The sequence below is a fragment of the Nipponia nippon genome, unplaced genomic scaffold, assembly GCF_047370975.1.
Source record: "Nipponia nippon isolate SJK-2023a ecotype South Korea unplaced genomic scaffold, ASM4737097v1 scaffold_8, whole genome shotgun sequence".
NCBI lineage: Eukaryota > Metazoa > Chordata > Aves > Pelecaniformes > Threskiornithidae > Nipponia > Nipponia nippon.
Genome location: NW_028262402.1, coordinates 26,830,308 through 26,901,165, shown reverse-complemented (window position 1 = coordinate 26,901,165; position 70,858 = coordinate 26,830,308). Strand labels below are relative to the sequence as shown.

The 70,858-nt window shown below is 47.8% G+C and overlaps 5 protein-coding genes and 1 pseudogene across 5 annotated transcripts; 5 read left to right on the top strand and 1 right to left on the bottom strand.

Moving 5' to 3' along the window:
• Positions 1-3,948: 3,948 nt before the first annotated feature.
• LOC148050539 (uncharacterized) lies at positions 3,949-5,017 on the bottom strand. Its single transcript, XM_087741412.1, has one exon. The coding sequence runs from the start codon at positions 4,948-4,950 to the stop codon at positions 3,949-3,951; it is 1,002 nt and encodes a 333-aa protein (XP_087597538.1). The 5' UTR covers positions 4,951-5,017.
• A 17,769-nt stretch (positions 5,018-22,786) lies between these two features.
• LOC148050538 (uncharacterized) lies at positions 22,787-24,238 on the top strand (annotated as a pseudogene).
• Positions 24,239-30,245: 6,007 nt separating this feature from the next.
• Positions 30,246-31,314, top strand: LOC148050537 (uncharacterized). The gene has a single exon (XM_087741413.1). It carries the CDS (start codon positions 30,313-30,315, stop codon positions 31,312-31,314), a length of 1,002 nt encoding a protein of 333 aa, XP_087597539.1. The 5' UTR covers positions 30,246-30,312.
• Positions 31,315-37,321: 6,007 nt separating this feature from the next.
• On the top strand, positions 37,322-38,389 carry LOC148050536 (uncharacterized). Its single transcript, XM_087741415.1, has one exon. It carries the CDS (start codon positions 37,388-37,390, stop codon positions 38,387-38,389), a length of 1,002 nt encoding a protein of 333 aa, XP_087597541.1. The 5' UTR covers positions 37,322-37,387.
• A 6,007-nt stretch (positions 38,390-44,396) lies between these two features.
• Positions 44,397-45,464, top strand: LOC148050535 (uncharacterized). Its single transcript, XM_087741262.1, has one exon. It carries the CDS (start codon positions 44,463-44,465, stop codon positions 45,462-45,464), a length of 1,002 nt encoding a protein of 333 aa, XP_087597388.1. The 5' UTR covers positions 44,397-44,462.
• A 6,006-nt stretch (positions 45,465-51,470) lies between these two features.
• Positions 51,471-52,539, top strand: LOC148050534 (uncharacterized). Its single transcript, XM_087741414.1, has one exon. The coding sequence runs from the start codon at positions 51,538-51,540 to the stop codon at positions 52,537-52,539; it is 1,002 nt and encodes a 333-aa protein (XP_087597540.1). The 5' UTR covers positions 51,471-51,537.
• The last annotated feature ends 18,319 nt before the right edge of the window (positions 52,540-70,858 follow it).

Genomic DNA, 70,858 nt, shown 5'->3' with positions numbered 1-70,858 from the left:
GCAATTGCGCTGCACTTGTTGCTGTCCCTCTTTTAGCCACACCTGATGCTCAGGAATAGCTCTTGGTGCTGTAGCCAAAGGGGCTGAATCCCTCCTGGGGCAGCTCTTGCCTGTTCCCATGCTTTGCTGTCTGGCCACAAACTCCCAGCCCCAGCTAAGAAAAAAGACAATGAAATTAAACTTACAGTACAATTATCTGGTTGTTCAAATGCACCCATTTATGTTACCATTAAAGTTCTTGATTTTGCATTATTGATACCAGGTACGGAACCAGCTGGAACCTGCTCACGTGTATGGAGGAGCTTATGCTTAGGTGTAGCTGGCAGTAATTGTGTCCTGGTCTGGTTTTAGCATCTAAAACTGGCTCACAGTTAAAAACTGGTTTGACTAGAGTAAATTCACAGGCTGTTGTAGTACATCTACAAGGCGAGCTCTGCCAGTGAACCAAGTTTTAAATTCATCAGTGGGGCATGCAGTAGTAACATAACTAATACTCTTCCCAAAACCTGCTTTTGGGTCTTACTAGAGATGCCATGACACCTAAAGCTAGAGGGCTGAATTTTCACACACTGCAGCTTCTACTGTTCTTATTGTGTCCACTTCTACTCAAAGACTGACCAGTGTGCAACACAACTCTCAAAAACACTGAATAGACAACTAAGTGTCAAGGTGGCCTCAGACACGTGAATATCACTACCAAAATGGTGCCAGCCAGGTTACTTGATTTTTGTAGTAAAATTTTTTAAGCTCTACACTGTTAAACAGCACACCATATTTCTTGTTCCACTGTGGCCTGTAAATACTGTTTACAGATGTTTACAGAGAATGTGAGATAAGTTATCTCTGATGTCAGAATTGCTCGTTGTACTGACCACTCCAGAGTGATGAGATCTGAGTGGTTCTGTTTTGTTTTGCAGAAGGGGCTGTCTCGGAAAAGGTGAGTAGAAGACTTCTGTAATAAAAGGACTCAAGATAAAATCATTCTTAGTATTTTAAATCATCTGAAGTACTTTGTTTTACAGAAGAAAATTAAAATAACTAGTGACACATTAAATGCTGACATTCAATGGAATAAAACAGTAATAAATACTGGAGTATTTAAAGATTAAAGTGTTATGGTTTATCAACATTCAAATTTTTAATTTGCAAAATATTAAAACTTTTATGTAGTTGTACATCTTTTATTAACTTTAACCGAATAAAATATGAAATTTCCTTCAGTCACAGAAATAATTCTGGAGATGAAATAATCAAATCAAGACCCAAAGCAATTGCATTTAATCAGGTTAGACTGTATGTGACACAGCCGGCTGGTATTAAAGCAAAACTCAGTTCATCGTTAGTTCCACCAAAGAACGGATAAAAGGAAACAACTGACTTCTGATCTTCCTTTGCAGCATTCAGTTGGGTGACAATTCAGATGTTTGTTTGTTTTGATACATTTAATGTCAACCCATTCTGTGCTGGTATTCTAGGAATCCATCTGCAGATGAGCCCATCATTATTCATCTATGCAAAAACCTTCTGGTAGGGCTGCTTAACTGAGCCAGTGATGGAAACCTAGGACAGGCTGGGTAATAAGCACTGACAGTATTGGAGCACTTTCCTGAGTCCATGTGCCCTTGGTCTCCTTATACTTTCTGACTAAGTTGCAGGAATGAGTGTCGAACTTTGCTTTTGATGTCCATCAAAAGTGCTGGCGAGCTGTCTGGTGGGAGGTAAAAAAATTAGTGTTACCTTGGAATACCAAGTAAAAGGTTCTCTTTGCTTGAATGTTAAATTATACAGTCAACAAAATACTCCTAGTTTGCCTTCATTTTGAAACAGGACTCAATTTAAGAGACGACTAGTTATAAGAAATTTACCTAAAAGTGAGCTGCTTTCCAAAGTCCTCACTGCTTGGACCTTGTTCCTGACCTGTTCACAACCCTGTCCCTACCTGTTGGCTGGCAGCAAATCAGTGATCAGAGGCAGTAAAAAGAAGGAAGGGAGCTTCCTTCTGTGTGATCCCAATTTAAACCCAAAATGGGAATTTGAGGGTCTTTTACTGAGATGCACCACTGGAATATGCAGGAAGTAACCCCGCAAGAGGCCCATATGCTTTGCAATTTGCTGGCTCTGGTAATTCAGTGCCCATGTTGGCTTGTTTGTAACCTCAGGAGGAAACTGTCGAAATCTCACTGTGATGAGTGCCACTGGAATGCTTTATGAACCCATTTTTACTAGACGCAAGGAGACAATATGACGACATTGCTTCCTATGTGAGCACAGAATAAATGGTGAGCTTGCAGTTATCTAGCCAACACCAGTTACGGAACTGAATATTTGAATAATATTTTACTTTTAAAATTTTCATGATACTTACTAATAGTGCTTATGAGTATTTTAATACTACTTACTTGTAATAATGTTTAGCATATCATCTCTTGGACATTGCCTCCTAGGTAAAAATTCACATTTTATGAGATAATCGGAAAGAATACATCAGAAGTGAATAACAGGTTTGTTCTGGACCTCGAGCTCCCATGATAAGTTTTTCTCCATGCTCATATTGGCTGTGTTTCACATAGGGTATCTTGATCAGTAGCAACATGACGACCATGGCATTTAACTTATATGAATAGACCTATTGACTATAATGGGAAATATTCGGAGCCTATTTCAGAAGTGTAGCTTCAGAGGACATTAGTTTAGAGCATTCTTTCACAATTGCATCTAAGAAAGAAGTGTCTCTGCAGGGCATTTCAGAGTCCCTAAAGCATATGTCTAACAGTGGAGGGTACAAACACCTTCCTTGGTATTCATACCTGTAAGTGTTTGCAACAGGAGGACTTAAGATCCTGAGCCCAGCAAAGTAAGTGGACCTCACAATGGCGGACAGAAATTCAGATGTCAATATAAATTAAATTCTTGGTGATAACTAAATTAAAGAAACTCTTTTGTAAATCGGTTTTCATGGCTTTAATTCACAGAACAGAATAGAACAGAACAGAACAATTCCAGTTGGCAGGGACGTAAAGCGACGGTCTAGTCCAAGTGCCTGGTCGCTCCAGGGCTGACCAAAAGCTAAAGCCTTGCATGGTGCAAATGCCTCCTTTCAAGGCACTGACAGGCACGGGGCATCGCCCACCTCTCTAGGACGCCGGCTGCAGTGTCTGACCACCCTCTCGGTAAAGAAAGGTTTCCCACTAGCAAGTCGGAACCTCCCCTGGTGCAGCTTTGAACTCTCGCGTCCTGTCGCTGGGTGCCAGGGAGAAGAGCTCAGCACCTCCCTCTCCACTTGCCCTCCTCAGGAAGCTGTAGAGCGCGATGAGGTCGCCCCTCAGCCGCCTTTTCTCCAAACCAGACAAAGCCGTGTCCTCAGCCGCTTGGCATCCATCTGCCAAAGATGGGTCCTTTCCAAGCGGAGCAGAAGAAATGCCAGTGCCAAGGCTGGCTGTGGAAGAGCGGGAGGAAAGGCTGTGCTCGAGGGCAGCAGCACGGCGTCACCGTTCCCGGGCTGCTTTCCAGCCGGGCAGCCCGCCGCATGTGCTGGTGCCTGCCGTTGTCCCTCCCCAGGTGCAAGACTTTGTGCTTCCCTTGCTGAACTCCTTGGGGCTCCTGGCTTGGCAGGGTACGACCCTAGGTTGATGCAGAGAGCAGCACCAAGTTGTGACTGCACGCAGGAGGGGGGATTTGGGCGGCACCACAGGGAGGCTGCACGGGGCAGCGCAGGCTGGGAGGAGAGCAGAGCCGCGGCAGGCGGGGGCAGAGGGTGCGGCGAGGAGGAGGCCGCCAGGCGTGGGGTGATGAGCGGTGGGGCAGGGGCTGGCCCTGGAGACCTCCCCAGCTGGAAACATCTGCCCCGGGACTGGCTGCAGAGATGCAGGTCTGGAGCTGGAGGCCCCAGCTGGTGGCCCATTCCTGGTTTGGCCATCCCGCGAGGCAGGCTTGGGGAGCCCTGTAGGGTCAGCGACGTGGCCTGGGCCTCTTGTTGGCAGGAGAGGCCTCGGAGCTGCCGGTCCTCCTCTTCGGGGGTCGCCGTGGCCCCCCAGGGGAGCGTTCTCTGCCCCGGCTGGAAGCGGAGGGCCCGGGCAGAGCCTCCCCTGGCTCCTGCTGGGGCTCTCCTTGCTCCGCTGGGATGGCGATGGGAGCGGAGGGGTGGCTGCTGGGACCCTCGCCAACAGCAGCGGATGAGGTGCCGGGGAGCTCGTCCGCGCTGGATCTCGCAGGGCTGCTGGAGGGGGCTGGGCCGGGGGCGAGAGCGTGTCCTTGGGAGGCAGCGGGGCTGGGGGCACCCGCGGAGCTGCCCTCCCGCCCCCCGGCAGCACGGGCGTCCCGCCAGCGCGGCAGACGGTGGGCCTCTCTGCTGCGCCGTTGCACAGCGACACGTGCACGCTGTTGCACGAGCGTCGCTGTGCTGTCTTGGAGGGAGACCCTCAGCTCTGCATCCATCCCCTGGTTGGTCGGGATGCCCGTGGTGGTGTCCTCCACCGTGGCTGCCTCCACCACCCTGTTGCCAAAGAGCTCCTCCTGCTCCTGATGGACCCAGTGCTGCAAGGTCTGGAAGAGCGTGAGGTTGTTTTGGAAAAGGTTCAGCCAGCTGGGGGGCTGGAAGACACCCACAGGACGCCTGGGCACCCCTTCTGCAGCCCACCGCCGGGGTGCTGCAGGGTGATGGAGGTTGTGGGCAGCTGGGTGCCTGGGAGCTCGTCCCGCCTGGCGGACGACGACTGGTGGTGTCACGGATGGCGTGATGACGTGCTCCTTGTAGTCGTCGTCTGCCCGCACCGAGTGCAAGATGGAGACGATCCTCCTCTTGCAGAGGGGGCACTCGGGCTTGCTCTCAGCCCACCGCAGGATGCACGGGTAGCAGAACCGGTGGAGGCATGGCATCACAAAGCTGGCCTCCTCCCAGCTGCCCAGGCAGATGGGGCAGCGGTCCTCCAGCTCCGTGGCCATGCTCTCCATGGGCTGCGGTGGGCTGGGGGGAGCTGGGGATGTCGAGCCGCTCCCGCTCACCGGCGCTGCAGCAGCGGGTGTCACGCTAGAAAAGGAAGAGAGGCCACAGTCGCTGGCTGGCCTGGGGAGGGGTGGAAGAAATGCCCAGGTCCCTCCAGCAGGAAGCCCTCCCAGCTCCCCAGGGTGAGGTTTCCGCGCCCAGCTCACCTCTGCTGCTGCGCACGCGACTGCTGGCTGCCCCACCTGCCTGAAGCTGGCAGGGCCCGGGAAAATCCTCCGACGGCTCTGGGGTCGGGCACTGAGAGCTGCAAGAAACAGCTCCCCGAGAACGACACCAGCACCAAAGGCCTCGCTCAGCACTCCAAACCTCGCAAACTGCTCAGCTGGAGTGTGGGCACGAGCCGGCTGGGTGAGGCTCGGCGCCCGAATATAAGCAGTGAGGGACGCCTGGTCACAATCCATCGCTCGGCGATGTCACAGTGCATCGCTAGGTGACATCACGGCCTGTCTCTGGGGACGTCTCAGCCCATCCCTCGGTGACAGCAGGGGTTAGCGCAGCGCCACTGCCCACTCCATCCCCTCGGCTCTCCTCTTGTGCTTGGCATCGGTGTTTCACGCCAGTCACCGAGGCGTCGGCCGTGTCTTCCCAGGGCCCCGTCAGGTCACTCTGGCCGTGGCAGACGTCTCCAGGCGCATAGGGCAAGAGGGTTCACTGGGTAACAAACACCTCGTGCCTCCCTGGGAGTTTTGACTTTCTGGTTTCATTTGGATCAGAAGCTTTCACAAACAGTTGTTTAGGATAGAATAGAATCGTTGCAGTTGGCAGGGACGTAAAGCGACGGTCTAGTCCAAGTGCCTGATCGCTCCAGGGCTGACCAAAAGCTAAGCCTTGCATGGTGCAAATGCCTCCTTTTAAGCACTGACAGGCACGGGGCATCGCCCACCTCTCTAGGACGCCTGCTGCAGTGTCTGACCACCCTCTCGGTAAAGAAATGCTTCCAGATGTCATCTGAACTTCCCCTGTGTTGCAGATGGAGTGACAGTGAAGCAGAAATAAACTTCAATGGTATAAACCAGTGAGCTAACAAGGTTCAATGATAAATGCGACAGTGGTTTAACTAGGTTCAATGGCAAGGTGTCACGTCCCAGCTCGAGAGGAGGGGGGAGGAGTGAATAAGTTAGCAAATCTTCTTGGTGTGGATTAAGGTGTGCCAATACGCATGGTCTGTACACAAACACCAGCTTCTGTGGAAAGCTTTTTTAGGGACAGTGGTGGAGTAGAAATATTTGATGCCTGCCAACCCTCTCACTAATATATCTATCCCTGCTATGCAGCTAAGCTACGCAGCTTTATGGAAAATCGAGGTAGACCATCCAGTACCTAACTACAATTTATCAGCTTTGACAACTTAATTACCTTAGGAGAAGTGAATAAGAGAGGGAGGGAGAGAGAAAGAGTGAAGAAGAGGAGAATCACTAGTCCTGGATCCAGCGCTGGGCCTGCCAACAGAGGTATTTGGTGGAGAGAGCTCCTGAGAGAGAGCCAGAGTCCCTATTTATAGATTTCAGTCTCTGGACTTATGGAACCTTCTCTCGTCCCAGTTCCAGGAGCGGTAGAGATACAAGTCAAATTAAGAGGGGTGGCCAGTCAGACCAAGAGGAGCGATACCAGGACCCTCCCCCAGGCAGTAGGTGTGCAGGGGGGGAATGAGAGGCTTCACAGCCCACAGGGATGGGGCTGAGGCAAGGCCGCCCTGTCTCCAGAGGGCTCCTTCCCTCCCTCCCCCTCACTCCAGGTAGTGTCCGGTCCTGGGTCTGAGTGACCGTCGCTCGGCATTGTGGTTTTAGCACCCAGGCTCTTTGAGACATCTCATTGTTTTGCACTAGCAGTTCTCTACACAAGGTACACTGGATTATTTACTGCGTAGGGGACAGGGTCAGGCAAGACTGTCAGGGACACCCTCCCATTGAGCCGCGAGGTTCAGAAAGGACCCCCTTGCTTTCTAAACTCCTTCCTCAGAGAGGAGTCTGTGTGCAGCTGGATCCAGTCCTAGTCCCAGACTTGGTCAACGGTTTATGTCTAAAGGATTATATATGCGCAATCAACCCTTTATATCCCTTAGCTAGGATTTCCAAGTTTAGCATGCTGTTAGTCACTTCCCAAGGATCTGTTGCGGCAAGGAATCTCTCAGCCTCGAGGAGTAACCATGGGAGGCGTTCCTGCTCAAGGGGGGATGCTGGCGTGCAGCCTGCTGCCATGCAGGAGAGCTCAGCGGGCTCTGGGCTGCTCACTCTTCATGGGGGTAAGACGATTGACTTACAGTCGTATCTGCATACCAGCAGCAAGACATCTGGGTCCCTGCTCCAGGCGGCCCTTGGCTACTGTGTTGCCCCAAAGTCCAGCACAAGCTGGATCCCACCATCGTGACACCCACTGGTGGTTATGGCTTATGGGGGGGAGAACACCTCCACGTATGGTATTGCATTTATTGTATTGTATTGTATGTATTGTATTGCATGGTATGCATTGTACCTGGTTGTATGATATGTATTGTATGGTATGGTATGTAGAGTACAGTATGTACTGTATGGTATGGTATTTCATGTATAGTATTTATTGTCTTGTATGTATTGCATGGTATGATAAAATATTTATTGTATTTAACATACTGTATTAATTCAAATTATGGTATTGTATGTAGTTTATGTAGTTTATGGTAAGGTATTTATTTTATTTTATGTATGGTATGTATTGTATGGTATGTATTGTATTGCTTGTATTGTATTGCTTGTATTTTATTGCTTGTATTGTACTCCTTGTATTGTGTGTGTTGTATTGCTTGTATTGTATATTGTATGTATGGTATGCTGTTGCAGGTATTGTATGGTATTCTACTGTATGTATTTGTCGTGGTTTAACCCCAGCCGGCAACTAAGCACCACACAGCCGCTCGCTCACTCCCCCCCGGTGGGATGCGGGAGAGAATCGGAAGCATAAATGTGAGAAAACTTATGGGTTGAGATAAAGACACTTTAATAGGTAAAACAAAAGCCGCATGCACAAGCAAAGCAAGGAATTCGTTCACTACTTCCCATCGTCAGGCAGGTGTTCAGCCATCCCCAGGAAAGCAGGGCTCCATTACGCGTAACGGTTACTTGGGAAGACAAACGCCATCACTCCGAATGTCCCCCCCTTCCTTCTTCTTCCCCCAGCTTATATACTGAGCATGATGTCATATGGTATGGAATAGCCCTTTGGCCAGTCTGGGTCAGCAGCCCCCCGGCTGTGCCCCCTCCCAGCTTCTTGTGCACCTGGCAGAGCATGGGAAGGTGAGAAGTCCTTGACCGGTGTAAGCAGTACTTAGCAAGAACCAAAACATCAGTGTGTTATCAACATTATTCTCATCCTAAATCCAAAACACAGCACTATACCAGCTACTAAGAAGAAAATTAACTCTATCCCAGCTGAAACTGGACAGTATTATATGATATGGAATGTACTGCATTGTATTTACTGTATTTTGTATTGTATTTGATGTATTGTATGTATATGTGCTTTGCGTTGTATTATTTTGCATGTATTCTGCTGTATTGTATGTATTGTAATGTGTTTTCTATTGTAATGTATTTTGTATTGTATGGTTTGGTACATGTTGTGTGCTATATATATTGTGTAGTATGTATTGTATTTTGGTTTTTTTTTAATTGTGTTTTGTCTCTCATTGTCTTTTATGTGTTGTATGTGTTGTCTTTTATTGTGTGATATGGTATTTATTGTGTTGTTTGTATTTTGTTCTATTGTATTGTCTGTACTTCATATTCTTTCTGTTTTGTATTGTAGTTTTAGTATTTTATGTATTGTATGTTTTGTGTTGTATGGTATGGTATTTACTGTACTGTATGTGTTGTATTGTAACATGTTCTTTATTGTATGTATTGTATTGTATCATGGTATTTTTGTTATTTAATGTATTGTATTCTTTTATGTATTCTATTGTTTTGTATTTTGTGTTTCATTGTGTATTGCATTTTGTAATTTATATTGCATGTTGTATTCTGTATTGCATATTGTATTATGTATTTTACTGTACTGTGTATTCTGTGTATTATGTTGCATGGTAGGTATGGTATGGTATGGTATATGTTGTATAGTATGGTATGGTATGGTATATGTTGTATGGTATGGTATGTATTGTATGGTATGTACTGTATTGTACTGTATTTTGTTTTGTATTGTGTATTGTATGTACTCTATAGTATTGGAAGTATTGTGTTGTATTTTGCATTGTATTACTTGTATGGTATTATTGTATTTTCTGGTATGTATTTTACTGTCTGGTATAGATTATATTTTATATTGGATTGTATTTTGTACTGGATTGATTTTTGTACTGGATTGATTTTTGTGTTGTATGTGTTCTTTTATATTGTATGGTTTGGTATTTGTTGTATTTATTGTATGGGCTCTTGTATTTTGTGTTGTCATTTGCCTTGTATTTTATGCTTCATATGTATTGCATGCATTGTGTTTATTGTGTGTATGGTATATGCAGTATTGTATTTTGTATTGTATGGTATTTATTGTATGTATTGTGTTGTATTATATGTATTGTGTTGTATTTTGTAGCATAATGTATTTTGTATTGTATTGTTCTTTGAATTGTGATGTATTTTGTATTGTACTGTAATTTGTATTGTATTGTATGATTTGTATTGTATGGTTTGATATATATTGTGTGGTATGTATGGTGTTATATTTTATATTTCATTGTCTTCTGTATTGTATGTATTTTATAGTATGTATTATATTTTATCTTGCATTGTCTTGTATGTATTGTGTTATATTTTGTCTTGCATTGTATTTTGTATTGTATGGATGGTATTGTATGGATTGTATTGTACTTTGTTTTGTATTGTGTATTGTTTCTATTGTAGTGTGTGTTGTATGTATTGTATGGTATAGTATTTATCTTATTGTATTGTTTGTATTATATAATTTGTATTGTACAGATTGTATTGTATGGATTGTATTTTGCATTTTATTTTGCATTGTATGTTTTGTACTGTAGGTTTTTCTGTATTGTGTACTGTACGTATTGTATGGTATGACATTTATCACATGTTTCCTATCATGCTGTTTGTATATCTATTGTGTTGTTTGTATTGTACTGTATTTTGTTATGTATTTTGTATTTTGTATTGTATTTTGTATTGTATATGTTGTGTTATATTTTCTGAGTCTCCATCTCTGGAGGTATTTAAAAGAAGGGTAGACGTGGTGCTCAATGGTTTAGTGGTGGACTTGGCAGTGCTAGGTTAACGGTTGGACCCGATGATCTTAAGGGTCTTTTCCAGCCTTAATGATTCTATGATTATATTCTTAGTATATTGTATTTTGTATTTTGTAATTTATATTATATGCATTGTAGTTTGCATTGCATTTTGCATTGTATGCATTGTACTGTAGATTGTTTTGTGTTGTATACTGTATGTATTGTATGGTACAAAATTTATCATATTGTATGTGTCATATTGTATAGTATGTTATCGCATTCTATCATTTGTATTGTTTATATAAGACTGTATTTTGTATTGAATTTTGTATTTTGTATTTTATTTTGTATTGTATGTTGTATGTTTTGTATTATATTTTGTATTGCATCCTATGTGTTGTGTTTTGTATTGTGGTTTTTGTATATTCTGTCTTGTATTGCATTTTTTGTATTGTATTTCATGTATTGTATGGTATGGATATTTATTGTATTATATGTTTTCTGTTGTACTGTATGTATTGTAATATATTTGGTATTGTAATGTATTTTGTATGTATTGTGGTGTGTTGTAAATATTGTAATGTAGTTTGTATTGTAGTATAGTTTGTATTGTATTATATGGTTTGTACTGTATGGTTTGTATCCTATGGTTTCGTATATATTTTGTAGCATGTATTATATTGTATGCATTGTTTTGTATGTATTGTATTTTGTCTTCATTGTCTTGTATGCATTGTATATGTTGTGTTTTATCGTATGGTATGGTATTTATTGTATTGTATGTATTGTACCATACGTATTATATTTTGTGTTGTATTATGTTGTATATGTTTCATTATATTGCGTGTGGTGTGTTGTATGTGTTCCGTTGTCCTGTACGGTATGTTATGGTATTTATTGTATTGTATTCATTGTATTGTATGTGTTTTATTCTATATACTGCATTTTGCATTGCATTTTGTATTGCACTTTGTATTGTATTGTATGTATTGTATTGTATATATTTTACTTTTTGTATTGTATGTATTGTGTGGTATGATATTTATTGTATTGTATTTTGTAAGGTATTTTGTATTCTAATCTATTTCGTAATGTATTTTGTGTTGTATTTTGTGTTGTATTTTGTAATGTGTTTTGTTCTGTAATATTTTGTAATATATTTTGTAATGTAGGTTGTATTGTAATGTATGTTGTATTGTATGTTGTATTGTAATATGTTTTGTATACTAATTTGTATTGTATTTTAACTTGTATTGTATTTCTTATTGTATTTTATGTACTGTATGGCTTGTATTCTATGGCTTGTACTGTACTGTAGTTTATTTTGTATTGTACTGTAGTACTGTACAATGTTTTGTATTGTACCACGCCCCCTGCCCAGTGCAGCTGTGGGGCCCTCCAACACCACCTCCCAGCAGGTTCCCGCATGCAGCACTTCTCGGGAGCCAACACCGCCAGGCACAGGCGAGTGCACGGGTGGCCCTGCTGCTGCTCCAGACCATGCAAGAGCACGGTGTAGCTGCAGCCCCTCAGCATCCACCTCTGTCGCCTCCAGTAAACACCGTGGTGCTTTGCAGGGTGTGTGTGTATAGAAAAAGTTCTGATTGTGTAGTTTCTAATATGTATTGTGTTTTGTAATGTCTTTTGTCAATCTCTACCCCTACGTGAAAGGAGGCTGTAGTGAGGTGTGGGTCAGTCCCTTTTGCCAAGTAATGAGTGACAGGACGAGAGGAAATGCCCTCAAGTTGCACCAGGGGAGTTTTAGACTGGATATTGGGAAAAACTTCTTCACTGAAAGGGTAGTCAGGCACTGGAACAGGCTGCCCAGGGAAGTGTTTGAGTCCCCATCCCTGGAGGTATTTAAAAGACGTGTAGACATGGCACTTAGGGACATGGTTTAGTGGTGGACTTGACAGTGTTAGGTTAACAGTTGGACTTGACGATCTTAAAGGTCTTTTCCAACCTAAACTATTCTATGGTTCTATATGGCATCACAAAGCCGGCCTCCTCCCAGCTGCCCAGGCAGCTGGGACAGCGCTCCTCCAGCTCCGTGGCCATGCTCTCCACTTGCTGCGGTGGGCTGGGGGGGAGCTGGGGATGTAGAGCCGCTCCTTCTCACCAGTGCTGCAGCAGAATGGTATGATATAGTATGACAAAGCATTTTGTATTGTATGGTATTTTGTATGGTATGGTATGGATTTGATAGTCGGTATGGTATGGTTTGTATTGTATGTATGGTATGGTTTGGATGGTATGGTTTCTATTGTATGGTATGTCTGGCTTGTATTGTATGTATGGTATGATAGGTATGGTATGGTTGGTATGTATGGTACGGTATTGTATGTATGCTATGATATTGTATCTTGTGTGTATGGTATGGCATGGGGTATGCTATGGGGATTGGTATGGTATTGTATGTGTTGCGTTGCACGTTGCATTGCATTTTGCACTGCATTTATGGTATGTATGGTACGGTATGTATGACATTTTGTATAGTGTGGTGTATTTTGTGTGGTATGTATGGCAGGGTATGGTATGGTACTTAGGGTATGCTATGGTATTTAGGGTGTGGTATTTGGGGTATGGTATGGTACTGTATGGTATTATACGCTATCAAATTGTATGGTATAGTATTGTACAGTATGTATGGTGTTTGGCATGTATGGTGGATATGGCATGCATTGTGTTGTATTTTGGATTGTATTGTATTTTGGATTGAGTTGTATGTATTGTGTTGTATGTACTGTATGGTATGGTATTTATTGTATTCTGTGTATTGTGTTGTATTATTTGTATTGCCTTGATATTTGTGTTGTAATATATCTTCTGTTGCATTGCATTTTGTATTGTATTGTATGGTTTGGTATGTATGGTATATATTGTAATGTACCATACACAACATAGACCACATACATTAACATATATTGAATTAAGACAGTATATAAAATACAATAAATACAACAAGTAACATATCATGAATATTATACCATACAGTACATACCATACTATAGAAAACATACCATACAATACATACCATATCGTACAATACATAGCGTAAAATATATGCCATTCAATAGAATGCAACACAATGCATACCATGCAATACAATACATACAATGCAATAAATAGCATACCATACATACAATACACAAAACAATACAAAACCCATACAATACATACAATACATACCGTACTATACTATATATACACTACATACAAAACATGCAATACAATTCATAGAAGAAATACAGTAAGTAATGTACATACCACACAATTCATACGATACTGTACCATTCGCATCATACCATACCATCTGATATGAAACACAATACATTACAAAACACAACACATTAGAAACTACACAATCGGAACTTTTTCCATACACACACACCCTGCAAAGCATCAAGGTGTTTACTGGAGGCGACAGAGGCGGATGCTGAGGGTCCTCAGCTACGCTGTGCTGTTGTGTGGTCCAGAGGAGCAGCAGCAGAGCCAGCTGGGCGCTCGCCTGTGCCCAGCAGTGTTGGGTCCTGAGATGGGCTCAGGATACAATACTAAAACTACAATACAGAATACAAACAATACAAAATACAGGCAATACAATAGAACAGAATACAAACAATACAATAAATACCATATCACACAATAAGACAACACATACAATACATAAAAGACAATGAGAGATGTTTATATATCAACAATAATGTTTTTATATTGTATTTGATGTTGTGTTGTATTTTGTATTGTATGTAGTGTATGTATGGTATGGTAATGTATAGTATGGTAGGTATGTATTGTATTGTATTTTGTATTGTATTGCGCATTGTATGTATGGTATGGTATGGTATTTATTGTAGTGTCTGTATTGTATTTATTGTATGTCTTGTATTTTGTCTTGCATTGTCCTGTATGTATTGTATGTGTTGTGTTTTATTGTATGCTATGGTATTTATTGTATTGTATTTATTGTATTATATCTATCATATGGTATGGCATTTCTGTATTGTATGTATGATATTGTATGTATTGTATATGTTATATTTTATGTATGGTATGTATTGTATGGTAAGGTGTCTACTGTATGGTATTGCATGTATTGTATTCTATCATATGTATTGTGTGTATATTGTATGTATTGAACTGTATTGTGTTTACCATGTATGTATTGCATTTATTGTATGCAGTGTATGGTATGTTATTTATTGTATTTTCTTTTATTTTACGTGTTGTGTTGATTTGTAGTGTTGTATTTTATTGTGTTGTATTGTAGGTGCTGTACTGTATATGTTGTACTTTGTATAATATGGTATGGTCTGTGTTGTATGGTATGTGTTGTGTGGTATGTATTGGATTGGATTTTGTTTTGTATTGTTTTTTGTATTGTACTGTATTGTATATAGTGTATGTAGTGTATTTTATGGTATTTATTGTATGGTATGTGTTCTATAGTATCTATTGTATTGTAGGTATGGTAGGTACGGTAGGTATGGTAGGGATGGTATTAAATGGTATTGTATGGTATGATATATTATAGTGTGGCATTGTATTTTATGGTATGGTTTTGCATGCTATTGTACTCTATGGTATGTATTGTATGGTATAGTATTTACTGTATGTATCATATTGTATGGTACAGTATTGTAAATTTTGTATTCTCTGTATTGTATTTTGGTTTGTACTGTATTTTGTATTTTATTGTACTTTGTAGTGTACTGTATGTAGCGTATGTAGCATATTGTATGGTCTCTATTCTATAGTATGTATTGTATTGTACGTGTTGTAGGTGGTGTGTGTATGGTAGCTTTGGTAGGTACGGTAGTGTATGGCCTTACATGGTATTGTGAAGTATGGTATTTGTGTTGTGTTGTATGCTATGGTATTTACTGTATTGTATGCATGTATATATTGTATTGTATTGCTCTGTAGTTTTTCTTGTACCGTACTTTGTTTTGCATCGTGTACTCTGTTTTGTATTGTATTGTGTCCTGTATCTATTGTATTGTATGGTATGGTATGTTATTCATGGTATGTATCATATTATATGTATTGTATGTATTGTATGGTATTTCATTGTAGCGTGCCATATCATATTGTGTTTTATAGTATTGTATTGCTTGGTTTTTGTACTGTAGGTATGGTACTGTATTTTGTACTGTACGCCATGCACTGTATTTTGTGTTGTATGTATTCCGTGTATTTTATGGTATTACATGGATTGTATTAAGTATATTGTGTGCATTCATAGAATCATAGAATCATAGAATTGTTAAGGTTGGAAAAGACCCTTAAGTTCATCGAGTCCAACCCTTAACCTAACACTGCCAGGTCTTCACTATACCATGTCCTCGAGCACCACATCTATCCGTTCTTTAAATACCTCCAGGGATGGAGACTCAACCACTTCCCTGGGCAGCCTCTTCCAATGCCTGACTACCCTTTTGGTGAAGAAGCTTTTCCTAATATCCAACCTAAACTTCCCCTGGCGCAGCTTGAGGCCGTTTCCTCTCGTCCTATCACTTGTTACTAGGGAGAAGAGACCGAACCCCACCTCGCGACAACCTCCTTTCAGGTAGTTGTAGGGAGCAATAAGGTCTCCCCTCAGCCTCCTCTTCCCCAGGCTAAACAACCCCAGTTCCCTCAGCCGCTCCTCATAAGACTTGTGCTCTAGACCCTTCACCAACTTCATTGCCCTTCTCTGGACATGCTCCAGCACCTTGCTGTCCTTCTTGTAGTGAGGGGCCCAAAATTGAACACAGTACTCGAGCTGTGGCCTCACCAGTGCCAAGTGCAGGGGCACTCTCACCTCCCTGGTCCTGCTGGCCACACTATTCTTGATATAGGCCAAGATGCCATTGGCCCTCTTGGCCACCTGGGCACACTGCTGGCTCATGTTCAGGCGGCTGTCAACCAACACCCCCAGGTCCTTTTCTGCCAGGCAGCTCTCCAGGCACTCTTCCCCAAGCCTATAGCGTTGCATGGGGTTGTTTTGACCGAAGTGCAGGACCCAGCACTTAGCCTTGTTGAATCTCATGCAGTTGTGTGTGTCGTATGGTATGATATGTATTGCATGGTACAGTATTTATTGTATTGTATGTATTCTATTCTATGTATTCTATGTATTGTATATACTGGATTGCATGGATTGTATGTAGGGTAGTGTAGGGTACGTATTGTGTGTAAAGTGTGTATTCTATTGTATATTATGTATTCTATGGATTACACTGTATATATTTTACTGGACTTTTGTATCATATTTTGTATTGTACTGTATTATATGTATTGTACTGTATTGTATTGCATGGTGTTGTATATATTTTATGTATTCTATTGTATGTACTGTATGGTGTGGTATGTATTTTGTGTGTTGTATTGTATTGTATGTGGTGTATGTTTTTTTGTATTGTATTCTCTTTTGTACTGTATAATCTGTAGCATATGCTATGGTATGGGATTTGTTGTATTGTATGCATTGTATTATAAGTATTGTATTTTGCATTCTATTTTGAAATGTAGGTATTGTTTGTAGTGTATTGTATGTAGTCTATGGTAGGGTATTTATTGTATTGGAAATTGTATTTTATAGTATGTAATTATTGTGTGTATTGTGTTGTATGGTATTGCATTTTATGCACTGTTTGGTATGGTATTTATTTATTCTGTCTCTAGGAAGCCTATTCCAGTGTTTGACCACCCTCTTTTTTCCTAAAGAAAGGCTTCCTCATGTCAAAAGGCCACTTCTTCAGGCAGCGCAGTGTGCACCTGCTCATCTCACAGTTGGACAACTTGTCCAGAAGGATGCTGTGAGGGACAGACTGAAAACACTTGCAAAAAATCCAGAAAAGTCACATCCACCGCATTCCCTTCACCCACTAGGCAAGTGACCTTATCTAACAGCGCAGCTGGCATTGCTGTCCTCGCCCTTCTGGGCTTTTTTGCAACAAGGCGTGGGACGTTAATGCTGAGGGGCCTTTCTGGTGACAGGTGCAATTTCGTTGTTCTCCCCGAAGGCAAGTGCTGCCCAGCTCCAGACCTGCATCTCTGCAGCCAGTCCCGGGGCAGATGTTTCCAGCTGGGGAGGTCTCCAGGGCCAGCCCCTGCCCCACCGCTCATCACCCCACGCCTGGCGGCCTCCTCCTCGCCGCACCCTCTGCCCCCGCCTGCCGCGGCTCTGCTCTCCTCCCAGCCTGCGCTGCCCCGTGCAGCCTCCCTGTGGTGCCGCCCAAATCCCCCCTCCTGCGTGCAGTCACAACTTGGTGCTGCTCTCTGCATCAACCTAGGGTCGTACCCTGCCAAGCCAGGAGCCCCAAGGAGTTCAGCAAGGGAAGCACAAAGTCTTGCACCTGGGGAGGGACAACGGCAGGCACCAGCACATGCGGCGGGCTGCCCGGCTGGAAAGCAGCCCGGGAACGGTGACGCCGTGCTGCTGCCCTCGAGCACAGCCTTTCCTCCCGCTCTTCCACAGCCAGCCTTGGCACTGGCATTTCTTCTGCTCCGCTTGGAAAGGACCCATCTTTGGCAGATGGATGCCAAGCGGCTGAGGACACGGCTTTGTCTGGTTTGGAGAAAAGGCGGCTGAGGGGCGACCTCATCGCGCTCTACAGCTTCCTGAGGAGGGCAAGTGGAGAGGGAGGTGCTGAGCTCTTCTCCCTGGCACCCAGCGACAGGACGCGAGAGTTCAAAGCTGCACCAGGGGAGGTTCCGACTTGCTAGTGGGAAACCTTTCTTTACCGAGAGGGTGGTCAGACACTGCAGCCGGCGTCCTAGAGAGGTGGGCGATGCCCCGTGCCTGTCAGTGCCTTGAAAGGAGGCATTTGCACCATGCAAGGCTTTAGCTTTTGGTCAGCCCTGGAGCGACCAGGCACTTGGACTAGACCGTCGCTTTACGTCCCTGCCAACTGGAATTGTTCTGTTCTGTTCTATTCTGTTCTGTGAATTAAAGCCATGAAAACCGATTTACAAAAGAGTTTCTTTAATTTAGTTATCACCAAGAATTTAATTTATATTGACATCTGAATTTCTGTCCGCCATTGTGAGGTCCACTTACTTTGCTGGGCTCAGGATCTTAAGTCCTCCTGTTGCAAACACTTACAGGTATGAATACCAAGGAAGGTGTTTGTACCCTCCACTGTTAGACATATGCTTTAGGGACTCTGAAATGCCCTGCAGAGACACTTCTTTCTTAGATGCAATTGTGAAAGAATGCTCTAAACTAATGTCCTCTGAAGCTACACTTCTGAAATAGGCTCCGAATATTTCCCATTATAGTCAATAGGTCTATTCATATAAGTTAAATGCCATGGTCGTCATGTTGCTACTGATCAAGATACCCTATGTGAAACACAGCCAATATGAGCATGGAGAAAAACTTATCATGGGAGCTCGAGGTCCAGAACAAACCTGTTATTCACTTCTGATGTATTCTTTCCGATTATCTCATAAAATGTGAATTTTTACCTAGGAGGCAATGTCCAAGAGATGATATGCTAAACATTATTACAAGTAAGTAGTATTAAAATACTCATAAGCACTATTAGTAAGTATCATGAAAATTTTAAAAGTAAAATATTATTCAAATATTCAGTTCCATAACTGGTGTTGGCTAGATAACTGCAAGCTCACCATTTATTCTGTGCTCACATAGGAAGCAATGTCGTCATATTGTCTCCTTGCGTCTAGTAAAAATGGGTTCATAAAGCATTCCAGTGGCACTCATCACAGTGAGATTTCGACAGTTTCCTCCTGAGGTTACAAACAAGCCAACATGGGCACTGAATTACCAGAGCCAGCAAATTGCAAAGCATATGGGCCTCTTGCGGGGTTACTTCCTGCATATTCCAGTGGTGCATCTCAGTAAAAGACCCTCAAATTCCCATTTTGGGTTTAAATTGGGATCACACAGAAGGAAGCTCCCTTCCTTCTTTTTACTGCCTCTGATCACTGATTTGCTGCCAGCCAACAGGTAGGGACAGGGTTGTGAACAGGTCAGGAACAAGGTCCAAGCAGTGAGGACTTTGGAAAGCAGCTCACTTTTAGGTAAATTTCTTATAACTAGTCGTCTCTTAAATTGAGTCCTGTTTCAAAATGAAGGCAAACTAGGAGTATTTTGTTGACTGTATAATTTAACATTCAAGCAAAGAGAACCTTTTACTTGGTATTCCAAGGTAACACTAATTTTTTTACCTCCCACCAGACAGCTCGCCAGCACTTTTGATGGACATCAAAAGCAAAGTTCGACACTCATTCCTGCAACTTAGTCAGAAAGTATAAGGAGACCAAGGGCACATGGACTCAGGAAAGTGCTCCAATACTGTCAGTGCTTATTACCCAGCCTGTCCTAGGTTTCCATCACTGGCTCAGTTAAGCAGCCCTACCAGAAGGTTTTTGCATAGATGAATAATGATGGGCTCATCTGCAGATGGATTCCTAGAATACCAGCACAGAATGGGTTGACATTAAATGTATCAAAACAAACAAACATCTGAATTGTCACCCAACTGAATGCTGCAAAGGAAGATCAGAAGTCAGTTGTTTCCTTTTATCCGTTCTTTGGTGGAACTAACGATGAACTGAGTTTTGCTTTAATACCAGCCGGCTGTGTCACATACAGTCTAACCTGATTAAATGCAATTGCTTTGGGTCTTGATTTGATTATTTCATCTCCAGAATTATTTCTGTGACTGAAGGAAATTTCATATTTTATTCGGTTAAAGTTAATAAAAGATGTACAACTACATAAAAGTTTTAATATTTTGCAAATTAAAAATTTGAATGTTGATAAACCATAACACTTTAATCTTTAAATACTCCAGTATTTATTACTGTTTTATTCCATTGAATGTCAGCATTTAATGTGTCACTAGTTATTTTAATTTTCTTCTGTAAAACAAAGTACTTCAGATGATTTAAAATACTAAGAATGATTTTATCTTGAGTCCTTTTATTACAGAAGTCTTCTACTCACCTTTTCCGAGACAGCCCCTTCTGCAAAACAAAACAGAACCACTCAGATCTCATCACTCTGGAGTGGACAGTACAACGAGCAATTCTGACATCAGAGATAACTTATCTCACATTCTCTGTAAACATCTGTAAACAGTATTTACAGGCCACAGTGGAACAAGAAATATGGTGTGCTGTTTAACAGTGTAGAGCTTAAAAAATTTTACTACAAAAATCAAGTAACCTGGCTGGCACCATTTTGGTAGTGATATTCACGTGTCTGAGGCCACCTTGACACTTAGTTGTCTATTCAGTGTTTTTGAGAGTTGTGTTGCACACTGGTCAGTCTTTGAGTAGAAGTGGACACAATAAGAACAGTAGAAGCTGCAGTGTGTGAAAATTCAGCCCTCTAGCTTTAGGTGTCATGGCATCTCTAGTAAGACCCAAAAGCAGGTTTTGGGAAGAGTATTAGTTATGTTACTACTGCATGCCCCACTGATGAATTTAAAACTTGGTTCACTGGCAGAGCTCGCCTTGTAGATGTACTACAACAGCCTGTGAATTTACTCTAGTCAAACCAGTTTTTAACTGTGAGCCAGTTTTAGATGCTAAAACCAGACCAGGACACAATTACTGCCAGCTACACCTAAGCATAAGCTCCTCCATACACGTGAGCAGGTTCCAGCTGGTTCCGTACCTGGTATCAATAATGCAAAATCAAGAACTTTAATGGTAACATAAATGGGTGCATTTGAACAACCAGATAATTGTACTGTAAGTTTAATTTCATTGTCTTTTTTCTTAGCTGGGGCTGGGAGTTTGTGGCCAGACAGCAAAGCATGGGAACAGGCAAGAGCTGCCCCAGGAGGGATTCAGCCCCTTTGGCTACAGCACCAAGAGCTATTCCTGAGCATCAGGTGTGGCTAAAAGAGGGACAGCAACAAGTGCAGCGCAATTGCTCCCAGTCCATGGAATTTGCCTAGCCAGATGACACTTGTCGAGCTCCTCAGCCTCTCTCACACTCCTATACCAACAGGCAAAGGGTCAAGCATCATTTTTGCTATTTTATGTCTCAGTTTAGATACTTAAGTCACCAAGGAAGACTTGACAGCAACTGCCAATCAGCCATTAACAACAGCAAGTCTGGGCCTCTTTCTCCACTATACTGAAAGCAGTAGAGCTGCAACACTGAAACAGCTCTTGGAAAAAAATAACAAAAGGAAAATCTGGAACACCAATTCTCAGCACCAGTGTGAAGGTCCTTTGGCTCACCCATTCCTCTCTGCCCTCCTGAAAGAAACAACAAGAGTAAAGAGATGCTACAGCACCACAGTACAATGGTGGTGTGGCATTTAACCAGAGGGCCTTACAGGACTCTGGTTTTGAGTCCTATTACAGAGGCCATGAGAAAAGTTTAGATTCCCTCACTCTTTTGTGCCAGTCATCTGTACAGAGACAGAGAAGACACTTCCACCCTTCTTTCTTGTGCCCAGCTGCCTGCCTAGCATGTAGCCCCACACACACTGTATACTGTTTCCACAGGGCTTTTGGTCAGCCCTGGAGCGATCAGGCACTTGGACTAGACCGTCGCTTTACGTCCCTGCCAACTGCAACGATTCTGTTCTCTCCTAAACAAATGTTTGTGAAAGCTTCTGATCCAAATGAAACCAGAAAGTCAAAACCTTCTGGAATCTATTGCTCCTTCGGAATCCTTTGCTCCATTTCCCACTGGCAACGCTTGCTCTTCCAGCACTTCAGCGAGCACCCCTTCACGGGCTTGTGACAGTTGTGCTCTGGGCTGTGGCCACTCCGGTCTTGAAGACTTCCAGGCGCAGGGATCCCACAACCGCTCCGGGCAACCCACTCCAGCGCTTCATGATCCTCACAGGGATTTTGGTTTTTCTTACCTCCAGCCTGACCCCCTCTACCTCCAGGAGATGCCACGGTCTCTCACCCTCCCACCAGGCAGTGCTGGGAAGAGCCTGTCCCCATCCCCTTGATGCCTTCCCCACAGGCACCAGGGTGTGCCGTGAGGTGCCCCGACGGCTTCTCTGCTCTGTGCTGAACCAGCCCCAGCCCCACAGACCCTCCTTGCCTCCCCTAAGCCCCTCTGCTTTGGCAACCTGTCTCCGGGACCCCAGAGAGGACGTAGTGCCCGGACGAGGCCTGATGGGTGCTGAGCGGAGGGGATCACCCTTGCACCCGTGGCTAGGCGAGAAAGAGAGGAGGAAACCTGCCAAAGCGAGGCAAGTGCTGCCTGTGACCCCCCACGGAAGGAAGCAGGGGAGCCCAGAGGGCTGGCCAGCAGCGCTGGGCTGTGGGGATAGCCTGTGGGACTTTGTCCTGCCGCCTCCCAGGGAGGCACGAGGTGTTTGTTACCCAGTGAACCCTCTTGCCCTATGCGCCTGGAGACGTCTGCCACGGCCAGAGTGACCTGACGGGGCCCTGGGAAGACACGGCCGACGCCTCGGTGACTGGCGTGAAACACCGATGCCAAGCACAAGAGGAGAGCCGAGGGGATGGAGTGGGCAGTGGCGCTGCGCTAACCCCTGCTGTCACCGAGGGATGGGCTGAGACGTCCCCAGAGACAGGCCGTGATGTCACCTAGCGATGCACTGTGACATCGCCGAGCGATGGATTGTGACCAGGCGTCCCTCACTGCTTATATTCGGGCGCCGAGCCTCACCCAGCCGGCTCGTGCCCACACTCCAGCTGAGCAGTTTGCGAGGTTTGGAGTGCTGAGCGAGGCCTTTGGTGCTGGTGTCGTTCTCGGGGAGCTGTTTCTTGCAGCTCTCAGTGCCCGACCCCAGAGCCGTCGGAGGATTTTCCCGGGCCCTGCCAGCTTCAGGCAGGTGGGGCAGCCAGCAGTCGCGTGCGCAGCAGCAGAGGTGAGCTGGGCGCGGAAACCTCACCCTGGGGAGCTGGGAGGGCTTCCTGCTGGAGGGACCTGGGCATTTCTTCCACCCCTCCCCAGGCCAGCCAGCGACTGTGGCCTCTCTTCCTTTTCTAGCGTGACACCCGCTGCTGCAGCGCCGGTGAGCGGGAGCGGCTCGACATCCCCAGCTCCCCCAGCCCACCGCAGCCCATGGAGAGCATGGCCACGGAGCTGGAGGACCGCTGCCCCATCTGCCTGGGCAGCTGGGAGGAGGCCAGCTTTGTGATGCCATGCCTCCACCGGTTCTGCTACCCGTGCATCCTGCGGTGGGCTGAGAGCAAGCCCGAGTGCCCCCTCTGCAAGAGGAGGATCGTCTCCATCTTGCACTCGGTGCGAGCAGACGACGACTACAAGGAGCACGTCATCACGCCATCCGTGACACCACCAGTCGTCGTCCGCCAGGCGGGACGAGCTCCCAGGCACCCAGCTGCCCACAACCTCCATCACCCTGCAGCACCCCGGCAGTGGGCTGCAGAAGGGGTGCCCAGGCGTCCCGTGGGTGTCTTCCAGCCCCCAACTGGCTGAACCTTTTCCAGAACAACCTCACGCTCTTCCAGACCCTGCAGCACTGGGTCCATCAGGAGCAGGAGGAGCTCTTTGGCAACAGGGTGGTGGAGGCAGCCACGGTGGAGGACACCACCACGGGCATCCCGACCAACCAGGGGATGGATGCAGAGCTGAGGGTCTCCCTCCAAGACAGCACAGCGACGCTCGTGCAACAGCGTGCACGTGTCGCTGTGCAACGGCGCAGCAGAGAGGCCCACCGTCTGCCGCGCTGGCGGGACGCCCGTGCTGCCGGGGGCGGGAGGGCAGCTCCGCGGGTGCCCCCAGCCCCGCTGCCTCCCGAGGACACGCTCTCGCCCCCGGCCCAGCCCCCTCCAGCAGCCCTGCGAGATCCAGCGCGGACGAGCTCCCCGGCACCTCATCCGCTGCTGTTGGTGAGGGTCCCAGCAGCCACCCCTCTGCTCCCATCGCCATCCCAGCGGAGCAAGGAGAGCCCCAGCAGGAGCCAGGGGAGGCTCTGCCCGGGCCCTCCGCTTCCAGCCGGGGCAGAGAACGCCCCCCTGGGGGGCCACGGCGACCCCCGAAGAGGAGGACCGGCAGCTCCGAGGCCTCTCCTGCCAACAAGAGGCCCAGGCCACGTCGCTGACCCTACAGGGCTCCCCAAGCCTGCCTCGCGGGATGGCCAAACCAGGAATGGGCCACCAGCTGGGGCCTCCAGCTCCAGACCTGCATCTCTGCAGCCAGTCCCGGGGCAGATGTTTCCAGCTGGGGAGGTCTCCAGGGCCAGCCCCTGCCCCACCGCTCATCACCCCACGCCTGGCGGCCTCCTCCTCGCCGCACCCTCTGCCCCCGCCTGCCGCGGCTCTGCTCTCCTCCCAGCCTGCGCTGCCCCGTGCAGCCTCCCTGTGGTGCCGCCCAAATCCCCCTCCTGCGTGCAGTCACAACTTGGTGCTGCTCTCTGCATCAACCTAGGGTCGTACCCTGCCAAGCCAGGAGCCCCAAGGAGTTCAGCAAGGGAAGCACAAAGTCTTGCACCTGGGGAGGGACAACGGCAGGCACCAGCACATGCGGCGGGCTGCCCGGCTGGAAAGCAGCCCGGGAACGGTGACGCCGTGCTGCTGCCCTCGAGCACAGCCTTTCCTCCCGCTCTTCCACAGCCAGCCTTGGCACTGGCATTTCTTCTGCTCCGCTTGGAAAGGACCCATCTTTGGCAGATGGATGCCAAGCGGCTGAGGACACGGCTTTGTCTGGTTTGGAGAAAAGGCGGCTGAGGGGCGACCTCATCGCGCTCTACAGCTTCCTGAGGAGGGCAAGTGGAGAGGGAGGTGCTGAGCTCTTCTCCCTGGCACCCAGCGACAGGACGCGAGAGTTCAAAGCTGCACCAGGGGAGGTTCCGACTTGCTAGTGGGAAACCTTTCTTTACCGAGAGGGTGGTCAGACACTGCAGCCGGCGTCCTAGAGAGGTGGGCGATGCCCCGTGCCTGTCAGTGCCTTGAAAGGAGGCATTTGCACCATGCAAGGCTTTAGCTTTTGGTCAGCCCTGGAGCGACCAGGCACTTGGACTAGACCGTCGCTTTACGTCCCTGCCAACTGGAATTGTTCTGTTCTGTTCTATTCTGTTCTGTGAATTAAAGCCATGAAAACCGATTTACAAAAGAGTTTCTTTAATTTAGTTATCACCAAGAATTTAATTTATATTGACATCTGAATTTCTGTCCGCCATTGTGAGGTCCACTTACTTTGCTGGGCTCAGGATCTTAAGTCCTCCTGTTGCAAACACTTACAGGTATGAATACCAAGGAAGGTGTTTGTACCCTCCACTGTTAGACATATGCTTTAGGGACTCTGAAATGCCCTGCAGAGACACTTCTTTCTTAGATGCAATTGTGAAAGAATGCTCTAAACTAATGTCCTCTGAAGCTACACTTCTGAAATAGGCTCCGAATATTTCCCATTATAGTCAATAGGTCTATTCATATAAGTTAAATGCCATGGTCGTCATGTTGCTACTGATCAAGATACCCTATGTGAAACACAGCCAATATGAGCATGGAGAAAAACTTATCATGGGAGCTCGAGGTCCAGAACAAACCTGTTATTCACTTCTGATGTATTCTTTCCGATTATCTCATAAAATGTGAATTTTTACCTAGGAGGCAATGTCCAAGAGATGATATGCTAAACATTATTACAAGTAAGTAGTATTAAAATACTCATAAGCACTATTAGTAAGTATCATGAAAATTTTAAAAGTAAAATATTATTCAAATATTCAGTTCCATAACTGGTGTTGGCTAGATAACTGCAAGCTCACCATTTATTCTGTGCTCACATAGGAAGCAATGTCGTCATATTGTCTCCTTGCGTCTAGTAAAAATGGGTTCATAAAGCATTCCAGTGGCACTCATCACAGTGAGATTTCGACAGTTTCCTCCTGAGGTTACAAACAAGCCAACATGGGCACTGAATTACCAGAGCCAGCAAATTGCAAAGCATATGGGCCTCTTGCGGGGTTACTTCCTGCATATTCCAGTGGTGCATCTCAGTAAAAGACCCTCAAATTCCCATTTTGGGTTTAAATTGGGATCACACAGAAGGAAGCTCCCTTCCTTCTTTTTACTGCCTCTGATCACTGATTTGCTGCCAGCCAACAGGTAGGGACAGGGTTGTGAACAGGTCAGGAACAAGGTCCAAGCAGTGAGGACTTTGGAAAGCAGCTCACTTTTAGGTAAATTTCTTATAACTAGTCGTCTCTTAAATTGAGTCCTGTTTCAAAATGAAGGCAAACTAGGAGTATTTTGTTGACTGTATAATTTAACATTCAAGCAAAGAGAACCTTTTACTTGGTATTCCAAGGTAACACTAATTTTTTTACCTCCCACCAGACAGCTCGCCAGCACTTTTGATGGACATCAAAAGCAAAGTTCGACACTCATTCCTGCAACTTAGTCAGAAAGTATAAGGAGACCAAGGGCACATGGACTCAGGAAAGTGCTCCAATACTGTCAGTGCTTATTACCCAGCCTGTCCTAGGTTTCCATCACTGGCTCAGTTAAGCAGCCCTACCAGAAGGTTTTTGCATAGATGAATAATGATGGGCTCATCTGCAGATGGATTCCTAGAATACCAGCACAGAATGGGTTGACATTAAATGTATCAAAACAAACAAACATCTGAATTGTCACCCAACTGAATGCTGCAAAGGAAGATCAGAAGTCAGTTGTTTCCTTTTATCCGTTCTTTGGTGGAACTAACGATGAACTGAGTTTTGCTTTAATACCAGCCGGCTGTGTCACATACAGTCTAACCTGATTAAATGCAATTGCTTTGGGTCTTGATTTGATTATTTCATCTCCAGAATTATTTCTGTGACTGAAGGAAATTTCATATTTTATTCGGTTAAAGTTAATAAAAGATGTACAACTACATAAAAGTTTTAATATTTTGCAAATTAAAAATTTGAATGTTGATAAACCATAACACTTTAATCTTTAAATACTCCAGTATTTATTACTGTTTTATTCCATTGAATGTCAGCATTTAATGTGTCACTAGTTATTTTAATTTTCTTCTGTAAAACAAAGTACTTCAGATGATTTAAAATACTAAGAATGATTTTATCTTGAGTCCTTTTATTACAGAAGTCTTCTACTCACCTTTTCCGAGACAGCCCCTTCTGCAAAACAAAACAGAACCACTCAGATCTCATCACTCTGGAGTGGTCAGTACAACGAGCAATTCTGACATCAGAGATAACTTATCTCACATTCTCTGTAAACATCTGTAAACAGTATTTACAGGCCACAGTGGAACAAGAAATATGGTGTGCTGTTTAACAGTGTAGAGCTTAAAAAATTTTACTACAAAAATCAAGTAACCTGGCTGGCACCATTTTGGTAGTGATATTCACGTGTCTGAGGCCACCTTGACACTTAGTTGTCTATTCAGTGTTTTTGAGAGTTGTGTTGCACACTGGTCAGTCTTTGAGTAGAAGTGGACACAATAAGAACAGTAGAAGCTGCAGTGTGTGAAAATTCAGCCCTCTAGCTTTAGGTGTCATGGCATCTCTAGTAAGACCCAAAAGCAGGTTTTGGGAAGAGTATTAGTTATGTTACTACTGCATGCCCCACTGATGAATTTAAAACTTGGTTCACTGGCAGAGCTCGCCTTGTAGATGTACTACAACAGCCTGTGAATTTACTCTAGTCAAACCAGTTTTTAACTGTGAGCCAGTTTTAGATGCTAAAACCAGACCAGGACACAATTACTGCCAGCTACACCTAAGCATAAGCTCCTCCATACACGTGAGCAGGTTCCAGCTGGTTCCGTACCTGGTATCAATAATGCAAAATCAAGAACTTTAATGGTAACATAAATGGGTGCATTTGAACAACCAGATAATTGTACTGTAAGTTTAATTTCATTGTCTTTTTTCTTAGCTGGGGCTGGGAGTTTGTGGCCAGACAGCAAAGCATGGGAACAGGCAAGAGCTGCCCCAGGAGGGATTCAGCCCCTTTGGCTACAGCACCAAGAGCTATTCCTGAGCATCAGGTGTGGCTAAAAGAGGGACAGCAACAAGTGCAGCGCAATTGCTCCCAGTCCATGGAATTTGCCTAGCCAGATGACACTTGTCGAGCTCCTCAGCCTCTCTCACACTCCTATACCAACAGGCAAAGGGTCAAGCATCATTTTTGCTATTTTATGTCTCAGTTTAGATACTTAAGTCACCAAGGAAGACTTGACAGCAACTGCCAATCAGCCATTAACAACAGCAAGTCTGGGCCTCTTTCTCCACTATACTGAAAGCAGTAGAGCTGCAACACTGAAACAGCTCTTGGAAAAAAATAACAAAAGGAAAATCTGGAACACCAATTCTCAGCACCAGTGTGAAGGTCCTTTGGCTCACCCATTCCTCTCTGCCCTCCTGAAAGAAACAACAAGAGTAAAGAGATGCTACAGCACCACAGTACAATGGTGGTGTGGCATTTAACCAGAGGGCCTTACAGGACTCTGGTTTTGAGTCCTATTACAGAGGCCATGAGAAAAGTTTAGATTCCCTCACTCTTTTGTGCCAGTCATCTGTACAGAGACAGAGAAGACACTTCCACCCTTCTTTCTTGTGCCCAGCTGCCTGCCTAGCATGTAGCCCCACACACACTGTATACTGTTTCCACAGGGCTTTTGGTCAGCCCTGGAGCGATCAGGCACTTGGACTAGACCGTCGCTTTACGTCCCTGCCAACTGCAACGATTCTGTTCTCTCCTAAACAAATGTTTGTGAAAGCTTCTGATCCAAATGAAACCAGAAAGTCAAAACCTTCTGGAATCTATTGCTCCTTCGGAATCCTTTGCTCCATTTCCCACTGGCAACGCTTGCTCTTCCAGCACTTCAGCGAGCACCCCTTCACGGGCTTGTGACAGTTGTGCTCTGGGCTGTGGCCACTCCGGTCTTGAAGACTTCCAGGCGCAGGGATCCCACAACCGCTCCGGGCAACCCACTCCAGCGCTTCATGATCCTCACAGGGATTTTGGTTTTTCTTATCTCCAGCCTGACCCCCTCTACCTCCAGGAGATGCCACGGTCTCTCACCCTCCCACCAGGCAGTGCTGGGAAGAGCCTGTCCCCATCCCCTTGATGCCTTCCCCACAGGCACCAGGGTGTGCCGTGAGGTGCCCCGACGGCTTCTCTGCTCTGTGCTGAACCAGCCCCAGCCCCACAGACCCTCCTTGCCTCCCCTAAGCCCCTCTGCTTTGGCAACCTGTCTCCGGGACCCCAGAGAGGACGTAGTGCCCGGACGAGGCCTGATGGGTGCTGAGCGGAGGGGATCACCCTTGCACCCGTGGCTAGGCGAGAAAGAGAGGAGGAAACCTGCCAAAGCGAGGCAAGTGCTGCCTGTGACCCCCCACGGAAGGAAGCAGGGGAGCCCAGAGGGCTGGCCAGCAGCGCTGGGCTGTGGGGAGAGCCTGTGGGACTTTGTCCTGCCGCCTCCCAGGGAGGCACGAGGTGTTTGTTACCCAGTGAACCCTCTTGCCCTATGCGCCTGGAGACGTCTGCCACGGCCAGAGTGACCTGACGGGGCCCTGGGAAGACAGGGCCGACGCCTCGGTGACTGGCGTGAAACACCGATGCCAAGCACAAGAGGAGAGCCGAGGGGATGGAGTGGGCAGTGGCGCTGCGCTAACCCCTGCTGTCACCGAGGGATGGGCTGAGACGTCCCCAGAGACAGGCCGTGATGTCACCTAGCGATGCACTGTGACATCGCCGAGCGATGGATTGTGACCAGGCGTCCCTCACTGCTTATATTCGGGCGCCGAGCCTCACCCAGCCGGCTCGTGCCCACACTCCAGCTGAGCAGTTTGCGAGGTTTGGAGTGCTGAGCGAGGCCTTTGGTGCTGGTGTCGTTCTCGGGGAGTTGTTTCTTGCAGCTCTCAGTGCCCGACCCCAGAGCCGTCGGAGGATTTTCCCGGGCCCTGCCAGCTTCAGGCAGGTGGGGCAGCCAGCAGTCGCGTGCGCAGCAGCAGAGGTGAGCTGGGCGCGGAAACCTCACCCTGGGGAGCTGGGAGGGCTTCCTGCTGGAGGGACCTGGGCATTTCTTCCACCCCTCCCCAGGCCAGCCAGCGACTGTGGCCTCTCTTCCTTTTCTAGCGTGACACCCGCTGCTGCAGCGCCGGTGAGCGGGAGCGGCTCGACATCCCCAGCTCCCCCCAGCCCACCGCAGCCCATGGAGAGCATGGCCACGGAGCTGGAGGACCGCTGCCCCATCTGCCTGGGCAGCTGGGAGGAGGCCAGCTTTGTGATGCCATGCCTCCACCGGTTCTGCTACCCGTGCATCTTGCGGTGGGCTGAGAGCAAGCCCGAGTGCCCCCTCTGCAAGAGGAGGATCGTCTCCATCTTGCACTCGGTGCGAGCAGACGACGACTACAAGGAGCACGTCATCACGCCATCCGTGACACCACCAGTCGTCGTCCGCCAGGCGGGACGAGCTCCCAGGCACCCAGCTGCCCACAACCTCCATCACCCTGCAGCACCCCGGCAGTGGGCTGCAGAAGGGGTGCCCAGGCGTCCCGTGGGTGTCTTCCAGCCCCCCAACTGGCTGAACCTTTTCCAGAACAACCTCACGCTCTTCCAGACCCTGCAGCACTGGGTCCATCAGGAGCAGGAGGAGCTCTTTGGCAACAGGGTGGTGGAGGCAGCCACGGTGGAGGACACCACCACGGGCATCCCGACCAACCAGGGGATGGATGCAGAGCTGAGGGTCTCCCTCCAAGACAGCACAGCGACGCTCGTGCAACAGCGTGCACGTGTCGCTGTGCAACGGCGCAGCAGAGAGGCCCACCGTCTGCCGCGCTGGCGGGACGCCCGTGCTGCCGGGGGGCGGGAGGGCAGCTCCGCGGGTGCCCCCAGCCCCGCTGCCTCCCGAGGACACGCTCTCGCCCCCGGCCCAGCCCCCTCCAGCAGCCCTGCGAGATCCAGCGCGGACGAGCTCCCCGGCACCTCATCCGCTGCTGTTGGTGAGGGTCCCAGCAGCCACCCCTCTGCTCCCATCGCCATCCCAGCGGAGCAAGGAGAGCCCCAGCAGGAGCCAGGGGAGGCTCTGCCCGGGCCCTCCGCTTCCAGCCGGGGCAGAGAACGCCCCCCTGGGGGGCCACGGCGACCCCCGAAGAGGAGGACCGGCAGCTCCGAGGCCTCTCCTGCCAACAAGAGGCCCAGGCCACGTCGCTGACCCTACAGGGCTCCCCAAGCCAGCCTCGCGGGATGGCCAAACCAGGAATGGGCCACCAGCTGGGGCCTCCAGCTCCAGACCTGCATCTCTGCAGCCAGTCCCGGGGCAGATGTTTCCAGCTGGGGAGGTCTCCAGGGCCAGCCCCTGCCCCACCGCTCATCACCCCACGCCTGGCGGCCTCCTCCTCGCCGCACCCTCTGCCCCCGCCTGCCGCGGCTCTGCTCTCCTCCCAGCCTGCGCTGCCCCGTGCAGCCTCCCTGTGGTGCCGCCCAAATCCCCCCTCCTGCGTGCAGTCACAACTTGGTGCTGCTCTCTGCATCAACCTAGGGTCGTACCCTGCCAAGCCAGGAGCCCCAAGGAGTTCAGCAAGGGAAGCACAAAGTCTTGCACCTGGGGAGGGACAACGGCAGGCACCAGCACATGCGGCGGGCTGCCCGGCTGGAAAGCAGCCCGGGAACGGTGACGCCGTGCTGCTGCCCTCGAGCACAGCCTTTCCTCCCGCTCTTCCACAGCCAGCCTTGGCACTGGCATTTCTTCTGCTCCGCTTGGAAAGGACCCATCTTTGGCAGATGGATGCCAAGCGGCTGAGGACACGGCTTTGTCTGGTTTGGAGAAAAGGCGGCTGAGGGGCGACCTCATCGCGCTCTACAGCTTCTTGAGGAGGGCAAGTGGAGAGGGAGGTGCTGAGCTCTTCTCCCTGGCACCCAGCGACAGGACGCGAGAGTTCAAAGCTGCACCAGGGGAGGTTCCGACTTGCTAGTGGGAAACCTTTCTTTACCGAGAGGGTGGTCAGACACTGCAGCCGGCGTCCTAGAGAGGTGGGCGATGCCCCGTGCCTGTCAGTGCCTTGAAAGGAGGCATTTGCACCATGCAAGGCTTTAGCTTTTGGTCAGCCCTGGAGCGACCAGGCACTTGGACTAGACCGTCGCTTTACGTCCCTGCCAACTGGAATTGTTCTGTTCTGTTCTATTCTGTTCTGTGAATTAAAGCCATGAAAACCGATTTACAAAAGAGTTTCTTTAATTTAGTTATCACCAAGAATTTAATTTATATTGACATCTGAATTTCTGTCCGCCATTGTGAGGTCCACTTACTTTGCTGGGCTCAGGATCTTAAGTCCTCCTGTTGCAAACACTTACAGGTATGAATACCAAGGAAGGTGTTTGTACCCTCCACTGTTAGACATATGCTTTAGGGACTCTGAAATGCCCTGCAGAGACACTTCTTTCTTAGATGCAATTGTGAAAGAATGCTCTAAACTAATGTCCTCTGAAGCTACACTTCTGAAATAGGCTCCGAATATTTCCCATTATAGTCAATAGGTCTATTCATATAAGTTAAATGCCATGGTCGTCATGTTGCTACTGATCAAGATACCCTATGTGAAACACAGCCAATATGAGCATGGAGAAAAACTTATCATGGGAGCTCGAGGTCCAGAACAAACCTGTTATTCACTTCTGATGTATTCTTTCCGATTATCTCATAAAATGTGAATTTTTACCTAGGAGGCAATGTCCAAGAGATGATATGCTAAACATTATTACAAGTAAGTAGTATTAAAATACTCATAAGCACTATTAGTAAGTATCATGAAAATTTTAAAAGTAAAATATTATTCAAATATTCAGTTCCATAACTGGTGTTGGCTAGATAACTGCAAGCTCACCATTTATTCTGTGCTCACATAGGAAGCAATGTCGTCATATTGTCTCCTTGCGTCTAGTAAAAATGGGTTCATAAAGCATTCCAGTGGCACTCATCACAGTGAGATTTCGACAGTTTCCTCCTGAGGTTACAAACAAGCCAACATGGGCACTGAATTACCAGAGCCAGCAAATTGCAAAGCATATGGGCCTCTTGCGGGGTTACTTCCTGCATATTCCAGTGGTGCATCTCAGTAAAAGACCCTCAAATTCCCATTTTGGGTTTAAATTGGGATCACACAGAAGGAAGCTCCCTTCCTTCTTTTTACTGCCTCTGATCACTGATTTGCTGCCAGCCAACAGGTAGGGACAGGGTTGTGAACAGGTCAGGAACAAGGTCCAAGCAGTGAGGACTTTGGAAAGCAGCTCACTTTTAGGTAAATTTCTTATAACTAGTCGTCTCTTAAATTGAGTCCTGTTTCAAAATGAAGGCAAACTAGGAGTATTTTGTTGACTGTATAATTTAACATTCAAGCAAAGAGAACCTTTTACTTGGTATTCCAAGGTAACACTAATTTTTTTACCTCCCACCAGACAGCTCGCCAGCACTTTTGATGGACATCAAAAGCAAAGTTCGACACTCATTCCTGCAACTTAGTCAGAAAGTATAAGGAGACCAAGGGCACATGGACTCAGGAAAGTGCTCCAATACTGTCAGTGCTTATTACCCAGCCTGTCCTAGGTTTCCATCACTGGCTCAGTTAAGCAGCCCTACCAGAAGGTTTTTGCATAGATGAATAATGATGGGCTCATCTGCAGATGGATTCCTAGAATACCAGCACAGAATGGGTTGACATTAAATGTATCAAAACAAACAAACATCTGAATTGTCACCCAACTGAATGCTGCAAAGGAAGATCAGAAGTCAGTTGTTTCCTTTTATCCGTTCTTTGGTGGAACTAACGATGAACTGAGTTTTGCTTTAATACCAGCCGGCTGTGTCACATACAGTCTAACCTGATTAAATGCAATTGCTTTGGGTCTTGATTTGATTATTTCATCTCCAGAATTATTTCTGTGACTGAAGGAAATTTCATATTTTATTCGGTTAAAGTTAATAAAAGATGTACAACTACATAAAAGTTTTAATATTTTGCAAATTAAAAATTTGAATGTTGATAAACCATAACACTTTAATCTTTAAATACTCCAGTATTTATTACTGTTTTATTCCATTGAATGTCAGCATTTAATGTGTCACTAGTTATTTTAATTTTCTTCTGTAAAACAAAGTACTTCAGATGATTTAAAATACTAAGAATGATTTTATCTTGAGTCCTTTTATTACAGAAGTCTTCTACTCACCTTTTCCGAGACAGCCCCTTCTGCAAAACAAAACAGAACCACTCAGATCTCATCACTCTGGAGTGGTCAGTACAACGAGCAATTCTGACATCAGAGATAACTTATCTCACATTCTCTGTAAACATCTGTAAACAGTATTTACAGGCCACAGTGGAACAAGAAATATGGTGTGCTGTTTAACAGTGTAGAGCTTAAAAAATTTTACTACAAAAATCAAGTAACCTGGCTGGCACCATTTTGGTAGTGATATTCACGTGTCTGAGGCCACCTTGACACTTAGTTGTCTATTCAGTGTTTTTGAGAGTTGTGTTGCACACTGGTCAGTCTTTGAGTAGAAGTGGACACAATAAGAACAGTAGAAGCTGCAGTGTGTGAAAATTCAGCCCTCTAGCTTTAGGTGTCATGGCATCTCTAGTAAGACCCAAAAGCAGGTTTTGGGAAGAGTATTAGTTATGTTACTACTGCATGCCCCACTGATGAATTTAAAACTTGGTTCACTGGCAGAGCTCGCCTTGTAGATGTACTACAACAGCCTGTGAATTTACTCTAGTCAAACCAGTTTTTAACTGTGAGCCAGTTTTAGATGCTAAAACCAGACCAGGACACAATTACTGCCAGCTACACCTAAGCATAAGCTCCTCCATACACGTGAGCAGGTTCCAGCTGGTTCCGTACCTGGTATCAATAATGCAAAATCAAGAACTTTAATGGTAACATAAATGGGTGCATTTGAACAACCAGATAATTGTACTGTAAGTTTAATTTCATTGTCTTTTTTCTTAGCTGGGGCTGGGAGTTTGTGGCCAGACAGCAAAGCATGGGAACAGGCAAGAGCTGCCCCAGGAGGGATTCAGCCCCTTTGGCTACAGCACCAAGAGCTATTCCTGAGCATCAGGTGTGGCTAAAAGAGGGACAGCAACAAGTGCAGCGCAATTGCTCCCAGTCCATGGAATTTGCCTAGCCAGATGACACTTGTCGAGCTCCTCAGCCTCTCTCACACTCCTATACCAACAGGCAAAGGGTCAAGCATCATTTTTGCTATTTTATGTCTCAGTTTAGATACTTAAGTCACCAAGGAAGACTTGACAGCAACTGCCAATCAGCCATTAACAACAGCAAGTCTGGGCCTCTTTCTCCACTATACTGAAAGCAGTAGAGCTGCAACACTGAAACAGCTCTTGGAAAAAAATAACAAAAGGAAAATCTGGAACACCAATTCTCAGCACCAGTGTGAAGGTCCTTTGGCTCACCCATTCCTCTCTGCCCTCCTGAAAGAAACAACAAGAGTAAAGAGATGCTACAGCACCACAGTACAATGGTGGTGTGGCATTTAACCAGAGGGCCTTACAGGACTCTGGTTTTGAGTCCTATTACAGAGGCCATGAGAAAAGTTTAGATTCCCTCACTCTTTTGTGCCAGTCATCTGTACAGAGACAGAGAAGACACTTCCACCCTTCTTTCTTGTGCCCAGCTGCCTGCCTAGCATGTAGCCCCACACACACTGTATACTGTTTCCACAGGGCTTTTGGTCAGCCCTGGAGCGATCAGGCACTTGGACTAGACCGTCGCTTTACGTCCCTGCCAACTGCAACGATTCTGTTCTCTCCTAAACAAATGTTTGTGAAAGCTTCTGATCCAAATGAAACCAGAAAGTCAAAACCTTCTGGAATCTATTGCTCCTTCGGAATCCTTTGCTCCATTTCCCACTGGCAACGCTTGCTCTTCCAGCACTTCAGCGAGCACCCCTTCACGGGCTTGTGACAGTTGTGCTCTGGGCTGTGGCCACTCCGGTCTTGAAGACTTCCAGGCGCAGGGATCCCACAACCGCTCCGGGCAACCCACTCCAGCGCTTCATGATCCTCACAGGGATTTTGGTTTTTCTTACCTCCAGCCTGACCCCCTCTACCTCCAGGAGATGCCACGGTCTCTCACCCTCCCACCAGGCAGTGCTGGGAAGAGCCTGTCCCCATCCCCTTGATGCCTTCCCCACAGGCACCAGGGTGTGCCGTGAGGTGCCCCGACGGCTTCTCTGCTCTGTGCTGAACCAGCCCCAGCCCCACAGACCCTCCTTGCCTCCCCTAAGCCCCTCTGCTTTGGCAACCTGTCTCCGGGACCCCAGAGAGGACGTAGTGCCCGGACGAGGCCTGATGGGTGCTGAGCGGAGGGGATCACCCTTGCACCCGTGGCTAGGCGAGAAAGAGAGGAGGAAACCTGCCAAAGCGAGGCAAGTGCTGCCTGTGACCCCCACGGAAGGAAGCAGGGGAGCCCAGAGGGCTGGCCAGCAGCGCTGGGCTGTGGGGAGAGCCTGTGGGACTTTGTCCTGCCGCCTCCCAGGGAGGCACGAGGTGTTTGTTACCCAGTGAACCCTCTTGCCCTATGCGCCTGGAGACGTCTGCCACGGCCAGAGTGACCTGACGGGGCCCTGGGAAGACAGGGCCGACGCCTCGGTGACTGGCGTGAAACACCGATGCCAAGCACAAGAGGAGAGCCGAGGGGATGGAGTGGGCAGTGGCGCTGCGCTAACCCCTGTTGTCACCGAGGGATGGGCTGAGACGTCCCCAGAGACAGGCCGTGATGTCACCTAGCGATGCACTGTGACATCGCCGAGCGATGGATTGTGACCAGGCGTCCCTCACTGCTTATATTCGGGCGCCGAGCCTCACCCAGCCGGCTCGTGCCCACACTCCAGCTGAGCAGTTTGCGAGGTTTGGAGTGCTGAGCGAGGCCTTTGGTGCTGGTGTCGTTCTCGGGGAGCTGTTTCTTGCAGCTCTCAGTGCCCGACCCCAGAGCCGTCGGAGGATTTTCCCGGGCCCTGCCAGCTTCAGGCAGGTGGGGCAGCCAGCAGTCGCGTGCGCAGCAGCAGAGGTGAGCTGGGCGCGGAAACCTCACCCTGGGGAGCTGGGAGGGCTTCCTGCTGGAGGGACCTGGGCATTTCTTCCACCCCTCCCCAGGCCAGCCAGCGACTGTGGCCTCTCTTCCTTTTCTAGCGTGACACCCGCTGCTGCAGCGCCGGTGAGCGGGAGCGGCTTGACATCCCCAGCTCCCCCAGCCCACCGCAGCCCATGGAGAGCATGGCCACGGAGCTGGAGGACCGCTGCCCCATCTGCCTGGGCAGCTGGGAGGAGGCCAGCTTTGTGATGCCATGCCTCCACCGGTTCTGCTACCCGTGCATCCTGCGGTGGGCTGAGAGCAAGCCCGAGTGCCCCCTCTGCAAGAGGAGGATCGTCTCCATCTTGCACTCGGTGCGAGCAGACGACGACTACAAGGAGCACGTCATCACGCCATCCGTGACACCACCAGTCGTCGTCCGCCAGGCGGGACGAGCTCCCAGGCACCCAGCTGCCCACAACCTCCATCACCCTGCAGCACCCCGGCGGTGGGCTGCAGAAGGGGTGCCCAGGCGTCCCGTGGGTGTCTTCCAGCCCCCCAACTGGCTGAACCTTTTCCAAAACAACCTCACGCTCTTCCAGACCCTGCAGCACTGGGTCCATCAGGAGCAGGAGGAGCTCTTTGGCAACAGGGTGGTGGAGGCAGCCACGGTGGAGGACACCACCACGGGCATCCCAACCAACCAGGGGATGGATGCAGAGCTGAGGGTCTCCCTCCAAGACAGCACAGCGACGCTCGTGCAACAGCGTGCACGTGTCGCTGTGCAACGGCGCAGCAGAGAGGCCCACCGTCTGCTGCGCTGGCGGGACGCCCGTGCTGCCGGGGGGCGGGAGGGCAGCTCCGCGGGTGCCCCCAGCCCCGCTGCCTCCCAAGGACACGCTCTCGCCCCCGGCCCAGCCCCCTCCAGCAGCCCTGCGAGATCCAGCGCGGACGAGCTCCCCGGCACCTCATCCGCTGCTGTTGGTGAGGGTCCCGGCAGCCACCCCTCTGCTCCCATCGCCATCCCAGCGGAGCAAGGAGAGCCCCAGCAGGAGCCAGGGGAGGCTCTGCCCGGGCCCTCCGCTTCCAGCCGGGGCAGAGAACGCCCCCCTGGGGGGCCACGGCGACCCCCGAAGAGGAGGACCGGCAGCTCCGAGGCCTCTCCTGCCAACAAGAGGCCCAGGCCACGTCGCTGACCCTACAGGGCTCCCCAAGCCTGCCTCGCGGGATGGCCAAACCAGGAATGGGCCACCAGCTGGGGCCTCCAGCTCCAGACCTGCATCTCTGCAGCCAGTCCCGGGGCAGATGTTTCCAGCTGGGGAGGTCTCCAGGGCCAGCCCCTGCCCCACCGCTCATCACCCCACGCCTGGCGGCCTCCTCCTCGCCGCACCCTCTGCCCCCGCCTGCCGCGGCTCTGCTCTCCTCCCAGCCTGCGCTGCCCCGTGCAGCCTCCCTGTGGTGCCGCCCAAATCCCCCTCCTGCGTGCAGTCACAACTTGGTGCTGCTCTCTGCATCAACCTAGGGTCGTACCCTGCCAAGCCAGGAGCCCCAAGGAGTTCAGCAAGGGAAGCACAAAGTCTTGCACCTGGGGAGGGACAACGGCAGGCACCAGCACATGCGGCGGGCTGCCCGGCTGGAAAGCAGCCCGGGAACGGTGACGCCGTGCTGCTGCCCTCGAGCACAGCCTTTCCTCCCGCTCTTCCACAGCCAGCCTTGGCACTGGCATTTCTTCTGCTCCGCTTGGAAAGGACCCATCTTTGGCAGATGGATGCCAAGCGGCTGAGGACACGGCTTTGTCTGGTTTGGAGAAAAGGCGGCTGAGGGGCGACCTCATCGCGCTCTACAGCTTCCTGAGGAGGGCAAGTGGAGAGGGAGGTGCTGAGCTCTTCTCCCTGGCACCCAGCGACAGGACGCGAGAGTTCAAAGCTGCACCAGGGGAGGTTCCGACTTGCTAGTGGGAAACCTTTCTTTACCGAGAGGGTGGTCAGACACTGCAGCCGGCGTCCTAGAGAGGTGGGCGATGCCCCGTGCCTGTCAGTGCCTTGAAAGGAGGCATTTGCACCATGCAAGGCTTTAGCTTTTGGTCAGCCCTGGAGCGACCAGGCACTTGGACTAGACCGTCGCTTTACGTCCCTGCCAACTGGAATTGTTCTGTTCTGTTCTATTCTGTTCTGTGAATTAAAGCCATGAAAACCGATTTACAAAAGAGTTTCTTTAATTTAGTTATCACCAAGAATTTAATTTATATTGACATCTGAATTTCTGTCCGCCATTGTGAGGTCCACTTACTTTGCTGGGCTCAGGATCTTAAGTCCTCCTGTTGCAAACACTTACAGGTATGAATACCAAGGAAGGTGTTTGTACCCTCCACTGTTAGACATATGCTTTAGGGACTCTGAAATGCCCTGCAGAGACACTTCTTTCTTAGATGCAATTGTGAAAGAATGCTCTAAACTAATGTCCTCTGAAGCTACACTTCTGAAATAGGCTCCGAATATTTCCCATTATAGTCAATAGGTCTATTCATATAAGTTAAATGCCATGGTCGTCATGTTGCTACTGATCAAGATACCCTATGTGAAACACAGCCAATATGAGCATGGAGAAAAACTTATCATGGGAGCTCGAGGTCCAGAACAAACCTGTTATTCACTTCTGATGTATTCTTTCCGATTATCTCATAAAATGTGAATTTTTACCTAGGAGGCAATGTCCAAGAGATGATATGCTAAACATTATTACAAGTAAGTAGTATTAAAATACTCATAAGCACTATTAGTAAGTATCATGAAAATTTTAAAAGTAAAATATTATTCAAATATTCAGTTCCATAACTGGTGTTGGCTAGATAACTGCAAGCTCACCATTTATTCTGTGCTCACATAGGAAGCAATGTCGTCATATTGTCTCCTTGCGTCTAGTAAAAATGGGTTCATAAAGCATTCCAGTGGCACTCATCACAGTGAGATTTCGACAGTTTCCTCCTGAGGTTACAAACAAGCCAACATGGGCACTGAATTACCAGAGCCAGCAAATTGCAAAGCATATGGGCCTCTTGCGGGGTTACTTCCTGCATATTCCAGTGGTGCATCTCAGTAAAAGACCCTCAAATTCCCATTTTGGGTTTAAATTGGGATCACACAGAAGGAAGCTCCCTTCCTTCTTTTTACTGCCTCTGATCACTGATTTGCTGCCAGCCAACAGGTAGGGACAGGGTTGTGAACAGGTCAGGAACAAGGTCCAAGCAGTGAGGACTTTGGAAAGCAGCTCACTTTTAGGTAAATTTCTTATAACTAGTCGTCTCTTAAATTGAGTCCTGTTTCAAAATGAAGGCAAACTAGGAGTATTTTGTTGACTGTATAATTTAACATTCAAGCAAAGAGAACCTTTTACTTGGTATTCCAAGGTAACACTAATTTTTTTACCTCCCACCAGACAGCTCGCCAGCACTTTTGATGGACATCAAAAGCAAAGTTCGACACTCATTCCTGCAACTTAGTCAGAAAGTATAAGGAGACCAAGGGCACATGGACTCAGGAAAGTGCTCCAATACTGTCAGTGCTTATTACCCAGCCTGTCCTAGGTTTCCATCACTGGCTCAGTTAAGCAGCCCTACCAGAAGGTTTTTGCATAGATGAATAATGATGGGCTCATCTGCAGATGGATTCCTAGAATACCAGCACAGAATGGGTTGACATTAAATGTATCAAAACAAACAAACATCTGAATTGTCACCCAACTGAATGCTGCAAAGGAAGATCAGAAGTCAGTTGTTTCCTTTTATCCGTTCTTTGGTGGAACTAACGATGAACTGAGTTTTGCTTTAATACCAGCCGGCTGTGTCACATACAGTCTAACCTGATTAAATGCAATTGCTTTGGGTCTTGATTTGATTATTTCATCTCCAGAATTATTTCTGTGACTGAAGGAAATTTCATATTTTATTCGGTTAAAGTTAATAAAAGATGTACAACTACATAAAAGTTTTAATATTTTGCAAATTAAAAATTTGAATGTTGATAAACCATAACACTTTAATCTTTAAATACTCCAGTATTTATTACTGTTTTATTCCATTGAATGTCAGCATTTAATGTGTCACTAGTTATTTTAATTTTCTTCTGTAAAACAAAGTACTTCAGATGATTTAAAATACTAAGAATGATTTTATCTTGAGTCCTTTTATTACAGAAGTCTTCTACTCACCTTTTCCGAGACAGCCCCTTCTGCAAAACAAAACAGAACCACTCAGATCTCATCACTCTGGAGTGGTCAGTACAACGAGCAATTCTGACATCAGAGATAACTTATCTCACATTCTCTGTAAACATCTGTAAACAGTATTTACAGGCCACAGTGGAACAAGAAATATGGTGTGCTGTTTAACAGTGTAGAGCTTAAAAAATTTTACTACAAAAATCAAGTAACCTGGCTGGCACCATTTTGGTAGTGATATTCACGTGTCTGAGGCCACCTTGACACTTAGTTGTCTATTCAGTGTTTTTGAGAGTTGTGTTGCACACTGGTCAGTCTTTGAGTAGAAGTGGACACAATAAGAACAGTAGAAGCTGCAGTGTGTGAAAATTCAGCCCTCTAGCTTTAGGTGTCATGGCATCTCTAGTAAGACCCAAAAGCAGGTTTTGGGAAGAGTATTAGTTATGTTACTACTGCATGCCCCACTGATGAATTTAAAACTTGGTTCACTGGCAGAGCTCGCCTTGTAGATGTACTACAACAGCCTGTGAATTTACTCTAGTCAAACCAGTTTTTAACTGTGAGCCAGTTTTAGATGCTAAAACCAGACCAGGACACAATTACTGCCAGCTACACCTAAGCATAAGCTCCTCCATACACGTGAGCAGGTTCCAGCTGGTTCCGTACCTGGTATCAATAATGCAAAATCAAGAACTTTAATGGTAACATAAATGGGTGCATTTGAACAACCAGATAATTGTACTGTAAGTTTAATTTCATTGTCTTTTTTCTTAGCTGGGGCTGGGAGTTTGTGGCCAGACAGCAAAGCATGGGAACAGGCAAGAGCTGCCCCAGGAGGGATTCAGCCCCTTTGGCTACAGCACCAAGAGCTATTCCTGAGCATCAGGTGTGGCTAAAAGAGGGACAGCAACAAGTGCAGCGCAATTGCTCCCAGTCCATGGAATTTGCCTAGCCAGATGACACTTGTCGAGCTCCTCAGCCTCTCTCACACTCCTATACCAACAGGCAAAGGGTCAAGCATCATTTTTGCTATTTTATGTCTCAGTTTAGATACTTAAGTCACCAAGGAAGACTTGACAGCAACTGCCAATCAGCCATTAACAACAGCAAGTCTGGGCCTCTTTCTCCACTATACTGAAAGCAGTAGAGCTGCAACACTGAAACAGCTCTTGGAAAAAAATAACAAAAGGAAAATCTGGAACACCAATTCTCAGCACCAGTGTGAAGGTCCTTTGGCTCACCCATTCCTCTCTGCCCTCCTGAAAGAAACAACAAGAGTAAAGAGATGCTACAGCACCACAGTACAATGGTGGTGTGGCATTTAACCAGAGGGCCTTACAGGACTCTGGTTTTGAGTCCTATTACAGAGGCCATGAGAAAAGTTTAGATTCCCTCACTCTTTTGTGCCAGTCATCTGTACAGAGACAGAGAAGACACTTCCACCCTTCTTTCTTGTGCCCAGCTGCCTGCCTAGCATGTAGCCCCACACACACTGTATACTGTTTCCACAGGGCTTTTGGTCAGCCCTGGAGCGATCAGGCACTTGGACTAGACCGTCGCTTTACGTCCCTGCCAACTGCAACGATTCTATTCTCTCCTAAACAAATGTTTGTGAAAGCTTCTGATCCAAATGAAACCAGAAAGTCAAAACCTTCTGGAATCTATTGCTCCTTCGGAATCCTTTGCTCCATTTCCCACTGGCAACGCTTGCTCTTCCAGCACTTCAGCGAGCACCCCTTCACGGGCTTGTGACAGTTGTGCTCTGGGCTGTGGCCACTCCGGTCTTGAAGACTTCCAGGCGCAGGGATCCCACAACCGCTCCGGGCAACCCACTCCAGCGCTTCATGATCCTCACAGGGATTTTGGTTTTTCTTATCTCCAGCCTGACCCCCTCTACCTCCAGGAGATGCCACGGTCTCTCACCCTCCCACCAGGCAGTGCTGGGAAGAGCCTGTCCCCATCCCCTTGATGCCTTCCCCACAGGCACCAGGGTGTGCCGTGAGGTGCCCCGACGGCTTCTCTGCTCTGTGCTGAACCAGCCCCAGCCCCACAGACCCTCCTTGCCTCCCCTAAGCCCCTCTGCTTTGGCAACCTGTCTCCGGGACCCCAGAGAGGACGTAGTGCCCGGACGAGGCCTGATGGGTGCTGAGCGGAGGGGATCACCCTTGCACCCGTGGCTAGGCGAGAAAGAGAGGAGGAAACCTGCCAAAGCGAGGCAAGTGCTGCCTGTGACCCCCCACGGAAGGAAGCAGGGGAGCCCAGAGGGCTGGCCAGCAGCGCTGGGCTGTGGGGAGAGCCTGTGGGACTTTGTCCTGCCGCCTCCCAGGGAGGCACGAGGTGTTTGTTACCCAGTGAACCCTCTTGCCCTATGCGCCTGGAGACGTCTGCCATGGCCAGAGTGACCTGACGGGGCCCTGGGAAGACAGGGCCGACGCCTCGGTGACTGGCGTGAAACACCGATGCCAAGCACAAGAGGAGAGCCGAGGGGATGGAGTGGGCAGTGGCGCTGCGCTAACCCCTGCTGTCACCGAGGGATGGGCTGAGACGTCCCCAGAGACAGGCCGTGATGTCACCTAGCGATGCACTGTGACATCGCCGAGCGATGGATTGTGACCAGGCGTCCCTCACTGCTTATATTCGGGCGCCGAGCCTCACCCAGCCGGCTCGTGCCCACACTCCAGCTGAGCAGTTTGCGAGGTTTGGAGTGCTGAGCGAGGCCTTTGGTGCTGGTGTCGTTCTCGGGGAGTTGTTTCTTGCAGCTCTCAGTGCCCGACCCCAGAGCCGTCGGAGGATTTTCCCGGGCCCTGCCAGCTTCAGGCAGGTGGGGCAGCCAGCAGTCGCGTGCGCAGCAGCAGAGGTGAGCTGGGCGCGGAAACCTCACCCTGGGGAGCTGGGAGGGCTTCCTGCTGGAGGGACCTGGGCATTTCTTCCACCCCTCCCCAGGCCAGCCAGCGACTGTGGCCTCTCTTCCTTTTCTAGCGTGACACCCGCTGCTGCAGCGCCGGTGAGCGGGAGCGGCTCGACATCCCCAGCTCCCCCAGCCCACCGCAGCCCATGGAGAGCATGGCCACGGAGCTGGAGGACCGCTGCCCCATCTGCCTGGGCAGCTGGGAGGAGGCCAGCTTTGTGATGCCATGCCTCCACCGGTTCTGCTACCCGTGCATCCTGCGGTGGGCTGAGAGCAAGCCCGAGTGCCCCCTCTGCAAGAGGAGGATCGTCTCCATCTTGCACTCGGTGCGGGCAGACGACGACTACAAGGAGCACGTCATCACGCCATCCGTGACACCACCAGTCGTCGTCCGCCAGGCGGGACGAGCTCCCAGGCACCCAGCTGCCCACAACCTCCATCACCCTGCAGCACCCCGGCGGTGGGCTGCAGAAGGGGTGCCCAGGCGTCCTGTGGGTGTCTTCCAGCCCCCCAACTGGCTGAACCTTTTCCAAAACAACCTCACGCTCTTCCAGACCTTGCAGCACTGGGTCCATCAGGAGCAGGAGGAGCTCTTTGGCAACAGGGTGGTGGAGGCAGCCACGGTGGAGGACACCACCACGGGCATCCCGACCAACCAGGGGATGGATGCAGAGCTGAGGGTCTCCCTCCAAGACAGCACAGCGACGCTCGTGCAACAGCGTGCACGTGTCGCTGTGCAACGGCGCAGCAGAGAGGCCCACCGTCTGCCGCGCTGGCGGGACGCCCGTGCTGCCGGGGGGCGGGAGGGCAGCTCCGCGGGTGCCCCCAGCCCCGCTGCCTCCCAAGGACACGCTCTCGCCCCCGGCCCAGCCCCCTCCAGCAGCCCTGCGAGATCCAGCGCGGACGAGCTCCCCGGCACCTCATCCGCTGCTGTTGGCGAGGGTCCCGGCAGCCACCCCTCCGCTCCCATCGCCATCCCAGCGGAGCAAGGAGAGCCCCAGCAGGAGCCAGGGGAGGCTCTGCCCGGGCCCTCCGCTTCCAGCCGGGGCAGAGAACGCCCCCCTGGGGGGCCATGGCGACCCCCGAAGAGGAGGACCGGCAGCTCCGAGGCCTCTCCTGCCAACAAGAGGCCCAGGCCACGTCGCTGACCCTACAGGGCTCCCCAAGCCTGCCTCGCGGGATGGCCAAACCAGGAATGGGCCACCAGCTGGGGCCTCCAGCTCCAGACCTGCATCTCTGCAGCCAGTCCCGGGGCAGATGTTTCCAGCTGGGGAGGTCTCCAGGGCCAGCCCCTGCCCCACCGCTCATCACCCCACGCCTGGCGGCCTCCTCCTCGCCGCACCCTCTGCCCCCGCCTGCCGCGGCTCTGCTCTCCTCCCAGCCTGCGCTGCCCCGTGCAGCCTCCCTGTGGTGCCGCCCAAATCCCCCTCCTGCGTGCAGTCACAACTTGGTGCTGCTCTCTGCATCAACCTAGGGTCGTACCCTGCCAAGCCAGGAGCCCCAAGGAGTTCAGCAAGGGAAGCACAAAGTCTTGCACCTGGGGAGGGACAACGGCAGGCACCAGCACATGCGGCGGGCTGCCCGGCTGGAAAGCAGCCCGGGAACGGTGACGCCGTGCTGCTGCCCTCGAGCACAGCCTTTCCTCCCGCTCTTCCACAGCCAGCCTTGGCACTGGCATTTCTTCTGCTCCGCTTGGAAAGGACCCATCTTTGGCAGATGGATGCCAAGCGGCTGAGGACACGGCTTTGTCTGGTTTGGAGAAAAGGCGGCTGAGGGGCGACCTCATCGCGCTCTACAGCTTCCTGAGGAGGGCAAGTGGAGAGGGAGGTGCTGAGCTCTTCTCCCTGGCACCCAGCGACAGGACGCGAGAGTTCAAAGCTGCACCAGGGGAGGTTCCGACTTGCTAGTGGGAAACCTTTCTTTACCGAGAGGGTGGTCAGACACTGCAGCCGGCGTCCTAGAGAGGTGGGCGATGCCCCGTGCCTGTCAGTGCCTTGAAAGGAGGCATTTGCACCATGCAAGGCTTTAGCTTTTGGTCAGCCCTGGAGCGACCAGGCACTTGGACTAGACCGTCGCTTTACGTCCCTGCCAACTGGAATTGTTCTGTTCTGTTCTATTCTGTTCTGTGAATTAAAGCCATGAAAACCGATTTACAAAAGAGTTTCTTTAATTTAGTTATCACCAAGAATTTAATTTATATTGACATCTGAATTTCTGTCCGCCATTGTGAGGTCCACTTACTTTGCTGGGCTCAGGATCTTAAGTCCTCCTGTTGCAAACACTTACAGGTATGAATACCAAGGAAGGTGTTTGTACCCTCCACTGTTAGACATATGCTTTAGGGACTCTGAAATGCCCTGCAGAGACACTTCTTTCTTAGATGCAATTGTGAAAGAATGCTCTAAACTAATGTCCTCTGAAGCTACACTTCTGAAATAGGCTCCGAATATTTCCCATTATAGTCAATAGGTCTATTCATATAAGTTAAATGCCATGGTCGTCATGTTGCTACTGATCAAGATACCCTATGTGAAACACAGCCAATATGAGCATGGAGAAAAACTTATCATGGGAGCTCGAGGTCCAGAACAAACCTGTTATTCACTTCTGATGTATTCTTTCCGATTATCTCATAAAATGTGAATTTTTACCTAGGAGGCAATGTCCAAGAGATGATATGCTAAACATTATTACAAGTAAGTAGTATTAAAATACTCATAAGCACTATTAGTAAGTATCATGAAAATTTTAAAAGTAAAATATTATTCAAATATTCAGTTCCATAACTGGTGTTGGCTAGATAACTGCAAGCTCACCATTTATTCTGTGCTCACATAGGAAGCAATGTCGTCATATTGTCTCCTTGCGTCTAGTAAAAATGGGTTCATAAAGCATTCCAGTGGCACTCATCACAGTGAGATTTCGACAGTTTCCTCCTGAGGTTACAAACAAGCCAACATGGGCACTGAATTACCAGAGCCAGCAAATTGCAAAGCATATGGGCCTCTTGCGGGGTTACTTCCTGCATATTCCAGTGGTGCATCTCAGTAAAAGACCCTCAAATTCCCATTTTGGGTTTAAATTGGGATCACACAGAAGGAAGCTCCCTTCCTTCTTTTTACTGCCTCTGATCACTGATTTGCTGCCAGCCAACAGGTAGGGACAGGGTTGTGAACAGGTCAGGAACAAGGTCCAAGCAGTGAGGACTTTGGAAAGCAGCTCACTTTTAGGTAAATTTCTTATAACTAGTCGTCTCTTAAATTGAGTCCTGTTTCAAAATGAAGGCAAACTAGGAGTATTTTGTTGACTGTATAATTTAACATTCAAGCAAAGAGAACCTTTTACTTGGTATTCCAAGGTAACACTAATTTTTTTACCTCCCACCAGACAGCTCGCCAGCACTTTTGATGGACATCAAAAGCAAAGTTCGACACTCATTCCTGCAACTTAGTCAGAAAGTATAAGGAGACCAAGGGCACATGGACTCAGGAAAGTGCTCCAATACTGTCAGTGCTTATTACCCAGCCTGTCCTAGGTTTCCATCACTGGCTCAGTTAAGCAGCCCTACCAGAAGGTTTTTGCATAGATGAATAATGATGGGCTCATCTGCAGATGGATTCCTAGAATACCAGCACAGAATGGGTTGACATTAAATGTATCAAAACAAACAAACATCTGAATTGTCACCCAACTGAATGCTGCAAAGGAAGATCAGAAGTCAGTTGTTTCCTTTTATCCGTTCTTTGGTGGAACTAACGATGAACTGAGTTTTGCTTTAATACCAGCCGGCTGTGTCACATACAGTCTAACCTGATTAAATGCAATTGCTTTGGGTCTTGATTTGATTATTTCATCTCCAGAATTATTTCTGTGACTGAAGGAAATTTCATATTTTATTCGGTTAAAGTTAATAAAAGATGTACAACTACATAAAAGTTTTAATATTTTGCAAATTAAAAATTTGAATGTTGATAAACCATAACACTTTAATCTTTAAATACTCCAGTATTTATTACTGTTTTATTCCATTGAATGTCAGCATTTAATGTGTCACTAGTTATTTTAATTTTCTTCTGTAAAACAAAGTACTTCAGATGATTTAAAATACTAAGAATGATTTTATCTTGAGTCCTTTTATTACAGAAGTCTTCTACTCACCTTTTCCGAGACAGCCCCTTCTGCAAAACAAAACAGAACCACTCAGATCTCATCACTCTGGAGTGGTCAGTACAACGAGCAATTCTGACATCAGAGATAACTTATCTCACATTCTCTGTAAACATCTGTAAACAGTATTTACAGGCCACAGTGGAACAAGAAATATGGTGTGCTGTTTAACAGTGTAGAGCTTAAAAAATTTTACTACAAAAATCAAGTAACCTGGCTGGCACCATTTTGGTAGTGATATTCACGTGTCTGAGGCCACCTTGACACTTAGTTGTCTATTCAGTGTTTTTGAGAGTTGTGTTGCACACTGGTCAGTCTTTGAGTAGAAGTGGACACAATAAGAACAGTAGAAGCTGCAGTGTGTGAAAATTCAGCCCTCTAGCTTTAGGTGTCATGGCATCTCTAGTAAGACCCAAAAGCAGGTTTTGGGAAGAGTATTAGTTATGTTACTACTGCATGCCCCACTGATGAATTTAAAACTTGGTTCACTGGCAGAGCTCGCCTTGTAGATGTACTACAACAGCCTGTGAATTTACTCTAGTCAAACCAGTTTTTAACTGTGAGCCAGTTTTAGATGCTAAAACCAGACCAGGACACAATTACTGCCAGCTACACCTAAGCATAAGCTCCTCCATACACGTGAGCAGGTTCCAGCTGGTTCCGTACCTGGTATCAATAATGCAAAATCAAGAACTTTAATGGTAACATAAATGGGTGCATTTGAACAACCAGATAATTGTACTGTAAGTTTAATTTCATTGTCTTTTTCTTAGCTGGGGCTGGGAGTTTGTGGCCAGACAGCAAAGCATGGGAACAGGCAAGAGCTGCCCCAGGAGGGATTCAGCCCCTTTGGCTACAGCACCAAGAGCTATTCCTGAGCATCAGGTGTGGCTAAAAGAGGGACAGCAACAAGTGCAGCGCAATTGCTCCCAGTCCATGGAATTTGCCTAGCCAGATGACACTTGTCGAGCTCCTCAGCCTCTCTCACACTCCTATACCAACAGGCAAAGGGTCAAGCATCATTTTTGCTATTTTATGTCTCAGTTTAGATACTTAAGTCACCAAGGAAGACTTGACAGCAACTGCCAATCAGCCATTAACAACAGCAAGTCTGGGCCTCTTTCTCCACTATACTGAAAGCAGTAGAGCTGCAACACTGAAACAGCTCTTGGAAAAAAATAACAAAAGGAAAATCTGGAACACCAATTCTCAGCACCAGTGTGAAGGTCCTTTGGCTCACCCATTCCTCTCTGCCCTCCTGAAAGAAACAACAAGAGTAAAGAGATGCTACAGCACCACAGTACAATGGTGGTGTGGCATTTAACCAGAGGGCCTTACAGGACTCTGGTTTTGAGTCCTATTACAGAGGCCATGAGAAAAGTTTAGATTCCCTCACTCTTTTGTGCCAGTCATCTGTACAGAGACAGAGAAGACACTTCCACCCTTCTTTCTTGTGCCCAGCTGCCTGCCTAGCATGTAGCCCCACACACACTGTATACTGTTTCCACAGGGCTTTTGGTCAGCCCTGGAGCGATCAGGCACTTGGACTAGACCGTCGCTTTACGTCCCTGCCAACTGCAACGATTCTATTCTCTCCTAAACAAATGTTTGTGAAAGCTTCTGATCCAAATGAAACCAGAAAGTCAAAACCTTCTGGAATCTATTGCTCCTTCGGAATCCTTTGCTCCATTTCCCACTGGCAACGCTTGCTCTTCCAGCACTTCAGCGAGCACCCCTTCACGGGCTTGTGACAGTTGTGCTCTGGGCTGTGGCCACTCCGGTCTTGAAGACTTCCAGGCGCAGGGATCCCACAACCGCTCCGGGCAACCCACTCCAGCGCTTCATGATCCTCACAGGGATTTTGGTTTTTCTTATCTCCAGCCTGACCCCCTCTACCTCCAGGAGATGCCACGGTCTCTCACCCTCCCACCAGGCAGTGCTGGGAAGAGCCTGTCCCCATCCCCTTGATGCCTTCCCCACAGGCACCAGGGTGTGCCGTGAGGTGCCCCGACGGCTTCTCTGCTCTGTGCTGAACCAGCCCCAGCCCCACAGACCCTCCTTGCCTCCCCTAAGCCCCTCTGCTTTGGCAACCTGTCTCCGGGACCCCAGAGAGGACGTAGTGCCCGGACGAGGCCTGATGGGTGCTGAGCGGAGGGGATCACCCTTGCACCCGTGGCTAGGCGAGAAAGAGAGGAGGAAACCTGCCAAAGCGAGGCAAGTGCTGCCTGTGACCCCCCACGGAAGGAAGCAGGGGAGCCCAGAGGGCTGGCCAGCAGCGCTGGGCTGTGGGGAGAGCCTGTGGGACTTTGTCCTGCCGCCTCCCAGGGAGGCACGAGGTGTTTGTTACCCAGTGAACCCTCTTGCCCTATGCGCCTGGAGACGTCTGCCACGGCCAGAGTGACCTGACGGGGCCCTGGGAAGACAGGGCCGACGCCTCGGTGACTGGCGTGAAACACCGATGCCAAGCACAAGAGGAGAGCCGAGGGGATGGAGTGGGCAGTGGCGCTGCGCTAACCCCTGTTGTCACCGAGGGATGGGCTGAGACGTCCCCAGAGACAGGCCGTGATGTCACCTAGCGATGCACTGTGACATCGCCGAGCGATGGATTGTGACCAGGCGTCCCTCACTGCTTATATTCGGGCGCCGAGCCTCACCCAGCCGGCTCGTGCCCACACTCCAGCTGAGCAGTTTGCGAGGTTTGGAGTGCTGAGCGAGGCCTTTGGTGCTGGTGTCGTTCTCGGGGAGCTGTTTCTTGCAGCTCTCAGTGCCCGACCCCAGAGCCGTCGGAGGATTTTCCCGGGCCCTGCCAGCTTCAGGCAGGTGGGGCAGCCAGCAGTCGCGTGCGCAGCAGCAGAGGTGAGCTGGGCGCGGAAACCTCACCCTGGGGAGCTGGGAGGGCTTCCTGCTGGAGGGACCTGGGCATTTCTTCCACCCCTCCCCAGGCCAGCCAGCGACTGTGGCCTCTCTTCCTTTTCTAGCGTGACACCCGCTGCTGCAGCGCCGGTGAGCGGGAGCGGCTTGACATCCCCAGCTCCCCCCAGCCCACCGCAGCCCATGGAGAGCATGGCCACGGAGCTGGAGGACCGCTGCCCCATCTGCCTGGGCAGCTGGGAGGAGGCCAGCTTTGTGATGCCATGCCTCCACCGGTTCTGCTACCCGTGCATCCTGCGGTGGGCTGAGAGCAAGCCCGAGTGCCCCCTCTGCAAGAGGAGGATCGTCTCCATCTTGCACTCGGTGCGAGCAGACGACGACTACAAGGAGCACGTCATCACGCCATCCGTGACACCACCAGTCGTCGTCCGCCAGGCGGGACGAGCTCCCAGGCACCCAGCTGCCCACAACCTCCATCACCCTGCAGCACCCCGGCGGTGGGCTGCAGAAGGGGTGCCCAGGCGTCCCGTGGGTGTCTTCCAGCCCCCCAACTGGCTGAACCTTTTCCAAAACAACCTCACGCTCTTCCAGACCCTGCAGCACTGGGTCCATCAGGAGCAGGAGGAGCTCTTTGGCAACAGGGTGGTGGAGGCAGCCACGGTGGAGGACACCACCACGGGCATCCCAACCAACCAGGGGATGGATGCAGAGCTGAGGGTCTCCCTCCAAGACAGCACAGCGACGCTCGTGCAACAGCGTGCACGTGTCGCTGTGCAACGGCGCAGCAGAGAGGCCCACCGTCTGCCGCGCTGGCGGGACGCCCGTGCTGCCGGGGGGCGGGAGGGCAGCTCCGCGGGTGCCCCCAGCCCCGCTGCCTCCCAAGGACACGCTCTCGCCCCCGGCCCAGCCCCCTCCAGCAGCCCTGCGAGATCCAGCGCGGACGAGCTCCCCGGCACCTCATCCGCTGCTGTTGGTGAGGGTCCCGGCAGCCACCCCTCTGCTCCCATCGCCATCCCAGCGGAGCAAGGAGAGCCCCAGCAGGAGCCAGGGGAGGCTCTGCCCGGGCCCTCCGCTTCCAGCCGGGGCAGAGAACGCCCCCCTGGGGGGCCACGGCGACCCCCGAAGAGGAGGACCGGCAGCTCCGAGGCCTCTCCTGCCAACAAGAGGCCCAGGCCACGTCGCTGACCCTACAGGGCTCCCCAAGCCTGCCTCGCGGGATGGCCAAACCAGGAATGGGCCACCAGCTGGGGCCTCCAGCTCCAGACCTGCATCTCTGCAGCCAGTCCCGGGGCAGATGTTTCCAGCTGGGGAGGTCTCCAGGGCCAGCCCCTGCCCCACCGCTCATCACCCCACGCCTGGCGGCCTCCTCCTCGCCGCACCCTCTGCCCCCGCCTGCCGCGGCTCTGCTCTCCTCCCAGCCTGCGCTGCCCCGTGCAGCCTCCCTGTGGTGCCGCCCAAATCCCCCTCCTGCGTGCAGTCACAACTTGGTGCTGCTCTCTGCATCAACCTAGGGTCGTACCCTGCCAAGCCAGGAGCCCCAAGGAGTTCAGCAAGGGAAGCACAAAGTCTTGCACCTGGGGAGGGACAACGGCAGGCACCAGCACATGCGGCGGGCTGCCCGGCTGGAAAGCAGCCCGGGAACGGTGACGCCGTGCTGCTGCCCTCGAGCACAGCCTTTCCTCCCGCTCTTCCACAGCCAGCCTTGGCACTGGCATTTCTTCTGCTCCGCTTGGAAAGGACCCATCTTTGGCAGATGGATGCCAAGCGGCTGAGGACACGGCTTTGTCTGGTTTGGAGAAAAGGCGGCTGAGGGGCGACCTCATCGCGCTCTACAGCTTCCTGAGGAGGGCAAGTGGAGAGGGAGGTGCTGAGCTCTTCTCCCTGGCACCCAGCGACAGGACGCGAGAGTTCAAAGCTGCACCAGGGGAGGTTCCGACTTGCTAGTGGGAAACCTTTCTTTACCGAGAGGGTGGTCAGACACTGCAGCCGGCGTCCTAGAGAGGTGGGCGATGCCCCGTGCCTGTCAGTGCCTTGAAAGGAGGCATTTGCACCATGCAAGGCTTTAGCTTTTGGTCAGCCCTGGAGCGACCAGGCACTTGGACTAGACCATCGCTTTACGTCCCTGCCAACTGCAACGATTCTATTCTCTCCTAAACAAATGTTTGTGAAAGCTTCTGATCCAAATGAAACCAGAAAGTCAAAACCTTCTGGAATCTATTGCTCCTTCGGAATCCTTTGCTCCATTTCCCACTGGCAACGCTTGCTCTTCCAGCACTTCAGCGAGCACCCCTTCACGGGCTTGTGACAGTTGTGCTCTGGGCTGTGGCCACTCCGGTCTTGAAGACTTCCAGGCGCAGGGATCCCACAACACCATGCAAGGCTTTAACTTTTGGTCAGCCCTGGAGCGATCAGGCACTTGGACTAGACCGTCACTGTAGGTCCCTGTCAACCGCAACTACTCTATTGTACTACCTTTTAATAGCATCAAATCAGCATTTTTTGCCTTTCTCCAATTTTTCTGTTTTCAATGCCATAAAGATAACCTTATGTGGTATGTTGTATTGTATAGTATGTTATTGTATTTATTTTATTGTATTGTATGTAATGTATGTATTGTATTGTACATATTGTATTTTCTATTTTGTAGTTGTACTGTATGTAGTGTATGTAGTGTATGCTATGGCATTTATTGTATTCTATGGTATTTGGGATTGTATTTGGCATTGTATTGCATCGTATGGTATGTATAGTATAGTATGGTATGTATTGTATGGCATGGTATCTATCGTATTGTGTAGACTGTGCCTGATGATTGCACTGTCCTTGACATGCCTTTCGGTAGCACCCAGCAGAATCTTCTCCATCATTTTTCCTGATACTGAGGTTAGACTACCAGGTCTGTAGTTTCCTGGGTTTTCCCTCACGCCCTTTCTGTAACTTGGAATAACTTTGGCCAGCTTCCAGTCAGCATCGACTTCCCTATAGTTTCAAGGGGTTTGGTACAAGACTGGACTAAGGGATTGTAATTGAATAGTTGGTGTCGAAAATGCGTAAAAATTCCAGTGACTGCCTCAGAAACGGAATGACATATTAAGTACTGCCTTCCGTAAGGCTGAGAGAACCCAGCCTCTCCTACCATTTGTACTGATTAATGTCAGTGGAGAATCTCATTTGCTATCTTGAGCCTACATGCAGCTGAAACCCACCGGGCAACAAATCCACCTGGCCAGACTTTACTTTCAACTTTCTCTCTGTCTCCCCTAAGTTTTACAGGACACTTTTTGTTCTTTACAGGGGGGAAAAACTGCACCTGTATGCAAGTCAAAAGGGTAAGAGGCAAGCAATTTGTTCTGTGTGGTGTCTAGGCACGTACTCCGCTTGCGTCCTCAGAAAGTCCCTGAAAAGTCAGTCATGGGGACAGGTCTGCTTTCTGTTCTTTGTCTTCTTTTTTCTTTTTTTCCTTCTTTCTCCTTGTATAAAGAAGTTGTTGCTCTTTAAAATCCAGCAAAGATGGTGCTGCTTTCGCCCCTTTTTCATGATACTACAATGGCTAGAACACTCACACAAGAAACAGGAGCCTTACGCCCAAAACAGGCTGCAAGTTCAAATTTGCACTGAGAGCGGACGTGAAAATAGGAGGAGTTGGCTGTAACCTTATGGTTAGAGCCCTTCTCGGAAAGTGGCCATGAGCTGGTTCCTGACCTCAGGACTGCTCCTGTGGGACTTTGCTCCACTTGACTACACAGGGTTTTCAGGGGAAACGTGCTCACGTTCCGTTTCCATGGGAAAACGTGCCCATAGTCTTGGGTGAGGAAATCAATGTCTTGCTTTCCTTCAAGAAAACATCTTAGCCCCTGGACTATGTAAGCCTGTTTCTTCTATATCCCCTTGCTGGTCAGCTTGTGTCACTCCAGGGTAACACCTAGTAAAATGCATCCTGTGGTACAGGAAGAAGGGAGTGAGCAGTTCTGGAATGGAGGACGCTGAAGGACACAGGGTGCTCCGCACCCGTTTAGCACACGTCCTTGAGCATGAGGCACCAGCCCAGATTGGAATTGCCTCAGCCCCAATTCAAGCTTGCCGGTTACTATCTAATACAGCAGAACTGCACGTTCTAGAGCGAAAACGTGAACCCCGTGTTGCCAGGCATCGTTCCCACAGCACCAGTCAGACCTGACCGTGCACCACTGGCAGGTGCGCGAAGAGGCCAAGCACAGGCATAAAGCGTCTGGGGCTCTTGGAGCACCAGCGGGTATCTCAGGCTTCCGCGGGTTGTCTGCCGACGCGCACGGTCAATAAGGGGCAGCCTCGATGCTTCGCACCGGACGCCGGAGACCGGGCGAGGCGCAGCGGCAACGGCGGGAGGCAGGGCCGCGGGACGCGCCAGGCCTCCCCCAGGCCGCAGAGACGACGCCAGGACAGGGGCCGGGCCCCGAGCCAGGCGGCCCGGCCCGCTGATTGGACGGGCCAGCAACGGGCGGAGCCTGCGCCCGGCCGCGCGGGAGACTGAAGCGGGCCCGAACGACCGCCATGGCGGATGCCGATGGGCGCGGCGGCGCGGCTCCCCGGAGCTGCCCGGAGCTGCCGTCGCCCGGCAGAGCCCCTGCGGCCACTCTGCCAGAGCGCCTGGCCCAGCAGGCGACCGCCCGGCCGGGCCTCGGGCCGCGGGGCTGTGCCTGGCGGTAGACGCCGACGGCGAGCGAGGCCGTGGGGGGTGCGCCCCGGTGGCCGCCGCAGGGCTCTGCCCGGTGGCCGAGCTGCAGGAGAAGGTGGGCGGGATGAGGAGCGTCCGAGAGGGAGGCGGAGCAAGGGAGCTGTGCTCGGCCCTCTCTGGGACGCCCTCGGCGTGGCCTCTGCCAGCGTGGCAGGGCCCGGGTGCGTTGCTGTGCCGGGAGCGGCGGGGAGGGGTGGCAGCAGGGCACGGCACGCAGCTGTGAGGGGAAGCCCTCCTCGCCCTCTTGGATACCTTGAGGGAGGCGGGAGGAGGCCCTGGGTTTGGCAGATGAAGTGCATCGTGAGACAGAAGGGGAGGAAGCTGTGCAAGTGCTCTTGCCCAGGTCAGGAGTAACGCAAGGCTTACCTTAATTTCCCATAAAGCCGCATAACTTAGGTCGATATAATCATTAGAGGGCCAACATTTACAGAATATTTGTTCTATAGAAATCTCCCATTACAGTTGGTGTTTATGGACGGACCTGGAGTGCTATTTCACCTTAATCCACACCAAGGGGATCTGCGAATCTGAGTCACTCCCCCCTCCCCACAAGTGGGATGTGACAATGGTATGTATTGTATTGTATGGTATGGTACAGTATGGCATGGTATTTATTGTATTGTATTGTATGTATTGTATAGCATCAATATAGATGGGACGCACCCATCTGCAGGCTGGAGCCAATTTTCAGGGAAGTTTGCTGCCTCCCTGGGGCCTGAAGCAGGGGTGTCACCAGATGACTGACAAGCTTGGTGCAGCCCTCAGACTATTACTCGCTCCCACTCTTTTGCGTGGGTACTAATGGGGTTGCAAGAAGAGGTCCAAGGTCAATCCAAAGAGATTTCAGGGCCCTGGGAAGATGGCTAAAAAGTTCAGGAGCACTGGCAGTGTTTACCTCCATCCTTCCCCAGTAAGAGGGAGAGGCTTTGGAAGAAACTGGTGAGCCCAAGACATCAATACCTAGCTCCAGGACTGGTGCCTCCACCAAAACTTTGGGGTTTTAAACTATGGAAGAGCCTTCGAGGCACAAGGTGTGCTGGGGCCTGATGGGATTGACCTGGCCCAATGGGGAAAACGCATCTTTGGTTGTAAGCTGGCAGGACTGATCAAGAGGGCTTTAAGCTAGAATCGATGGGGGAAGAGGATACCCCCAGAAGAGCTGAAGGTAAGCCAATGGTTAGCATGGCATTCCTTGAGGGGGGCAATGCTAGTGGGAACGTTTACGCTGCTCTTGGGAGTACGGAGGGCTCAGGAGCATATCTGAAATGGTTGTGCACCAAGGCAGGCAGTACGAGAAACAAACAGGATGAACTGGAAGCGTTGGTCAGCTCCCAGAGCTATAGTTATCGTTAGCGTCACTGGTGAGACTTGGTGGTGTGAGTCCCACAACTGGAGTGGTGGGGTGGAGGGCTATAGGCTGTTCAGGAGGGACAGACAGGGCAGGTGAGGTGGAGGAGTGGCACCATATGTAAGGGAGAGGTTTGACTGTGCAGCCTTTACCATTTGGGATGATGGGGCTGAGAGCCTCTGGGGGAGGATTAGGGGGATGGGAAACAAAGCAGATGTCGTAGTGGGGATCTAGGGCCGATTGCCCAGCCAGGATGTTAGCACTGATGAGGTATTCTACAGGCAATTAGGAGAATGTGTTGTATAGTATTGTATTGCTTGGTAAGGTGAGTACTGGTTGTTACAGTGTGTATTGTGTACTGTATTTTATATTGTGTGTTGTATTTATTTACAGTATGGCATTTTGTATGGTATAGGATGGTTTATATTGCATGGTATGGTATGTATTGTATTTTGTATGGTATGGTTTTGTATTTTGTATTGTATTTTATTCAGTACTGTAGGTATGGTATGATTTGTATTATAGGTGTTGTATTTTGTAGTGTGTGTATGGTATGGCATCGGGTATCGTATGGCATTGGGTATGGTACATGGTATGGTATGGGTTATGGTGTGGGGTGTGGTATGGTATTGTGTTGTATGTATTGCATTACATTTTGTGTTGCATTTATTGTATGTGTGATGTGGTATGTAAGGTGTTTCATTTTGTACAGTATGGTGTATTTTGTATGGTGCGGTATATTTTGTATTGTACGGTATTGGGGGTATGGTATTTAGGGTATGGTATGGTATTGTCTGGCATGCATGGTATTGTTTAGCATGCATGGTATGGTACATATTGAATGATGTGTTTCATTATAGTATTGTATTTTCTGTGTTATATTGTATGGTATGGTATTGTGGGTATTTTATTATTTTGTATTGTGTGTATCATGGTATTGTGTGTATCGCATTGTATATATTGTGTTTTGTATTGTATTTTCTATTTTGTATTGTATTTTGTATTGCATTGTATGTATTGTATGCATTGTATTATATACTATTATACTGTATGTATTGTGTTGTCTTGTTATTGTTTGTATTGTATTGTATGAGATTCAACTGTATGAGACTCAACAAGGCTCACTGTCGGGTCCTGCACTTGAGTCGGAACAAACCCATGCGATGCTACAGGCTTGGGGAAGAGTGGCTGGAGAGCTGCCTGGTGGAAAAGGACCTGAGTATATTGGTCGACAGCCGGCTGAATATGAGCCAGCAGTGTGCCCAGGTGGCCAAGAAGGCCAACAGCATCCTGGCTTGTATCAGAAATAGTGTGGCCAGCAGGACCAGGGAAGTGATTGTCCCCCTGTACTTGGCACTGGTGAGGCCGCACCTCGAATACTGTGTTCAGTATTAGGCCCCTCTCTACAAGAAGGACATCGAGGTGCCCAAAAGGGCAACAAAGCTGGTGAAGGGTCTAGACCACAAGTCTTATAAGGAGCAGCTGAGGGAACTGAAGCTGTTTACTCTGGAGAAGAGGAGGCTGAGGGGAGACCTTATTGCTCTCTACAGCTACCTGAAAGGAGGTTGTAGCAAGGTGGGTGTCAGTCTCTTTTCCGAAGTAACAAGGGATAGGACAAGAGGAAATAGCCTCGAGTTGCACCAGGAGAGGTTTAGGTTGGATATTAGGAAAAATTTCTTCACCAAAAGGGTAGTCAGGCACTGGAAGAGGCTGCCCAGGGAAGTGTTTGAGTCCCCATCCCTGGAGGTATTTAAAAGACGGGTAGACGTGGTGCTTAGGGACATGGTTTAGTGGTGGACTTGGCAGTACTAGGTTAACGGTTGGACACGATGATTGTAAAGGTCTTTTTCAACCTAAATGATTCCATGATTCTATGATAATACAATACAATACCGTACCATACTGTTCAATACATACCATTCAATACAGTCCAATAAATAACATACAATACCGTAAATACAATACCATGCATACAATACAAAGCATGATACAAAATACAATGCACAATACATACAATATGATACAATACCATACCATGCAATACAGTGTAATACATGCAATAAATACATGCAATACATTAAATATCATGCCATACAATGTAGCGTTGCATGGGGTTGTTGTGACCCAAGTGCAGGACCTGGCACTTAGCCTTGTTGGACCTCATACAATTGGCCTCGGCCCATTGATCCAGCCTGTCCAGGTCCCTCTGTAGAGCCTTAGAATCATAGAATCGTCAAGGTTGGAAAAGACCCTTAAGATCATCGAGTCCAACCGTCAACCTATCACTGCCAGGTCTTCACTATACCATGTCCTCGAGCACCACACCTATCTGTTCTTTAAATACCTCCAGGGATGGAGACTCAACCACTTCCCTGGGCAGCCTGTTCCAATGCTTGACCACCCTTGCGGTGAAGAAGTTTTTCCTAATGTCTAACCTAAACCTCCCCTGGCGCAGCTTGAGGCCGTTTCCTCTCGTTCTATCAATTGTTACTAGGGAGAAGAGGCCGACCCCCACCTCGCGACAACCTCCTTTCAGGTAGCTGTAGAGAGCAATAAGGTCTCCCCTCAGCCTCCTCTTCCCCAGGCTAAACAACCCCAGTTCCCTCAGCCGCTCCTCATAAGACTTGTGCTCTAGACCCTTCACCAACTTCATTGCCCTCCTCTGGACATGCTCCAGCACCTCGCTGTCCTTCTTGTAGTGAGGTGCCCAAAACTGAACACGGTATTTGAGGTGCGGCCTCACCAGTGCTGAGTACAGTGGCACTCTCACCTCCCTGGTCCTGCTGGCCACACTATTCTTGATACAGGCCAAGATGCCATTGGCTCTCTTGGCCACCTGGGCACACTGCTGGCTCACGTTCAGGCGGCCTTCCTACCCTCCAGCAGACCAACACTCCCACCCAACTTGGTGTCATCTGCAAACTTACTGAGGGAGCACTTGATCCCTCATCCAGATCCTTGATAAAGATATTGAACAAAACTGGGCCCAGTACTGAGCCATGGGGAACACCACTTGTGACCAGCCACCAACTGGATTTAACTCCATTCACAACTCTTTGGGCCCGGCCATTCAGCCATTTTTTTTACCCAGCAAAGAGTATGCCTATCCAAGCTATGAGCAGCCAGTTTCTCCAGGAGAATGCTGTGGGAGACTGTGTCAAAGGCCTTACTAAAGTCGAAGTAGACAACATCCACAGCATTTCCCTCATCCACTAAGCGGGTCACCTCATCATAGAAGGAGATCAGGTTAGTCAAGCAGGACCTGCCTTTCATAAACCCATGCTGACTGGGCCCGATCCCCTGGTCGTCCTGTACGTGCTGCGTGATGGCACTCAGGATGATTTGTTCCATAACCTTCCCCAGCACTGAGGTCAGACTGGCAGGCCTGTAGTTCCCCAGATCCTCCTTCTGGCCCTTCGTGTAGATGGGCGTCACATTTGCTAATTTCCAGTCAACTGGGACCTCCCCCCTTAGCCAGGACTGCTGATAGATGATGGAGAGTGGCTTGGTGAGCTCCTCCACCAGCTCCCTCTGTACCCTTGGGTGGATCCCATCTGTCCCCATAGACTTGTGTGTGTCTACATAGTGGAGCAGGTCGCTGACCATTTCTCCTTGGATTATGGGGGTTTCATTCTGCTCCCTGTCCCTGTCTTCCAGCTCAGGGGGGTGGGTACTCAGAGGACAACTGGTCTGACTGTTAAAGACTGAGGCAAAGAAGGCATTTAAGTACCTCAGCCTTTTTCTTGTCCTCTGTCACTATGTTTCCCCCTGCATACAATAAAGGATGGAGATTCTCCTTAGCCCTCCTTTTGTTGCTAATGTATTTATAGAAACATCTTTTATTGTCTTTTATGGCAGTAGCCAGATTAAGTTCTAGTTGAGCTTTGGTCCTAATTTTTCCCTGCATAACCTCACAATATCCTTGTAGTCCTCCCAAGTGGCCTGCCCGTTCTTCCAAAGGTCATAAACTCTCCTTTTTTTCCTGAGTTCCAGCCAAAGCTCTCTGTTCAGCCAGGCTGGCCTTCTCCCCTGCCAGCTCGTCTTTCAGCACATGGGGACGGCCTGCTCCTGCACTTTTAAGATTTCCTTTCCTATTGGATGGTGTTGTATGGCATGGTATTTATTGTATTGAATTGGATGGTGTTGTATTGCATGGTATTGCATGTATTCTATGCTGTTGTATTATATGGTATTGCATGTATTGTATTGTTTTGTATAGTGTTTATTTTATTGTATGTATTGTATCGTGTTGCATTGTATGTATGGTATTGTATGGTATGGGTATTGTTATTGCTATTTTGTGGTATTGGTACTGTTATTCACTTGAACCTCTGTCTCTTGAATGGACCAACCAACCATGTTATTTTTCCTCCCATACAACAGTACCCCAGAAGTGTAATGATAAAATAAGACACAAGCTGGTGCATAATGATCTATTTTATTCTCCACCATTAACACTTAGCAAAGATAAACTAGATAGTGTGTAGCTGCTTCAGATAATCACAGACTGCTTTCATGGCCCACTATCTTAAACTATTCATCCTTTGGAGTGACTTCTGAATGCCACTAGTTCCATTGTCAATAGAATGGACTGATTTTTGTTTCCCCAGAAGTTTTGTGCTATGCTCACTTTATTCTGTCTAGTATTTAATTTGTATTCCTACCATCTGGATTAGACTGCCTGCTGGAGCTGGTGATACAATGAGATCAAAGTTCTCTTTTGTGGCAACACTTTTTGTCTAGACCTTCTCATAACTTGGATTGTATAATCAAGCCTAATGCAGAGACCATGTTCAGGAGTGTTTTAAAACAATTTTTTAAAAGCCTTTCCCATTTCTTTGCACAAGAATAATAATAAAGTCCTTCGAAAATCAAGATTCCTGCCATGTAAATCTTCCTATGGAAATACTGGCAGCAAGGAGTGAAATGAAAGTGAGTGAGCTTGATTTAAGATGGCTGTGACTTTCATGGACCATACACATTTCACTCCCTTTGTACAGTATATTTAGCTGGTATACAGATTTTTGAGAAATTGGTGCTGTTTGATTTTTGTAGTTTGAGTGTGTGTTTACCACCAACTCAGCTCTTTGTCATTATTAATTATATTTTTGAACTTCTGTGTTCCAGAACAGCTTTCTGTTTCTAGGATTTTAACATTTTAAATAATACATATATAATGTTTTAGTCGTACCTTCTTTTGGAAGCTGGCTTTTGAAAGTGTGTTGCCAAAGCATTTTTCCCCAGCTTCCTTTAAACTGCGTCTTATTGCTTGGAAGAACAACTTTTAACTTGCATTTTGCTAGGTTTTAATTGCTCAAAAAGATGGCATACAAAGTTCTATTTGCAATTTTACTGCTGTCTGTTACTACCATTTATGAACACAAAATGTAGCGTGCTCCTCCGTTCAGTGATGACTGTCTTTGTTGAAACAATATCTGAAAATACCACGTGCTATTAAAGTACAAGAAGTCTTTCTAAAGCGTATGGGGGCTGGTGCAAGTCAGCCAAATTTGTAATGCGTGTTAAAACTCCCACAGGAGAAATGGAGATTTTCGGTTAGCTAGTGAACAAATCAACAGTATTTTGTAGCTTGATGTGGAATTCCAACACACCTTGAGTGAAACTCAGTGATCACAAATATCCATGAACAGAAGGCAAAGACCTCTATGAATTCTTGCTGATTGAAATGTATGGAGCTAGTTTCTTTCTTATGGTAATGTGAAATGGTAATCTGTCAGCTGTAAGCCATGTTCACTGATGCAGTCCTGCTTACTGAGGTTTATTACTCCCTTTTTTTAGTGGTTTAACTAGCTAGGTAAGCCTGGCTTAGGACTTCAGTAAGCACACAACTCAGCTGAGGAGAAATGCATTTCTCAGAAAAGTATTGCTGCTGTCCTTTCACTGCGGTGTGGCTGAGACTGGAGGCCACCAGTTTACATGTTATATAAAGTTGTTCAGAAACTGCTTATGTTTCTGAAATCCTCAGTAAATCCTCAGTAAGCTGCAAAGGAAAACTTGAAAGTTGAATACAAACCAGCGGGAGACTCAGTAGATGAAAGCACATGAACTGAGCATTTGAAAAATGTGCAGGTCATCTAGGCTCAGGATTATGTTATATATGAGAAACCACATCTTCAGTTGCCAGCTTTACAGAGGAAATGTGGTGTATGACTGCTGAGGAGCAGTCCTTAAAGGAGATAATTAGGTCTAATGCTACAGAATGGCCAGGACTAGAAATATTCTGCTGTTAGAGAATAAAGCTATCCTAGGTGGGGATTTTGTTCGAAGTAGACAAGTGCTGATGGTTTAAAAGGTGCTACATGCTACAAAGAATCCCAGAGGTTCATGAAGAGGCTGAGCTTTCCTTAGATTTTTCTTTAAGAGACGTCTCATACTTGCCTAAGAATACATGATGCTGGGAGTAAATATTACAAAATGTCACAAAATGCAGGTTAAGTTTAGTAAAGAAAAATTCATTTTTTCCAGGGAGGGGGAGTAGGGAGGGAAGAGTGAGTCCTAGAAGTAAACAGGGCCTAAGTTTTTCTTTTGGTAACAGGAACAAAAATCTGTTTAGCTTTTCTAATCCTCCAGTTCCCAGTTTCTGAGTGTTGGGGAATTTTTATGGTACCCCTTGAGGTGAATTAGAGACACACTCATGCTTAACTAGAAAAAAAATTTAATGAACAATGCATTGGGCAGAGTCCTACTGCAATACACGGTTCTACATGGAGTCTACAAAGATGCTGCAGGAGCTGATGCCTTATATGCAGTTGCACCAGCACCCATCCCAACAGCGGCTGCATGGGGCACCTCTGCCCGGCCCTAGGTCCATCCCTCAGCCCAGCTCTGCTGCCCAGTCGTGGCCCCTTAGCTTGGGCCCCTGAGCGCTCCTATTCCAGGAAGGCTACAAGAGGATGCTGAGGCTGTTTCTTATCTCATCACCCAGGGAAACTTCACTCCCTCTGTCTCTGGCATCCCTGCTTCCAGCCAGTTTAACCCCTTCTTGCCCTACATGCAGGATCATTCCTCAGTCACAAGTTACCACTGCTGAGCAATTACAATTTGAATTTCCCTTTCACTGAGCAACATGAAAGCACAGAACCCAATAATTCCTGTGTGTTTGTGGGAGAGGGGTGGCAATAACAGCCTGAAGTGTGGTAGGGACAGAGTATGGCAGGGTTTTGGGTAGCACTGCCTAAGGAGACAGTGGCAGAATTTGGGTTGGGGAATTGATGTTGCAAAGACCCTGCTTTAGATTCACTGTTTTGCTGATGTAGCCCTGCTGTAACTAAGGAGTGATTAAAATATCTCCAACTCACTTTTCACTAGACATATTAAATAATGCCTTAAAATGTTCCACAGATCTGGAAATTAGCAGTTAAATGTCTATTCCATAGTATTTCCAGTCTAATGGCTTTATGTAAAAGGATTGCAACATAGTGAATTGGTTACTAAAGTGAGACTGCATTTAGCACTGCTAAGTTACAAAAAAAACCAATTTTTTTTTTTAAACTTTGTCAGTCACAATATCAACTGGGTGTTTGCTTTAGTATGATGAGTAACAACGGTACTAGTCAAATTTGTGTGTGGCTATAACCATTCTCTGTGTCCTTTCGGACTCGCATTGCCCTCTAGACTTTGCAGTTTCATATGGTTTCACTAATCTGGTTCCTTTAGGCATGAAGGATAACTAAATCGAGATTCAAATATATTTCTTGTGCTGCAAACTTCTTGTACTACTACGTACTGGGATTTTGTTCCTGTTTTTTTGTTTGTTTGTTTGTTTTATTGTTGCCTAAATATATATATCCCTTACCAGTATCTGTTCCAGTTCAATGATCAGAGCAGCTTCTGTACCATTTCTATGTTTGGACTTTGGCAAGTTGAAAGCTTGTGCAAGAAATGTCATGGGATTTGAGATGAAATAAAACTGCATCTAAAATTCTGTTTGGCTACCAAGTTTTCAGACAGGCTGAACTCTGCAGACTTCAGAAACCAGTCTGTAATAAAGAGGTGTAATGGGAGCACATCTATACAAATGCACTGTTCATTTGAGGCAAAAAGCATAAGTATCATTGATAGTAGTGTTGAGGGTTAACTAGAAATTCATTATTAGGAAACAGGATGTACTTAATAGATAGACAGTTAGATTGTAGGAGTGTAGTCTGATGGATGGTGTTCGTATATTAAAAGTTTAAACATAACCAGGATGTCCTTTGAAATGTCAGTAATAATTGATTTTGGATGCTTTGATGTAAACCAACCAAGGACACCATGGAAACAGTGGACAACATACCTGTCCTTTCTATGAACTATCCTCATTATAATACCAGGAATCACACCCCCTACTGTGGGACCCTTCTCTGATTAAGGGGACCCCTACTCTCTGAGCATGCTCTGTAAAGATGTACCTATCTTGTTACCAAATGAGGAATGTATATTAACATATACCAATCAGGTAGCAAAAAGGCTATGTAATGGATTAGATATGTTATGTTTGTACTGTATAAAAAGGGCTGTTGGTAGAAATCTCATGTGCATGATTTGTGGGAAACCACTGAGCACCCAGGCTTGTGCAAACCTGAAATAAATAATCAATGTCTCTCCTGAGTGTGTGATCATTGGCCTATTGCACACTGGGCAAAGAATCCGCTTTTTGGACAACAGTAGAACATAGATTTACCTAAATTGCTGAGTGGCCAATAGATTCAGACAAACTAACTTGTTTTGGCATTCATTCAGCAAGTTTTAGTTTGGTGTAAAACTTGGCATTGACTAGCTGACCATCCATCCTCTTCTGATCATTTCAAATACCAAATAACTGGATAGTTATTTCTGCAAAGGCTGTTGGATCCTTGCAACCCAGTGCCGTAAGAGTTCTTTCTGTCAGGTGATTAAATCTGAGCCAGAAAACAGTATTATGTAAGAGCCACTGTTTTCTGCATATGTTTCTCACTGTGATCCTCCTTTCTTGATTCTCTGGTGTAGCTGATTAAGTAATATCACATCATCTCTGGCAGTTATACTCTGCAAGTTTTCCTAGATTACGATCTACCTCAATAATCACTTAGCTTGAAAAGACAAATTTAGCACTCACAGTACCTCCTCTGGTTATTTCTTACATCCTATACTTTGCTTTTGCTACTGTACAATGAATGTTAATTAATTGCTAATGAAGTTAGCCTCCTTCATTATCTCTGAATATGAAACATTTACGTGCACGAGTACTTCTTGAGCTTATCTAGTGTATGAAACGGAATAGCTTTTGCTCTCTGTGTACTGTACTTACATTTCCAAGAACTCCCTTTTTATACACAATTCACCAGCCCCTTTTTTCCCCTTGGAGTTCACTGAAGGTGTGTGTAGGAGATGCATTTGTTCTGCCCCTTTTGCCTCCTTCACCTTTTCCTTCTCAGAGACACTTCACTGCTATTTATTCTGAAGTTATCTTTATACATTGCCAGAATTCTTGTGTTCCTTCCAGCATAAAGAACAGCCATATAAAGTCAGGCAGTATTTTTCTTTATGGGTTCTCATTATACTCGCACAAACCAACTTCACCTAAAGTATGTAGTCTTAAGAGAAAGCTAAGGGGAGAAACTAGTGATATATTCAGCTTTCTGTAGACATGCATCATTATTTACAATAATTTGGCATTATTATGAAAGTCTGTGTGTATAGTTAAAATTAAGGCCACTTGTGATCTCACTTGTGGGCCCTTATCAGGTTATACCAATGAGTAGGAATGTTACTGCTGGAGTCTCATGGATTAGTTTTTGGCCTAATTATTGTTCCTATCTTAATCAGTTCTGCAAACTGAACTGTAGAGATTTTATAGAAGACACAAGATGGGAGATGATGAGATTACTGTTAGAGATCAGAACTGCTTGTTTAAATAATCACAAAATACCAACTTCATTTGATAATAACAAATGCAAAACAATAGTGGACACCTTGGTTGGGGTTGAAGAAGAGGAAGAAGCTCCTTCACTTTGTGGTCCTGCCTTGCATTACCTGGAGATTCGGCACCAGAATGTCTTCATTGTACTTGGGGATCTTCACCACCGTCCTTCCACCATCTGTCCCTGACATACATTTTAGACTGAAGAATTACTCTGGAGAGCAGAGATGCAAACCCCAGGTTAGGATGACCAAAGAGAGAAGAATTACAATGTAAGATTTCAGTGAACTACTGTAGATCTAAGAAAACTAAGTCCTTGGCCAGAAAAGGGTGTGATGACATCATGTTGCTGCATTTTAAAGCCCCTACTAAATGATTCCTGTAATTCCAGGAAGTGCATGAAGCACACTAACAGTGCTAGAGACTGTTAAAAGAAAGGCTACAAAAATAATCCTGAGGCTGGAAAACAGGCCTGAGAAGCTCAGTTAATTCATATGGTGAGAGGAAACTGAGATGTGACTTGTGCTAAGGCAGAAAAGAGGTATTAGGGAACTTATAAGACGAAGGAATAATGAGATTCAGTGGCTAGAAGCTGAAATGTGACAATTTCAATATTAAAATAAGATACAAATCTCTAGCAGGCTAATTAAACATTTAAACAGCCTAGCAGGGAGGATGGTGGACTTGCTATTGTTTGGCACCTTTATAAAAGATGACATGTCCACAATGTTAATTTGAGTTCTGTAGCCTGAATATATGGCTCAGACTTTGATCAAAGATTTTGACAGTAAATCCTGAAAACACAGCAAACACAGATGATGTGCATTCAGTACACTGCTTCAGTATACTGATTTATATACATATATATATATATATGTAATTCTGGGCTGCATGCACATTTTAATAGCATCTCAACATTTTGGCAAGTTAGTGTCAAAATATTTAAATGGCAGCAGCAAGCAATGTAAGCCCATGTCCGGTGCACACCTGCATGGCACTGACCTTCTGGGGAGAAAAATACATTGCGTGCTATCTATACTCTAAATATGCTGAAACCCAGGAAAGCAATCTTGTTGGTTAATGACACTTCCAGCTTGTGCAGATATTGGACAAGAGTCCTTCTAGGAAGGAATCTGTTGGCCTCTGGCAGCTCTTTGTTCTGTATACAAATGAAAAAGAAGAAATAGTGGGGTGATGGATTACAACAGGCTCCTGGAAACTGTTTCATTGCCCCTGTGCAGGATTAGAATTTGTGAAGAGGACAGTGAAGAAACGGCTAAGGCCCCCAGGCTTTGGGGATGTGCGTGGACCTATAGAGCAGGAAACACTGAACATTCCTTCTCAGCTAATGCTGTTGGTGTGGCCTCCACTGTATGCAATGAGAATTTTAATTGTATTCTACAGTTTGTTCCAGACTCGTTCATTTTCTTTGCTCCATCCTCTATAGCTTCTGTTTCTTGCCTGGTATTTTGAGAATCCCGTGTTCAGGAAACCCAGGAAGGGGATATATGAGAGATAAGAAATAAACTTCAAAGTGGAGGAAGACCACATAATAAGATATAATTAGCAAGTTCTTGGCCTGATTGTGTCATGAAAGGGATAATTGCTCTGGAGAGTAGGCAGCTTATATACTGCAACTGACTTAGCAAAGAGAAGAGGGGAGGTGTTTGTCTTGTGCATACACTGTAAAGAAGGTGGTGTGAATTTAACAACTCTGGATCTGGAGAGAACACGCATGCCATCATTTGTTGCAGCAGTGCATTTTCTGTGAATCTGCTAGGATTCCAAAGCTACAGCAGGCTGCTAAGGACTTTGTACAATAGAACTGCTTCTATTTAAATATCACCTATCTAACATCATTTAAATGGAACACATAAAACACACAGCTTCTGCTTCTTTTCCTCTACTCATTTCCATATCTATTATATACACTCTGTACAGTCCACAATGATTACTTGATAAACCCATTAAGTTATCAGCAGGGCATATTTGCAGGGTATATCCACTCTAGAGGTTATCGATGTTCAATTCAAATAAAGGTGAAATGGTTTATAAAGGGTGTAGCCTAGAAGCTATTTCCCATAGAGGCTTTAATTAGTGATAGTGCGGTATAGCAAATATAGAATATGCCAGATAGGAAAACAGAGTACGGAAAGTCAAAAGACCAGGCCAAATTCGACTGTGATGCTGTGTTTGAGCTAGCAAATCAACGTGTTATTAAGAAAAAGGATGTAATCAACAATAGAAATGGAAACAGATGCAACTCAAGTGCAGTGGATTAACTGCTACTAAATTCAGAACTGTGCAGACAGGATAATGCTGGAATAGGTTGGTTTGGTTTGGAATTAAAAACATTATCTGCAGGTTGTTCTTTGTTCTCCCCAGTTCTCCCCTACATTTAAATGAATTTGTCTGGGAAAAATGTTGTTATGGCAACATATTTTTTCCAAAGTAAGTCTCTGTGTGTCAGACTTAGAAGTTATATTGCTATGAAAATGGAATTAAGGAAATACATAAGTACAATTTTGTTGTCTAAACATATCTGTAGATTCCTTTTTAGATCAGAAAAGTATCGTGTACTGAAGAGCAAAGTCAGACACACAAATCTATTGTCAATGACGTGTACATAGCTTTGTCGCTGCCATGAGAAGGGGAGGTTTAGGTGGAAGGTGTGCAGGGAGGGCTCTTATATGAGAAAGGAGAGAGGGGGAAGAGCCTTGGAGACGTTCTTTTGTCCCAGAGAGACAGGAAGGACAAGTGAAGACTGATGCTGCTGAGTGAGGCTACTCTTCCCAACACTGGCTGCTGCCAAATTCACAACAGTCTCTTCTCACTAGAGACAACACTGCCTAAAAGCCAGGATGTCTGATACTGTCACAGGCAAAAGTAAGCAAGGGGGTCATGCTTTGCTGTTCTGCACAACTGTTCGCTTTGACTTTTCAGGGCAGTTTTTTTCCTTCCAACTTTTCATTGCAGCACACTTTATTATTACAGCCTTCAGAGGTTTATCTCTGGCATGGGTCCTTCAGCATTGTGTACCTATCTATATAAAAATAGAGTCAGTCATCATCTTTGCCTGTGTTTGCTATTGCACGTGCTTATGACATGCCTGAATGAACAAAAAACTTGACTTGCAATTGTTGTACTTGAAATCTTGTGTATGGGCAAAAAGGTAGTACACCTTATATAAAGCCAAGAAGTTTTATGGTTAATATAATTGAGAGTCTAATCATTGGTAGTCCAGATCTAATTGTTGGGGGGGGGGGGGGGGGGGGGGAGAATTAAGCTCAAATTCTTCATTTTGTACCCGTTTTCCTGGTGTTACACACATCCTTCCTCTGTTCCTCCTGGGTCTAAGGTTGGTAATTTCATCCTAGTTGTGGGATGCTGTGGGGAGTCATCAGTATCTGGGGTCCTTCACTAGGAGGAATATGATGTTTGTGTCTTTTTTTTTTTTTTTTCTTTTTTCTCTAGGTTTCACCTGGAATCATTTTTCTTTGCTTGCTGACACGCTCTTTCTTCATTGGTCTGCAACTCCATG

What these genes read in the sequence shown, in the direction of transcription:
- LOC148050534 (XM_087741414.1), top strand. Translation starts at nt 51,538, where the DNA reads ATGGAGAGCATGGCCACGGAGCTGGAGGACCGCTGCCCCATCTGCCTG.
- LOC148050536 (XM_087741415.1), top strand. Translation starts at nt 37,388, where the DNA reads ATGGAGAGCATGGCCACGGAGCTGGAGGACCGCTGCCCCATCTGCCTG.
- LOC148050537 (XM_087741413.1), top strand. Translation starts at nt 30,313, where the DNA reads ATGGAGAGCATGGCCACGGAGCTGGAGGACCGCTGCCCCATCTGCCTG.
- LOC148050539 (XM_087741412.1), bottom strand. Translation starts at nt 4,950, where the DNA reads ATGGAGAGCATGGCCACGGAGCTGGAGGACCGCTGCCCCATCTGCCTG.
- LOC148050535 (XM_087741262.1), top strand. Translation starts at nt 44,463, where the DNA reads ATGGAGAGCATGGCCACGGAGCTGGAGGACCGCTGCCCCATCTGCCTG.